The sequence below is a fragment of the Tetrao urogallus genome (genome assembly GCF_951394365.1).
Source record: "Tetrao urogallus genome assembly, chromosome: 6".
In the NCBI taxonomy this organism is placed as follows: Eukaryota; Metazoa; Chordata; class Aves; order Galliformes; family Phasianidae; genus Tetrao; species Tetrao urogallus.
In genome coordinates, this window is record NC_136819.1 from 30,928,123 (window position 1) to 31,000,211 (window position 72,089).

Genomic DNA, 72,089 nt, shown 5'->3' on the forward strand with positions numbered 1-72,089 from the left:
TGCTTCCAAAAAACTATTAATAAGTGATTTAGTTGCACTTAAAATCAGTTTCATTTCTCATTTGCCGAGTATTAACTTTTCTTAATCTTAAATCAACTGTCACTAGTGCACTTTTAGTTAAAATTTCCCCTCAGGTAAGTTTTAATCCTTTTAAAAGAGCCCCCTCACCTAAACCATGAATGTACAAAGTGGCAAAAGTTAATCCCTTTTAGTATAATCATAGTTTATATGCTCATTTTATAGCCAATAATAAGAACAGGCTTTCCTTTGCAAAATCTCCTTCACAACTCGCAACAAACGCCACGTGCTCAAAGGAAACAGTTAGGCGTGGCTAGCACTTGTAAAATGCCAAGGTCTGACAAGTCCTGTTGCTTCTTCCATATCGTCGAGCATCTCTTACGTGAAAGAAGATTCCCTTCGGCTCGCCAAAAAGCTTCCACAAATCCAAGTTAGATGCTTCCTGGAAACAAAGATTTTCAGCTCTGTTTGGCACAAGACTGATTCATCCTGCAGCTTTATGCTTCCCTCCACAGCACCCACACGCCTCACCGCAGTGATGGCATGCTCTCAAGGGGAGGTAGCAGCACATACATGGAGCAATGAACGACAGCGCTACCAGTGCTAACCAGCGTAAGCAGAACTTGTCATCGCTAGTGTCACACGAGCAAGGATCAGAAAAGTCTCCTTCCGAGTCTGACATGCAGTGATACAGCATGCTCTCTGCGCAAAGCATGCAACTAACTTGGTAGATACATCTTTTAATAGGATCTGGAGCATCCTGACATTTTCCTCTGCCGTTATCTTCATGATTAAACCTTTCCTGGCAGTATATACAGCGGGAACGCTCACCATCCTCTTTTCTTCTTTTGGAGTTTTTAAATTTTGATGAGGAGGGTTGAGTTTTAAATACCACAGAACTCTTTGAGTCTTTCAGGGAATTCAACTTAGTTCCATCCCCACACGGGTATAAATAGTCAGATTTTTTACTGTCTGATTTAGAAAATGGTATATTTGAGTCTGCGTCATCCCTCTCCAGGTCGTTCTTCCACATGTCAGGATGCCTGTAGTCTGCATAACGACGTATCAAAATATCACGAGGGTTTATTCTAACGATTTCATCTTCATCTTGAAAACTAACGTGTCTGATCGGCTTCAGTGGGACCTGAAATGACAAAGTGAGGTTAGTTTACTGTTGTTAAGTCTCAAATTTATGTTCACATATAATGCAAACAATTAAGAGCGTGGGATTTTTTTTCTTGCTGCATGTAAATAGGTTTTTCACCTCCTTCTCTTACCAATACGGTTTACAGACTTCCTCATAATACAAGCACAATAAGGTTTCATATTCCCTCCCAATGCTTTATGTCTCGCAAGGGCTCTGGACATGTTGGTATCCACATAAAAACTTCACACCATACTTCAGAATAGGCTCAAAATTTGGATTTAACATCTCACAGTGGCAATTAATTCCACAGATCAATGACGCGTTATGTCACTTTGCCAGTCTCATGTATCAGTGACAACCTCCAGGATTAACTTCCAGATGAACTTGTGCTGTGTCACTCATGCTATCTAGGAGGAGCTTTCCATAGCCCTCACTCTTGCTCTGTGTTTTCAAATTTCCTCCAGTTCTGCTATGATAGTATTAAATATTGACTATACAAAACTGTGTTCCAGATTTTGCCATGTGTTAGAATAATATTTTATTCAATATTATTCAATATTGAATTCAATAGTTCAATAGTACTATCAGACAAATTCCTTGTATTCGGTATCAGCAGCTTCTAAACGCGTCTCACCCTTAGCTATCATACCGTACGTTACTGACAGTGGTCAGTTTAGGACGCCAGTAGACAAACTCATGAGAACTTTTAAAGTTAATGGAACTGGCCATAATTCAGAATGTTTACCTTAGTGGGCAAATAACAAAGAACATGCTAAATATAAAGCAAAACAGCACAGAAACAGATCAGACTTCTTGATTACTCTGTCTTGCAATGAAAAAGTTGTTTAAGATGGCAGATTAGAAATACTGCAGAACTGAGAAACGAGTGTAATACAGCAGACCACCATTCGATGTTACTGGAATCAGAAGTGATTTTTAAGAAAAGGTGCAAACAGTGACAGAATGCAAATACAGCACATGTACAGAAGGAACTTTGAAAACAGCAGAGAGTCCAGCAGTAAAAGAAAAGTGTCAGTGTGTCCCAGACAGGCAATTATTTTCCTATGCTGTAGGGCTATTATAATCAGAGACAGAATATAACAGAGGTGAAATTAGATTTGGAGCTTTTTGTCCTTCCTGTCAACTGCAAAATACCTCATCAAAAAGACAGCAAAATCACTTCCTAACGCACCAGTCTTAAAAATTCTCCCAGAATCAGAAATTACTGAGGGTATCTCTGTTATCCATGTCATTGCTTTGAGAGTACATACCATCTTACTAGTACTGAGCAAATTGAGGATTCCTAATGTTGTTGCCATGTGAAACAATGCATGTCTGAAGAAGATGCTTTAAGTTGACATTTCTATTTCACTTTGCAAGCATCTTTGCTCCTACTACATTGAAACGTGCATGTTCCAGTTCTGGGGCAGAAGGCAGAAGTGGAGAGAATAGCTTCTTAAAATATTCTCACACAATTAGAAGTCGGCATATCCATAGCCTGCTCAGGAATCCTTGTGTGACATGTATTACAGAACCGTAATACAAGCTGCTCTGCCCTATGAGCTTCAACTGCAGTATGCTAGTGAGAACAATTATTTGTTTTGGCTCCAAGTCCTTTAGTTGGACATCCACAAGGTCTAGAGGACATGCTGTGCAAAAAGACTCCATCCCATTCAGCTGATGCCCCTGCTCTTCCATACATTCTCAGTCCCCAGTGCAAGCAGTTAATTCAACCTTTTGCTTATAAATACAGATTGCTAAGTTCTACAGTGTTCAAAAGAGGAGAAACAGCGTACTGCTTTAGCATCAGTAATAGCTACGGATAACTGCCTTTTTCAAGCTGCTACGAGCATAAATTCAAGGGGAAAAGTACTAAAAGCATCATTACAATTCCATATGTTACAAGTACAAGGATCCTTACCTCACTGTTCAAATAGAGTACTAAGCATGCTTTTAAGACATTAAAACTCACTGTTCAAAAGCTAAAACCCCAAATCATAACCTTCACTCCTATCTCCCTTCTCCCAGAACTGCTGTTACAGTAAATACCAACAACCATAAAATCTGACTTCTCAATCTTTGTTTTCTATTTGTTTCAACGTAAAACAACACATACATAGAACTATTCACTTTTTTCAAGTCCTCAGCCACACACTTAAAAAACACTTAAAAGCCCAACACGTAGCTGATACTAAGAAATCTTTAAGAAAGCAAGTGATAAACACTGAAAAAAAACAAGTGAACAGGAAAACAAACATTGGAAAAGCTTTATTTATATAATTCTTTCATATTGGGTGTTTAATGGGAACTATATATGAAAGCAAGACATACATAGAAACTGAAGAACAGTATACAGCCCAGATTTCATTAGGCACAAATACCACCTAAACGCAACAAAAATTATGCATCTAGTCTTTTCATATTCACAGTAATATCTTAGTAGAGGTGAAACCTTTGTGTAACATCTGAAGCAGGAAGCGAGGAATAATAATACAACAAATGAACCCCACAGAGAATCTCATTGCAAACATAATTAGCCAACTGGAAATGAGGCAGAAAATCTTTATTGACATGGCTCAATTTTCCAGTACTGCACCTTACTTGAAGGGTTACAACTGCAAGCAAGGCATGGCACTTGCTCAGTACTGCAGCCTTCCCTGACTCCCTTCGAACAGATGCACCTGACTGCTCCGGTAGAAACTCTACAATAGGAAGACAATGGTAGCTAAAAGTAACATTGCAAAGAGTTACATTTAAGCTAAGTTAAATACACACCAGAAGATAAGGAGGTGAAGGAGTTGGTTTTCCTTTTTTTTTTTTTTTTTTTAAATAACATTGTGACAGTATCATGTGAAAGGAATTCAATTGCCATTAATAACCTCTTTAGTTTCAGCACCTTCTTGTTATTTGACTTAGGAGTACAGTAAGTGTTCAAACATATTTATACATAATTGAAACAAAATTGTTATTTACCTCAAAATCTGCTGTGCTACATGGCCACCATGCATGGAGCTCAGCAGCAAGAGCAGTGTTTGCATGTACAGAATGTGAAGTTTTGTTGACTCACCTATGTTCTAAAAAGTGCACAACAAGACTACACAAAAAGCACAGTATGTTGGATGCAGGTAGTGCTACAATGAGAAAAATATTTTAAAGAATATTTATCTACTTAAATTTCCGTGGAATCACCAACAATTCAGTGTACAAGAAGTGACTTCTAGCATTTTCATGTCAATTTTATATCAGATGGGACCTACTCAATCTTTAATTAGTACTAGTTTAATACGCTCTTAGAACATAAGGCAATTTAAGCTGCTGCATTTTTCTTTACAACTCAGGACTTCAAGCCTTCCTCGCATTATTGTTTTTTTCTCTTAAGAATGTCTGCAAGGTGCTTATTACCTTTCACGTGTAACCAACAGACAACCTCCCTTTCTGTACTGAAATAGAATATTTATCAGGCAGCTAGCATGAACAAAGTTTCACTAAAAATATTCACAACTGTCCCACTGTGCAATGCATCCTAAGCACCCATTTTCACAATTTCACAATACCTTTAAATATTTCTAATCAAAACAGTATTAGTACACATGTAAACAAGATTGAGACAATGGCCAGTTTACATTTTCTAAACAATTTAGATAGCAGCTCAAAGCGGCAAAGTCTATGATAAAGAAATATGAGTTCAAAGACAGTGAAAGACCTATTCACGTAGTCTGCTGCACTGTATCTTCACAAAGCTTTACTTCTATGATTCTGTGATAACAATGCTGTATGTTTCAACTGCAAAATTTATGATGATAATTTCAAGAAGTCCACAATATAACGTTACAAACAAGGACTCAGAATGAAAATGCTCTCTTGTCAGAAGCCGCATCGCATGTCAGCAATACAGCAAGCAAAGTAAGAACTGCTTTCGTTGATGAACTTACCTGGCTAGGTTGGCTAGGAAAACAGGCTCTCCTGGTGTTGAAATCCTCAAGTGCTGAAGGCCTTACATTTGAAGTATTGTAAAGTTCACTGGTTACTACGGTTTCGTGTTGGAAAAGGTGATCTTTCATTAATGAACCTGATGTATTTTCTTGAGTACTCTGGAGCAAACAAGAACATTCTTGAAATGATTTTGCATTTACACAAAAACTGTTCCTCAATACACAAGGTCATACATAAAAGCAGTAAAATTCTACACAATTTGCTAGAGACATCTATAAACACAAGCATTTCAAAATACACATTTGTAAGTACATATAAATACATTTCTTAACGATGAGTCAGCTTTGGAAATGAAGAGTTCATTTTCTGCAGAGCATACACAACTGGGGAGTCAGAGATACAGGCCTTTAACTCGTTTGCCAAATCCGATACAAGGAACTTCTTTAGCGTAGGAGGGGTTAACCCAAGCCCCAAGATAATGCTTTCCCTAACTACCCACAAGGCTGCCAATATTTACAAATACAGAATTGTAGGAAAGAAAAATTAAGACTAATAAGGCAAAAGCTAGTCAGAATTTTTAGTAAGTAAAGAAGCAAGACTGCTTAACAGATCTGCTGGAAAGGAAGAGAAAATCAGTGTTACCATATACAGGCTCAATTAAAATATCTAATTACAGCAAGTGTGTATTAAACAGCTAATGGCTGTCTTTTTAAAATTAAGGTTACATTAGGCAATTTGATACAAAACTGACACCATGTGGTAGTGTATAATGATATATCTACAGAACGTATGCTACTCAGAATGAGGAAGAAGAAGTATGTTTGGGTGGAACATTGGCTTGTAAGATGATCCAATTTTCTGAGAAGAAGAGAGAAGCAAATGCTTCCCATTCTTTAAGCTGAGTGGGATATGCTTGAGATACAGTGGAGCATCTTGATAGAAATCTCATTAAGTTGCTAAAAAAAAAGTGCTGTATGTTTTGTTTGCATTGAAAGATGCTGCAAAGTTAGCTGCCATCACTTGATAGATCTGAGAAAATTCTGGCATCATCCTGCTTCCAGCAATATTTCCATTTAACTATAAAGATTTTTTATAAGGATTTGTATGCATCAAGAAAACATGAATGAAGCAAACAATAAAAAAAAATACTGCAGAAAATTACCAAGGAAGTAGTTTCCAGTACCTGAAATTTTGGCAGGCTAAATGCTAACACTGAATTGTTAGCTTTCATTTATCAAAATAATTAAGAAACTTGCTCTGGAATTTTGTGAGCACCTGAGATACACAAAAGCTTCATGCATCAAATTAAAATACACTCAGATTAAGTCAAAGCAGCTACTCTGTTGCTAATGTTATGAGAAAGAAAACCGCCACTAAGAACTTACATAACACTCTGAAGGTCTCTGAGTGGAAAAAACACTTAAATTAAGTAGTCAATTCATTATCAACTTTAATTAATACCAGTGAAATATACTCCATGAAAGGAAAGACAGGAGTTCAATAAGGTTGAAGTTCAGCTAAAAAATACTGAAGACAGGCAAATCTACAAAAAGAAGCACTTGTATGGTCCTTGAGCACCACAACACTACTAAGCCATCAGCCTTCTATTTTCTCGTCAAATACTGCTGGGAATGGAGTAGAAAACAATGTTAAAATGACTAGCAAGTGTTAGATTTCAAAGATGTATATTTATTTTAAGAGTAAATGAGCATCAAGTATTAGTGCAGTATCAAATACCTTGCCAGCAGGACATACTCTTGAAGGTACATTGCCCAGTGACATAAACAACATCACAAACCACTACCTAACCTTAAAACGAGTTGAGAACCCCCACAGCTACCATCAGTTTGTGTGGTCTAGGGTGGGAGATTCAAGAACTGCTACTCCATCCTTTCCAGGAAAAGAGATACCTGTACATATGCCAGCCCTGGGTCTGCTTTGGAACACCCTGCATTGCTTTCTGCCCCTACAGATGACACACAGTCTCCCTATAAAAGATGTAGTCACCAATCATCTATTACAGTGTTAATAGTGCCATTTAGTGATGTATGAAATAAGGACCTTAAAGCAAGCTTCTGTGCCCTATATGCAGCAAGTACATTGAAATGCTTTTGCTTAATTCCAGCATCCCAACCTACTTCAAGGACAAATGCAGGGGTGGCAGGAGATAAAGGTATTTGAACTTTGTATGGTAGGAACTCTAAGAACTTGCAAGACAACTGTTGAGAAAGACCAGCACTCAGCCTACCAACCCAGACACTGGTATAGCCTAGCTTCTGAGTCTCAACAAAGATGAAAAGTGAGTAAGTAGGCTATTGATCACCATTAGCTTATAATTACTCATCATGCAAAACTAATGAAATGACAGATAAATACCCACTGCGTTTATAATCAAGGTGGTAGTTTAAATACAGCTAAAGCTCATTTACTAGTATCAAAAAGGGCTGCTTTGGACAGATGCATCCTGCTCCAGTGTAACATTTTATGACAAGGTTATAAACACCTGAAACCCCTATCTGCCATGGAAACTCTGATGACCTGAAGGGAGAAGTCCGAGAAACAAAAACACTATTGTATTGAAAATGCATTCAAGTGAAACACAAATGTTAACTTTTCCAGAAGAACTAAGTTTGTTATATTAAATATTACACACAAACACAGATGCACGCGTTCCCTTTTTCTACTGCCCAAAAGCAATTACATCGCCCACATTCAATATCCTTTAACCACTGCCTGCGAAGTACGGTACTGGCATAGGTTATTCAGTATCATCTGTAGAGTAACCTACGCCAGTTTTTAATGCATAACGGAAATCTGGTTTGCTCCCAGCTGCTGGTATAATAATTACTGTCCTATGGTTGCTAAGAGATACTCTGAATTTTTTTTTCCAAGACTACTAAAACATTTCTGTGCGCGCAGGCACAGAATGCTGGGTAAAACAATAAAATGACTCCAGCTGTAGCTCTCCAGCAGAATTCAAAGCCAGATGACAGCTGTAGAGAAAATGAAAACCAGACTGAGCTTTTCTTCTCCAAGTTTTCTCTCCTTACTTTTCCCAGTTTGCCACAGTTAAGTCCGGGAGAGAATTCAACATTGTTCTGCAAACATTGTTAAAAATGTTCTGCTCTAAGTTTAATGATTACACAGAAGGATGTCTGAGAGACCACACTTCCGCTGCATCCCAGCTCTTGTATTTACTTCCCATGAGGCCTGAAAATCTGCTGTTTGATGGTAACCACCGCAAAGGAGTTTACATTTTTGTCTGTAATTCTTAATTGTGAATAAATGATACGGGTTTCAAAACCACTCAAATAACTTCCTTCTGCTTTAGCTACTCCTATGACTGATGGAGCAAATACTTCCATAGTTGGCAAGAAATTCTACTACAACGGGGTATGTACTTCTGACATGAACTGAAATATTACGTAGATCAGTCTCAGTCTGAAGTAAAAAGTCAGGCATTTGACGTATTTCTTGCAAGGATGTTCTACTAGAATATATAAAACACAGCAGAGACTATTAGGAATTCCAACAAAGAAATGAATAAATTAAGATACCAAGTGTAACTCTGAGGGAGTAAGAGAGGGATGGAGATGTAAATGAGTGGTCATGGATATTGTCAAGAAAAAAAAAATTGCCTGTTTTGAATACTACACCACAAAGGCCTAATAAACATAAATAAAATCAGCTCGTTTATTATTACATTTTACTTTAATAATAAATTGATACTACATTACTTCCACGCAGTTAAATAATATACACTGAATATTGCTAATCTTCAGTGCTTAGTCATGTCACATGTTTTTCTCTATACAGACAAGTGTCAAGTATAAATCATTCCACATTTCTTTACAACTTACAATGCCAAATTACTTTTGTAAAATGAAGCTTGTTCAAACCTTTGTCTCCAGACAAAATACACTGAATGCTCACTACTTAGTGTATTTATGATGAGATATGTCAACCATTTATGTTGCCATTGCCTGCAACAAAATCTCTTAAACTGTGTTTATAAGTTTCAGGCCTTCTCCCCTTCATATCTATTTCTGAAAGCCAGCTTAAACAAACAAATAATTAAAAAAAAAAAAAAAAAAAAAAAAAAGACAAAAAAAACAACAAACAAACCCAATAAGATCCCACCTTAATTTATTTGACTTCAGCTTTCGTCTGCATCAAGTAGTAAGAAACTCGGAAGCAGAATTGCTTCACTTCTCATTACTTCAAAACTCTTAAAATGTGTTGATAGCCTCTAAATAACATCAATGTCTGGCTCAACAAAAACTGACAAATAGACTCAATCTGCTGTATTTTTCAGTTCTCAAAAGACTTATGCATTTTAAATTCCAAAACCTCTACAAAAGTATTTTTAAAGGCATGAACTATAGATCACATTTAGATTTACTCCTAAGAAAAAAAAAAAGATCCCAATGATTGCTTTCTTCTTGTTGCTGTTAAGCCCAATCAGTTTTAGAGCAAAAAGTTTGTGCTTCGAGAGAACAAGAATCTGAGCCAATCTCTGAACAAACAAGCAAACTGACTTAAACAAGCTGCTTGTCTACTGGATTCAAAATAGCTGGATTTATACCAAAAAAATCCAAATCTCCTACTAGGACAAATTCTCAGTATATATTTCCATCCAAATACATATACATTCAGAGGATTTATTTACAAACACTACAGGAAATCAGAAAACTCTACATTAACTCATTTGTGTGTTTCTATTTCAAATTTATCTGCTAACACTGAAGGTTTTTTAATGATGTGAACAGTTTGCATATAGTGTATATAAACTTTAATCATTTAAACAACTTTTAAGAGCGAGTATCAATACCTTTAAATGACAGTATAAGCTTTCAATGTTCTTTGTCAACTGAGCATCTTGGAAGCTACTATGAAACTATGTCTTCTTCAATGACAGATTTGATTGTCATTGAAAAGGTCACCTTCTCTGCAAGATTTTATTTAAAGTATATTAAAAAGTATCTAATGACTCAAAAGCAAAATGCTAGCCTAGATAGGAATTCCTAGCAAGACAGGAGTTCAGTTTTCCAATAAAAAATTAAGAACTGCATGTACAAGTTTAGGGCAGCCTATGTTTCCACCTGCTACATCTGTAAAATGTGTCAATATTCATTACAGGTAGGCACTGCTGACTAGATCAGAAGGCTATGTGTTTTGATCTTATTTTAATCATTTTATTTGCTTCCTTTAGTGTGGATTATAACCAGGCAGTAAAACAATTAATGGAACCTGTTTTGCTTTGTTCATCACTAATCATCTTGGCTTAAAAAAATAATAAAAAATAGCTAGAATCACTGTTAAAGAAATTCAATATGTAGTTTATACTATGTTCCTATTTCAAGTGTACCCACGAAGTATAGGATTCCTAGATGATTAGAAGATGACTAGAACAGCCAAGGCAAAACACTTTGATAGCAGACGGTGTAATTGAGAAGGATTTCAAGTTTTGAAATCATATTGATGACATCCTAGGGACTTTATTTTCCATACTAACTAATGAAGAAAGGAATGATGCTGAAGAATATCAACATATCTGGTAGTTACTACAGAGCGTAGACAGAAATAAGTTTGCTAACAATAACCTTTTTGATACTCTGCTATTGTGGAGTACTTAATATGCATTATGACTACTAAATATTTTTAATCAAATAGAGGAGATGAATCCAGTGTTTGGAAGTTTGTTCTGATGAAACTTAGTGGATATAAGGGCAGCTGGGATGTTTATATGCAAGTGTCAATCTCTTCTTTAAAATTCTGCCCATGCTCTAAAATGGCCTTGCATAAATGTAACTCAAAAATTTTAATAGGACATCACCAAAAATGCTATTAGATACTTGGGAGAACAGATCATTTAATAAAACAGGACAAAATAAATCATTACCCCTTCAAACTGTATGTGTGTGAGCATGTATGGGGAGGTGGGACAAGCCAGCATGACTCCCCACATCCATCCATACATTAAATCAAATGGTCTTACCAGTCTTTTAAATTAAAAAACCAAAATCAAACAAACAAAAAACCAAAACAAACAAACAAAAAGCCAAATAAAAACAGGATAAGGAAAGGAATTAATCACTGTGAAGAGAATGATCACTATTTGGCTATTTCTAGGATTTTGTTCTTGATGACTGTATCTGTTGTTGCTAAAAAAAAAAAAAAAAAAAACCAACAAAAAACCCCACCACTTCTACACTGACATTCATAAAGCTGCAGTTATGAACTAGTTATCGATATATAAATTTTATTTACATGAAGCATAGCTACATCAGGGTGGGTTCAACATTCCCTACATTTCCTCCCCCTCCTTCCAGTATTCTAGTAGGAAAGTAATTGTATTAACGTTTATTTCACCATGGTATGCAGAGATAAAGCTAAGAGAAATTTGACAGCTTTCTGGCCTCTAGAAAACAGGTAAATCTTATTTATCCAGAGCATGAATGTATAATTAGGCAATGTGTGCTATAGGGAATTCATAAAGTACATTTTCCTGAGCAGAATGTAAAAAGAGAATTTTGCCAGCAGTTTGTATCGAAGAAGGACTGTATCCGTAATACGCATAACAGACTATGCTTATTTACTTCTTTTCCTCACTTACTCGAAAACAAACTTTGCAAATACACAGAATCAAAGATATTTGCTTCAATTTTGACATCCTTATATAGAAACGTAACAGCTAGGCACCATAATCAAGAAGTAATTAGTTTCCTCTAATCTCATTAGGCCTGCAGAAATTGCTCAATTATTAATCTTTGCAATAAAGCCTGTTTAAACAAGCCTTTTAAAGCTTATTAAGGATTGCATTAGCTTTGGCCCACATCTCCTCTACTATATAAAGACTTCATTTTTCCTTTAAATCCAAAACATCCAACTTTAAAGCAATTTTAAATACTGTAAGATAAAGCACTGCAAATAAAGAGCAACAACAGGTGGTTGAGAGACCAATTCTTAGACAAATTTCTTTCTTCCACTATTAAATGGAAGGAAAGCAGGAGACATTTCTGCATTACCACTGCATTGCAGCATCCTTTCAAAACACTTGACTCTTCCTCATACCATAATTTGATTCTGTAAAATAGGCTAACTTTCTTGATTTTTTGTTACAGAGCACACTGCACCTATACACGCTAACAAAGACTTTAATGTTGCATAAATGGCAAAACTCCATCCTCAAGAAAACTTTCATACTATCGGTTTTCTGAATAGTTGCTAAGATCCCTGAGTCAACTTGTTTGTCTAACAGCTGTATGTTAAATATCTGCACTCTGAAAAGTGAATGTGTGTGTGAATTAAGACACTGCTTTCCCTCCGACTGTAAACAAAAAAGATGACAAGCACTAATAGACACTGGTGTTTTTTTACCCAGTTGTGTTAAACTTATTTATTGCATATATGTACTCTGTTCTTATTACTAGCTTTTATTTTCTAATTATCTGAATTTTTGCCTTTGTTTGGACAAGATTTTTTTTTACCATTATCTCTGAATCTTTCCAGCCTTTCACTGTTGGAAGTGTGTATCACTGCAAAGTAAAATCTAGAAAAGAGTAGAGTGTGCGTGTAAAAGAAAAAGAACATCTTGACCCCTAAAAATATTCTTCTAAATAAAAGTAATTTTCCCACTATTTCAAAGAGGTCATATAACCTAGAAATGATATTTTTAACTTAGGGTGATTAACCATTCTATCGATTAAATACTCTTTACTGAGTTTAGGACAGATAATAACTTAAGTCTTCCAGATAACTGTTCTGGAACTTATTTTATAACATTCAATTTAGTTTTCTTGTTGCACTTATTTTGTTTATTCTCACTAGTGAAAGTTGTTCAAACATTTTCTTCTAAAAGTAACTGCATAGTTTATATAAAAATTAAAATACTCACTTGAAAGCAGTCTTCTGCCACTTCAACATCATTTTGAGAGGGTGGATAGCCTACAAAAAAGTTTTAAAAAATTGTTAAAAAAGAATTTTTTTAATTCACTGTTTATTGCTTCCAGTAGTTCACATCATCCTTCAATAACCCAGCTGTGGGAAGCAGACTTGTATATTTTTTTAAGCAGTTGATCACTGCACTTCAAGTTGATTTTATTATGTATCATTCATTACTGATGTGATTTTATTACTAAGTGTACCTCATCACACTCTTATCTTGTTGACACCATTCACTGTAAATAAGAATGAAGGGAATGCATTCTTGCTTTGAAAATTAAGGGCAGATTATATTTGGTTAGCATGAATGCATGTTGTGCTATGTTCTTCTGTTATAAAGCAGCAGAAACTGGAACTGTGAGACAATAAGAGAAAAAATGACTAACATCCCTATTATTTTTCTTGCAAAAATCAACTCAGTTCAGAAGCCACTCTAGTATGACAAAAAGAATTTTCCTTCAGAAACATGTTTCTTCTCTTTGCTAATATGATAACCTACATTAAAAAAACTAAATTTGCAGCTAAGCACAGAATATTTTGTTTTATTTTCTCCCTCTGATTTACTTTATTTCTTAAAAAACAAGAACAATAAAACAAACAAAAAAACCCCCACAAACCTTAAAGAGACATTCTTCCCATTCAATAGAAATTTATTTTCTCCCCTTCCCCCCTCCTTCCATCTAGCAATACATTCATCATATTTTCAATTTCAACACTGAGGCTTTATGAGCTTCAGTTTGTTCACTAGTTTCCATGAGATCAGTGAATCTCTGGAACCAATTAGGTATATTACTGTTACAGAAAATTCTTCTGAAGTCCCATCTAAATCTGTCCGCCATACTACTCTGTTTACTAACAGCTGAGAAGTTAGAGCATGGATTGGAGTTATTATCACATAATTTCTTAAAACATTCAAGTTCAGAGTTTAAGACTACAGAAGGCATAATGAGCTGCTGAGAAGACAGATGTGGCTTATTCCAGTATCTCCTCAAAGAGAAAAAAAGGCAATGCTTTTGATTTAGGGAATTACCTTATTAGTGTTGGTGAAACAATTAAAGACACTTGAATGAACAGCACTTTCAAAATGCCTTCTTTAAAACTCTGACAATCTCAACTTGGTATTGACCTATCCACATCTTTAAAAGTTGATACCATATTGAAGTACTTTGCATATCACCTCTTATTAAACACATAAGAAAACTTAACCCCTTCATCTGAATAGATACCTTGAGAAATATCCTCCACTGCTCTCCGAATACCTCTGTCAAATGCTCTTGCATCAGCAGGACTCTGAAATGTGAGGCCAAACTTTTTGTCATCAATCTTCCAGTGGTAAAAAGTTGGAGTAACTTTGTTGTAAACTAGGTCCTTCTTTAATGTGCATTCCAAGACCACCTTCCAGAAATAAGACAGGAGGAAAAAGATATCAGTGACTAACAGAGAACTTATGAACAAAATGTAGTCTTCTGAACCACCTGAAAATATGCATCAAAAGAGCAGATAAAAGCCTTTGTTTAAACTTCTTCCAATTATAAGTAGGCAATTTTACATTAGTTTCCATTATGGCCAAATTATTCACTAACAGTTACTGATAGAGTAACTGACACAGTGGTACAGGTTCAGGATACTGTGTACTGACCGCATTTTCCCTGTGAGATTCTCATCCCCCAACAAGCACATGTCAGTACACACATACTAGTAGTTCTGCAAATGAAAAAACATTAGCAGAAAAATGGTTTTTAATATACAGTATTACAGTATCACTGGGAATTTTAGTTGTATTATTACTCTATAAGTTTTTTGAGTGCTGAACTAATTTTACACTGCTCTCAGGAACTTTCCTCTCAGTAAGACAGATAAGAATACATAACTATTTGCCTTTGAAACCATTTTAGATACACATACACATTGTTTATTAATTAAAATCACTCCCTGTACATCATTTTTCCACTTTAAGTTAACTAACTTTAAAAATATGTTTGCATATTTAATTTACTCATTTCCATCAATTCAACCATTTTTGAATGTAATCATCAATGCATTGAATATTTTCTGACAAATAGTTCAAGATGAACAAGCAAGTGTGAAGGGGTGTGCATTCACCTGTCCCTGTATCACTAGATATAAACAAATAAACTGCAAGATAACCCGTATCTCTACTTTACTATTAAATTCTGAAAACCTACACAGGGAAATGTGAGCAAGGAAATGTTAACACTTTATTATTTTTACATTACTTTCAGAATATTAATTTTTAATTTTGTTATGCACGCAGTTTTTGAAGAGAAAAAAATGGAAGATTTCTTTAGGCATGTGGAAAAAGGAGGTTAATCATAGACATAATAGAAAAATAGCTAAGTTTAAAAAAAGAATTCTGTCTTACATACCCTCCTCTACTTAACAAACTATTACATAGGCAAGTAGATTTTTTTTTTCTTCCTGCTCTTCATGACTTATTCCACCCAGACCAGAGCCCACTACTGATCATCACCTCTTGCATTTTACTGCCTCTAATCCCTGTTTCTAGAAGGCTGGTATTTTTTTCCACACACACACAAACCCTTTCTACACTAAAACCTTTTTACTCTGCTCTGAATTCCATCCAAAATGGTTTTTTACTTTTTTTTTTTTTTTTCTGCCTAAAAACTCCCTAATATGCAATGAGGCAACAGAAATCACTCTGCGGGTCTACAGCGTATTCAATGATCATCTCTTCTTCCTTTTGATTATTTTTATCTTGCTTCCTCTGAAGAAGAAAAACAGTTCAAATGAAGACTTCTCATGTCATCTCATTTACTAGGCCTGGGATGACTGCTAGGGTTTCTCTGCCATATTAAACACCAGCTACTCCTACGCTCTACTGCATGCAGTTTCATCCAAAATCTCAACAGAAAAAACCACAAGGCTGATTTCTCTCCAGTATCTCAATGAACACCTGCTCCAGAAGGAGTTAACACAGATTATTAGTTATCTCCGTTTACACAGTTATCTGCTGTTCAGAAGAAAAATGTTAAACTTTTTCATCCTGACTGATGATCCAACACGTATGAGGCACATTCTTCAGAAAAAACTCACCTAGTAAAGGACTGGAGAAGAACATAAGATAGATCATGAAGTTCTATTAGAACCTTTCATTCCAGAATGTAAGATTCCCCAAAGTCTAAAAACCTGTAAGCTTGAGCATAATGTATGTTTAACACTGCTGTTACTAAGATAGAAGGGAGCTACTGTAAACACCGTAAAACAGAGTAGTGGAGTGACCAGGTTAGAAGGGAGAGCAATCGCTCCCAGCAGACTGGCTGGAGCCAGATCTAGGAAGGTGGGTATAATAAAGGAGGAAACGTGTAATTATATCAAGGGTATTTTGTGAAGACTTTACATTCCAACACAGATCTAAACACCCTGGGTAAACCAGGAGGGAGCATTCCCTCTCCTAAATTACTTCAATGGTGCCACCACTTTGATTTCTTTCTCAGTTGACAAGAATGCTTTTTGTCAACTCCATGAAATGTTTTAAACAGCTACGTACCACACAAATTTTGTTATCTTCTACATGCTGACTGAAGTTGGTTCCTAACAGTACTGACAGTAACCTAACTCTCAAGGATATAAAGAAATGATGAGAAAAAACCTCAGGGCCACAGCAACAAGGAACCCCAATACTCTGATGTTCAGTCCCAAAACACTTGATTTATAGAGCTGAAAGATTAAGACCTACAGCCTTGATTGTGAGTCCATGTATGCTATAACAGACATGGAGAGATTTGGCATTTTAGAATGGAATTGCAGTTGTCAGTAGTGTCAGATGCAACACACGAAGACGATGCAACTAAGGTCAATTAACAAGAAGAAAGAAGAAAGCTTTTTCATTCATTTTGAGTACAGTCACTGAAGAGGCAGCTGGAGTATCGTAGTATGAATTTCCAGTTGTTTTACAATCAGATCCACGTAAATAGCAGATAGCACGTAGGCCTGAACTGTTATACTTGTGTTACGATTACCACGTATCTAAGGCAAAACCCACAGATATGAACCATATTTGCTCTCTAACTTGATTTATTTCAGAGCTCGCATTTCCCCATCTCCCAGAAAAGTGCTCAAATTTCCATCATATAGCTTTTTTTTTTAATATATAAAAAATACAGGATAAGGGAATGTTCATATCTTTTCTGGAAGGTGGAGAAATTCACAAAAGAAAAAGTTGCCACTCAGAGGAAATAAAAAAAATATATACTTCTACAAATCTAGATTTTAAGTGTGTAACATGACAGCAGGAGAGAAAAAAAAGAAAGATCATCTGTAAAGATAAGCTTTTTCTTTCCTTGAAAAGAGGAATTTTAAGGAATGGTTGTACTTTTAGAAAAACATTTATCAAACAGAATTACATCTCATCATGTCTCTTTTTTTCCTCCTTATATTCTAAGATATAATAATGCACGGCCAAAGATACACAGACTAGAAAATTAATTGTTTGGCTTCATTAAAAAAAAGTTTAAAGTTGTGCTAGAAAAGCGAATCCTCAGGAATATCCCTAAGAACAAACATAAAACAGTCACCTACATAGAAAGATAAGCCCAGAAAGACGTTAGAATCAGTGATCTGATACTTATCCAACAAAATTTCTATTTCTATTACAGCCCCCTTGAGAAAGTGTCATGACTTCATGATATCTTTATGTATTTTGGTGTAGGACCTTGCTTTTTTTATGCTAACATGGGTCTTGCTGCATACCATGCAAGTTCGTTGTTAATTCATTACACATTAGCTTTTGTACTATTTGGAGCCTGAAGAAATACATGCATCTCTTTACTCTGTTACCAAATCATCATCGCTGGTTCTACAGTACTTCTCCCCACAGTCTAAGTCTGTATGTGTTAGGTCCTTGAACTTCATTCAGTGCAAAGTGGATAGGTGTTTTTACTGCATTTCTTATTTATCCTGTATTTTTGAGTGGCTGACTTCCAACAGCAATCTCCTAAAACTACAGTAAGATCAAACTGTGCCTTGACAGACCAGCAGCCAACAACCCTGGGGGAGTGTGGGGGAGGAGGTGCATTTTCACGACCAAAGAAGTCTGGAAACACATTCATAGTAACACAGACTGGCTTTTGGACAGGAAGAGGTGCGGAGACATTTAAGCCTTCTACCAGAAGTAGAAATGAAACAAGGCTTGCCCAGGGGAACTGGGAGAGAGAACACAAACAGGGACACTGATGGCTGCAACATTTTTGTATGCATGTGGGAGAAACATCAAATCAGCCTTCAGTTCTGAGCATTTTATTTCCCTTCGATTCTGAAGGCAAGCAGTGAACACTGAAAGCATTAAGAATTAAGAGAAAATTGTCAAGTACTTCTAAATGCAATTAAGCTGCTCAAAACTAGCTTCAATACATCTAAAAAAAGTTCTAAAGGGAACTACTGCAAAGTGAGGAAGGAACTGCAGGTGCACATAGCTCTGCGGGAACACAGGGTACTCTGCTAATAGCACTACGCCTCGCTGAAACAACTGAGTCAGCAGAATTTCTATTTATATGCTCTCTTCCTACAGCAGTCACAGTCAAGGCAGAAAACTCAGCAGACCTGCCTCAAGGGAGAAACTGGTATGCTTAAGAAGAATCAGCAGTACAGTGTAAGAAGCAATCCTACCTTTTAAGCCTACACAGCTTAAGTTTAAGGAATTGTAAATTGGCAGAAAAGAGTAGGTCTTGGATAGAAGGCAATAAGATAGACAGTTTGTGTTTTCCCCCTTTGGAAAACTGTTTGTCACACAAGTATACAAACAAGCCTTATCCAGTCAATTTCGTCTTCTCTAGATCTGCATGCAGCAACAGCTGATACTCTATGCTGGTTTTCCTTCTCTGAGACTGACTTTCATGATGCTACTTAATACAGCTATTTAATTTACTGCAGCTCATAAATAAATACTGCCTATGTGTTCCATCAAACCAGATGAATTATAGGATCCTCTAACTTTGTGATTTCTTCCCAGACAGAAAAGTTGTTTCTTTTTTTTTTTTTTTTTTTTTTTTTTTTTTACATCAAAAGGGGACCTTTTACTTGCCATAGTCAAATTCCTCAAAAAAACCCAAATCACTACTGAGCAATTCCTCCTGACTTTATGTTCTCAACAAATTGTGTTGACAACAGTGCTAATACACAAAGCATGTATGAACAGGTTAACAAACAGATTTTACTTTGATCCTCCACCAGAAAAAAAAAAAAAAAAAAAAAGAATACCCAAGTGTTTTCCCAAGCAGATGAAAATCTGCAATGAAAAATTATGTTCAAAGGTTTCTAAAAGATACATGTTTAATTCTAGAAATGTATCTTGTTACTTAAAGTAAGCAGTTGGATCTGTAGGTCTACAGTCATATGAACTGCATTCAGTAACAGTATTAGATTGAGATTATAAATTTACTTTCCAGTCTACAAGCAACAATATGCAAGCATCTATTCTTAGGTTCTATGTCACTAGACAGATGTAAATCATTACCGTTTTATCCCTGAGTCGTTCTCCATGGATAAGAAAATCAGCACAGCTATTCTCTTCCTGGGGAATGACTTTGAAGACTGTGACACAGCTTAGTCCACCCCCTCCAAGTGGTAACCATCCACCACTTGAGTCATCTCGGGTCATCACCACAGCTCTCACTCGTGCATAACTATTACTGGAAGAGATGCAAAAGAAGAAATTAGTTTTCCATAAATGCAAAACAGCTAGTTAAGAAAACGTGACAAAATAAACAAGCAAAAAAAAACCCCAAATTAAACAAACAAGAAAACCAACAGAAAATAAAAATAATAATAATAAAAAACAACACCTCAAAAAACCCACAACCAAAAATTCACATTCTGGAGGCTGAGCACTTCCATAACTGCTACTCAGAAGAAACCATCCTAAAAAAAATCTCTCAAACATTCCCATCTAGTTTCATGTTCTCACCAGGGCTACTTCAGGAGTTTGCACTTCTGCTTGGAGCTTACGTGTGATTCCTTGTAAAGAAACAATCAGACAACATAATTCCTTAGTCAACATTTATATTCTTCTAGAAACTTCGCAGTCAGTGATCTAGCTAGAGGGCTGGGGGCAGGATAAGAGTATGAATCAACTCCTGATTTATTTTAGACTAATCATGAAGCGAGTCATTCACCATGAAATCACACAGAAAAGAGAACAAGAAAGCAGAAAGAGGTCAGGCCTTCTGCCACTGAAATCTAAACAAGAACAGGCTTCCGGCCAGAAATGCTGCTCCCTCCCTCCCATGTACAGAAGCCCTCCTTTGGAGGGGGTAAGTCAGAACACATGGGGTTTGACAGTAAAATTGGTTATGGCTACTTAAAATCTAATATTTCTAGTATCCATTAGCTGGTTCTCGCCTATACTTGCAGCGTATGGAAACTTACAACCTAATGACCATTTTCATCATTCAGTATTTTCATAAAATAAACAGCTACTGCTTCTTTCCATCCAGATTTCTTTTCCAGAGTCTCAGAAAAAAACAGTCTGTAACCTTCTCTCTTACATTTTACTTATTTTTAATTAAATCACACATTTTAGTTTTGAGCATGAATTTGATGCTACGTGTGTTGTAAAACTGCATTTTTTGTCAAGGAAGAAATATGATTCCACCCTACATTCTAAATATGGTTTATTGCATGAATGAGTATCCCAGCACTTCAAGAAAAATAAGCCCCAAGGTATCTTTTGCAATGTATTTCTGATCTACAGTTCAAGTACTTATGCCAATAAGGACTGATCAGGAAATATTAAAAGGGGACAAAGCTATTTTTTCTGTACAGAAATACTTGCAGTACAACCATTACCAATGTCAGTGTTTTACGGGCTGGTTCGGCCCGGTTCCGTGACTACAGGGCAGACGGATCCACAGATCCATGCCTCCAGAAAGGGGAAAAAGGCAACCCCAAAATAATTAAAAACAGTGCCAACGATCTGAGGAGAAACAAACTGATTTACTAAATACGGTATCAGAATGCACGATAACGCACTATAATACAATATAGTACAGTATAATTAGAATTGGAGCTAATCATCAAATAAAATGAGAGAAAGCGTCCAAAAAAGCTGAAGGCCTTATATTAATGGCGTGCAATTGGGACGAGCAGCAACAAGAGCCTGATGATCGAAAAGAGGGACATCAGGTGACCTACCGAGGCCTTTTGTGTGTCCCCCTGAGCAGGAATGATAAGAGAACAGCAAGCAGCCTTCTAGGGAATGCAGCCCTTCTTCTTCTCTTCCAGACAGGTGCCAGGAACTGGAGCATTAACTCTTTAACTCCCAGTGCACTCCATGCAGTATGTGGAATACCAACAGCCAAAAATCATAAAACCATGACAACCAAACTTGTATTTTAAAAAGTCTGATTTCCTGAAATTTCCCCAAATAATGAAAAATAGGTTCTTTTTTGTGTGTGTAATTAATACATTACGTTCAAAGACTTACATGATTCATACATATGATTCATATACACGTGTATGTGTATTTATATAAAGAATTTTGCTGCGAGCATCTAAAGCCTAAATATATAAAGGTCTGCAGAATGGGGGAAAAACATGACCGTCCAATTTCAGCTTACAAGCAAGTTAAGTTGTTTATAGAGACTTTCTTCACCCCCCAAAAAACTAAAACCTCCTCCTCTTAAACTCGTACTTAAAGCAACACTTCACTCAACATTTCTCACCATTTCTGCACCAGTATCTTTAAGTTACTTCTCTCACACAGCAGATAAAAAAATCCTAATCCTTCATTGCATGCATCTATCCATTCTAATGTCTGAAAATAAAAATGGTTATCCCTTGATGCTTAATAGTATTACTGATATCTAAATCATTCACTGATCTCTGTACCTATACTTAACTCAGTGATAATTTCAGATTGCAACCATGCTCTTAAGGTACAAATAATCATTTGTCTCTTATTTGTCTCACATGAGCCTCTTCTGAAGAACAGAGGGTGCCTGGACATTCCTGTGGAATCACAGCAAACAGGACGCACTAGTTAAACCTACATTGTATTTTCACTATTCTCTCTTCAAGCCAACTACAAATCTAGCTTAGAAGTCATTCATTCTGTAAACTTCATTGACAATCTGGATATTAGAATTCTCTTTTATCTACCAGTTGAACTACTAAACTATTCAGTAATAGTTCAGATAAACATCATTCAGAGGTAGCCCAAGAACTTCACTTAGAGTAAATGAGAAAAAAATGAAACTTTTTACACTCCACACCCATTTGAAAATTGAAAGAGAAGGAAAAGGTAGAAGTAGCACATGATACTTCAAAAGCTTAGCTCCTTCTATTTCCTAGAAGTCTTCTGGGAGCGTTGCATTTCTTTTTTTTCCTTCCCCTTCCCATAATGAGAAGCCTAATGCAGTCTAGTTAACAATCTTGTGTTTTCCTTCCGTATTTCCTATCCTTCTGACTATTTTAATAGGCAATATTTATCCTTTCATACATTTTAGAAACTACTGTCAAATCCACTCCATCAGTGCAAGAGCCAAAATAAAGGTGCCCAGCAGGTAAATCTGTAATATTGACTGAATAACTTTTTAACTTGAGAAGAAACATTTTTTTCCAGACAACTACCATATAAGTTAACTAGATAAATTCATTACTGCACTTGCATAACAAAGCCAAATTGCTTTATTTATGCAAGAAATTGCTTTATTTATTATTAAGAAAAAGAACTTGACAATTGTTATCCATTATCATCTTTAGTAACAATACAACAGCAGCAGAACTCACAGGGATTTCAATTTCCAGAAATCTCTGCAAAACAGAGCTGCCTATCACAGCACTGGTGGTATTGAAACCAGCCAGCTCTCCTATGTCCCTCTATGTGGGACAGCTGGGAACACCTAACACTAATTGTTAAAAGCCTGTGATGGTGTAGCTGTGGGAAAAAGGGCGAACCAGGCTCCAGTGTTTTTCAGCACCATCCCTTAAGTATTTTTAAAACCTACAGCCTGTTATGTTTACCTGCTCTTGCATGTTCAGATATTGCTGATAGAGCAGCTTGTCAGAAGAAAACCAACCAAAACCAGAAATTAGTTGAGCACTGCTCAACTTTTCAGACGGCCACCACAAGTATGAAATGCAATAGGAGGGGAAGCATTGCAACAGCAGGTCCAAACCTACTGTATTACATGCAAGGTTTCCTGAGACCCCTTGATTTTGGTTGTAGCCACTAGAAATTTGAGTCAGAGAAAGGTTTATGGGAAAGGCAAAACAGCATTTTGCTCATAAGAGCTCCCTGCTTCCCAAGAACAGAGATGCTGTACTCTCTGGTGGTACTTAGTTATTTGGGAAAAACCATACTGTAGGTAAATTCCACTCCCCCACCACATCTCATCACAATTTATAATTTCTTGTAATCACTTAAGAATACCATACTGCTACCTCCTTACCTAAGGCACACTACTGTTAGATAGATAAGTTCTATTCTCATAATTCTGAATTGCTGTTTTGTTCCACTGTGGTGATCCACAGCCTTCACTCATGTTCACTATAAGAACATTAAGCATTAAAACCTGACCTCAGGTATTAAAGGCAATCCTCTCTCTCTCCAAAATCTATATTGTATACTCGGGCCCAAAGTAACTTCTGACCTGAATGAACAAACTGTCGTTCCAGCCTGGGAAGCACTCCCTGGGCCCTGAAAAACAGAGATCTTCAGCCTAGCAACTCTGTCCTTCAGGACAGAGGGGGTAGATTTTTTCTTCTGTCAGCCCCCTTCCCTTAAAAGTGATTTTCTTAGTTTTGGGTATTTCTTATTTGCAATATCAAGCCAATGAAAGATACCAAAGTATTATTATTACAATGATCCTTTCTTCCATTAAGGATCCAAGAAACTGAAGGCTAAGGATTTTCAGACAAAATACTTTCCCCAGAGAAAAAGAAGAAGACATGCAGAAGAAGCAAATAACAAACAGCAACAACAAAAAAACAGTTATCTTGTTGCATTCCATTTATTTTAACTTCTAGGAAAAGACTTGCATACTGTTGATTCATACTAAACATTACACATCTTTTATATTGCAGTTACTGTAGGACTGAAAAATAATAGTGATGTTTGCACAGACAACCAAAGTGCAGTACTATAAAACAACTACAGTTTCTATTAAAAAAACAAAAACACACTGGTTCTGTAAGTTAGAAAACTGAGCTACATAAGAAATTGATCCTCTTAGCTTAAGAAATTTGTTTTCTGGTTTCTTTCAGAAGTGGAAAGCAGCTTTGTAGAGAAGGACCTGGTATCCAGCTGGACACCACATGGGCCAACAATGTGCCCTTGTTGCCAAGAAGGGCAGTGGTGTTCTGGAGCAGTGCTGCCAGCAGGCCACAGGATGCAACCTTGCCCCTCTGCCCTGGAGAGGCCTCACCTGGAGTGCTAGGCCCAGAGTGGCTCTCCAGTGCAAGAGAGGCATGGAACTGCTGGAAGGAGGCTAGTGAAGGACTACATAAACAAATGTCCTGGTTTTATCAGTATCCCATATCAAAACATCATGCAACAATAAAACAAAAAGAAACATACATAACTGTGGATGACTGAACACTGACACAGTCTGCCCAGAGGCTGTCGAGCATCTTCCTTGGAGTCCCCTGAAAGCTGTTAGAGCAAGGGTTGGATCAGATGGACCCAGAGGTCTCTTCTATTCTCAACCATTCCATGGTTCTTTTATTTAATGCAGTATTTCAAAGCACAACCATTTCAAAAATACATTCAAAATTTTAACTAATTTGCTTTAATTTATGAGAATTCACATTAGTTTGAAGTAAGAGTTGTCACTGCACACAACTACAAGATAAAGACTTCTGACAAGGTTTAAAAAAAGGCATTTTGAATTCTGAAAACTTGACACATTTTGCTAAGAAAATACACTGTCATCACCGGCGAACAAGTAACAGCTCCAGGCTGATCTCAGTGCTAGCTTGTCATGGATCAAGGCTCCATACCTTTGACTAACACTTTACACACGTACTTTAACCCTTCCAACTTCTGGTGCAATACACCTGTGTGTTTGTAGCCTCACCCAAAGAGCATACGTGAACCACACTTGGCTTTTTATGGTTCTCATTATCCACACAGCTTAGCAGATAATTTTACAATTCCCAGCTTCAGAAGTGTTTATGAGTACGTGCATGCCCAGGATACCAAAAGGTAATACCAAACCACTGAGCTAAAGTCTATTTGACTTGCAGATAACATTTGTTGAGTATTGACTCAATTTAGAAAAAAATAAGTAATTTGACCAGTATCACTTGAACACACCAGTAACCTGCTGATGGTATAAAGCCCTTTCTTACTGAAAGTTCAGAGAATGACTGCCACCAGCATGAGACACTAATGACTTGTCTACAACAGGAGATGCAAATATAGTACTAAACAAGACAATTTACATCAATAAAATAAATGTCAGCACATCCTATCATTTTGTATGTAAAAGAAACTGTTGTGCATATATGTTGGTTTTTTTTTTTCGCAGTCACTATATAAGAGACTGCCTGATGCAAGTGTTACCTTTCTCCTCTCACAATTCTAACAGCAAATCAGAATATGCATCAAGCCGTCATGCTGACAGAAGGCAGTACTTTATTGATTTTTCTCCTTTAAATTGAGAGTTAAAAGGTATGTTAAAAGGACGGAAGTTACAGCAACCAGGCATAGCTGCAACAACTAAGAAATGCATTTTGGTTAGCAAGAAAAGACATGGATTTTCAAGAGGAATTACTAGACCAATGCTGGTACATTTAGGAGGCTAGTACTCACACTGACTGAAAAATGAAAAGCTGGATACCATAATACTTTGGACTTCCCATTTAAATAAAATGAATTGGATGTTCCTGCTTGAGCAAAATAGTTCCTACAGAAACAAAAATTACTGAGCAAACTTGCCTGAACTCAACATGGCAGAAATAAAAAGCTACACTGGAAACTATCACCTAAGAAGGGAATAACTGGATCTGATTGAGTCTCACAAAAAAAAACCAAACCAAAACAAACAAACAAAAAAAAACCAAAACACAATAAAAACCCAAATTGCACAATGATTATTTAGCAAGAGAGATCCCATAACTTGAAAAACAAAGTGTTTGACAACATATATACAACTCAAAATTGAAAACAAGACACAAAAAAGAAGTGTCAAAAGGGGAAACTGTCAAAACAGTACATTGTTGTTGTTATGTCTTCTTTTAAATATAACATGAGAAAAAAAATTAAAACTAGTGTTCTAAAATCACATTCCTATCTGAATATAGAAAACTGAAGATTTGTAACATAAGTGAAGCTGCAAAGAAAAATGGCTACTGGTGCAGGAACTTTAATAAAACCTGAGTGCACATGAACTAAGAAGCTGTTTAGCAAGTTGAAAACTACAAAAACTACCAAGTAGAAATTCAACATTTCTGTGAATAATGTAGGCAGTTCCTGTAATTACATATTATTCATGACGATCAGTTATATAACGTAACATAAATATACCAAAGGAGATCATATACTTGGGTTCTATCTCTTTCAAAGAAAATGCCTTCTGCAGAATTAAGTTTTAGTAATGCTATGGCTTTTGTAACACCATGTGATCAAGGCAGATTACTTAGAAGATTACATCTGATATCAAATATACAAGCAAGTAAGGAATACTTCCCCAAAGTTAAAAGGCACCAATGTAACATTCAAAAATGGGGTGAACATGTTTGTGACACAAGGAGCAGAACTAAGAGAAGCAGCAGACTGATATAGTTAGTAGTTCCCCTTGGAGGAGCCAGAAATGAGTGGGACTTCCACAGCTGTCTGCTCAACAGAGGAATGTTGATACCAGTGATTCTTGGTCCAAATTCCACCCAATTTAGTAACTTGTTTCCTCAAGCTCAACTGGCTTCTTCCAGAAAAGCCTAAATTCACCTTCTTTTTACAAGCTGACAGCCAGAAATATTTACCCTCTTCATCCCCGTCCTGCTTCTCCTCTCTCTACACATCCTCTTAATTTCTTCTACCTCCTTAACAAAGGAATTTCTGAAGATCCTAAGGAATCTCCTTACTGTATTTATAGCACAGAACTGCTAATTGCTTTCTATCGAATTGCTATCGATAATTGCTACCTGCTTTTTATCACATATCAATCAAGCTGCTGGTATCAAGGCCATGTATTAATTGCAACTTGCTTTCCATAGAAACATGTAGATTGAGATGAAAAAGCCCATAGAAAAAAAAAAAGACAAACAAAACGAGACTTATTTTTTCCGTTTCTTCTCATCCTTGTAAAAGCACATGACTTTCTAAAGAAATGTTGGAAGAAGCTTCAGCACTTCAACAAACTTAGGACAAGTTTGTAGCCTGAGATGGATTCCACAGAAACTAAGACAGCTTAATACTTTCATTAGCTGCTACCAGACAACATCCATCCAGGTAAAGTGGTGTTTTTGTTGCCGTTCTGTTTGTTTAAATAAAGATTACTGATTAAGTTCTTCCTTTTATTTTCCCTGGAATGGAAGTGCTTGCTATAGTTGATAATAAACAATCTAAATAAAGTTTTTCAGCTAATAGTTTGTCTCTGAAAAGTCAGAACTCTCTCTCAGGACCATTTTCATCCATTTTTACATACAAAGCATCACTCAAATATACAAGCACAATTAGATCATGCTCATAGTCAAAGCTATTAGTCATCTAGCAATCAAGATGGAGGAAACAGGACCCTAGAGTCACAGTTATCAAGACATGAATGCACTAATCAACAGGTCGCTTTGTAATCCTGTTCGTGACCAGTAAAATAAGATGAAGGTAACTAGTACACTAAAATAAGACCGCATGAAGATTTCTTATTAACAGCTTCAGCTACCCTAAAAAGGTGGAACAGTCTGTACTGCATATGTGTTATTTTCAAATAAGCACCTATACATGTATGTTTCTTGCATTTAACAATAATGTTCTACAAATATCTGAAAAGCTATTATTTGCCACTTAACAATGACACTGTTCTGCAAAAGTACCAACTAGACCCTGCCATGCTTTTATAAACACACTAGAAAATATTGTATTTTATGTTAATTTATCAGAAATTATTTCAGTTTATCCTGGATTATGCACTGTTTGGGACAGTGACTACCTGCAACAAACTAATTCAGCAATGGTGACACTGCAACTAAATAAATAAATAAAATTAAAAAAATAGAAGTCTGCACCACCACTTTTTTTTTTTTTTTTTTAAATAAAAAAAAAACAGGCATTGCATTCAGGTTCTTGTTCACTGCTGGTGAAAATGCAAAGCTGTTGGTGATAACTATGTTGAAAAACAGTGTTTTATAGCTGAGAATTTGCTCTATCAAATAGCATAACTGTGTTCTTTGTATCTGCTGTCATTTCCAAGGAAATAAATAGGAGGCATTACTTTTGGAGTGACCTACCTATAAAGTTCAGTTGGTGAGCTGCTATGTTTGTCTTTTGACAAAACATATAGGGAAGAAAAAGCATCAGTCCCACTCAGTTGACTCACCTCAAGCAACACTTCATATTAGGAAGGCAACCACAAAATTTAAATTTAAATCTTGTGACATTAAAACAAGTTTGTAAAAGGCCTACATCATTCCTGACATGCATTTCCACTCAACAAAAAAGGGCCAGGATCTAAAACGAAATAAAGCATCACAACACATAAAAAATAAAATTCTTCCTTTTACTGTCTTGTTGACCTTTGACATTACTAAGTATTCTTAAACCACATGAAGGAAAATTGTAGTTGATATTGTTAAATCACAAGCATGTCCCAACATCTGCACTCAGATGGCCTTTTCAAGGACTTTAACCTGCTCTAAGGAAAATGGTCATGGAACACAACTTATCATGCCAAAAATCCCTAACGCTGAACTGCTTCTCTTTTTTAAACATAAGATGACAAAGGAAAAATACAACTTCCAAAAGTAAGTTTCAAAGAAGCGTAAGTGGACAAATCACAGTGTCCACACTAGCAAAGACTATAAGCAAAACTACAAAATGTATAACAAATAGCATGAAAATCAAGAGTAAATACAAAAATCTGAACCAGCTTTAAGTGTGGTAACTTGTGAACTTACAGCTCTATTTTAAGAGGTTTTGTTTGGTGACTGAAAGGAAGCTACCACTCCCTTGCTATGCAGCACCACACTCTGTGGTCTGAATCAGTCTTTTTGTACTTTTTACAAACCTCGTATCTTTGGGAGAGAGGAAATACAGACAAATGCAAAGAATTCTGCTACAGTAATCCATCAAAGGAGAGGAAATGAGATTAACAAGATTATATATAATGTTTTAACTACGTGGCCTTTATATCTGCAATACTTCAGAATGAACATTGAGAGTGAATATTTAACTGTATGATCAGTTTGATAATCCAACACCTAACTGCATGATCTGTTTGATAATCTCAGTAATAATTACAATCCTAGCCAGCAGTCTCAAGCACAGAAATGATTCAGAAGTCCTAAGGTCAGAGACCATCGGAACGTTAATAGAGCATCAAAACAAACAAACAAAAAATCTAACTAATTCTCGTTAACTGCATTCCCTATTCCAACTGCTGCTAAATTAACAGCTTTCACATTTTTTAACAAAAAGCAGTATGCAGCGAATACTTGGTTCATGAAAGAACACAACATGTAGCACAGTAACACTGAAGGGCCTCACTTCAAAATGAAGACTATTTAAGTTGTATTATTTGTTGCTGTTCCAGAAGCTTAAAAGCTTGTAAACAATTGCCCCTGAAAATATATCAGATCAAAATAAGAACACATTCACACCTCAAAAATCATTGCTAGTAATGAGAATTCTGTTATAATCACTGAATCTCTTTAAGTCTATTCTGCACCTGGAAAGGGGTCAATGAGCTAGGATTTTCCTTGTTCTGGAACAACAAAGTCCTAAAAAAAAAAAAAAAAAAAAAAGTTGCATCTCTGTTACATCTCTGAGATCATGAGATGATTTAGAGCAGTGATAACATCTTGATAGTTCCTCTTTCGACATTTCAAAACCACTAATGCCATTGGAAGATATAGGCCTGGGGTGGGACACTTCACCTTAGGTGCAAGGCAACTGCAAAAACATACGATCTGATCAGACTATCAAGGGGACAACTGCAACACAACATAAAACTGTTTTAGGCAGCAGAACCCAAGAGATCCCACTGAAAAAGTCCTCCTGCTCCAGTAGATTTAAGAGACAAAAATGTCAGATCAGGAAAATTGTATTTTTTGAGTAGCTTTGACACCTGTCTTACACACTCTTACTGGACAATACAGACTGCAATCCCCTCCGAAATGTTTCAAGTATAACTATGTGCCATTTTTGTTACACAAAACACAGTACAGTAAAACGATCTGTAAAATATGAAGTATAAAACTGAAAAATTTTCTGAAGTCAATGTAGCGAGATATACATTCCCATTCCACAAATAGGTGAAGTTTAGTATTTAACAAGACTGCTATCAGTGAATCCTCACTACATATCTAATGAAATACAAACAGAAAATCCAAAACTCCTGCTTAGAGAGACAGAAAATGTTTTCAGTAAATATGAAGACAAAAAAACCCTGTAAGAACGGACAAACACATAGAAGACAAAGCTCAACCTCAAGAAACAGAAATCTAGGTTTGGCCCACCACTGATTTAATTCATACCCATATTTTGGTATGGACTTCTGCTCTTCTAGCACCCTCTTTACTCATACCCCAACCACGGAGTGTAGCAGGAAAACATTATGGATTACAAATAATTTTCCCTCATTATAAAATAACAACTGAATGAGTACTTTTATCTGCAATGAGACTGTCTATAAATCTGGTAATACAGTAGTTATTAACTGCTTTGCTAGCTAAAGAAAAGCAATCAGCATTTTATTAAGCATCCTCAAAAAACGATGTCAAAACACCAACAGCACATTACAAATAATGTCTTCAATGATGCTAACAGATCATTTCTGACTTTTTTAGCTTAAGTGTTCCCTATGTAGCAATTTAAGCCTGAAGGACCGGGTGCATCACAGAAATTAATCTGACAATTCTCTAAACTTTCTTCACTATCCAAGACCAGGAATGAATTCACCTCACCTGAGCTTTTCATGCCAGATATATAACTTTCTGAGGAGCCTGTTTCATGAATCCAGTTGCACAAACATCAAAAAAGTAACTGTGTCTGAAGAGATAGAAGAATATTCCCTAATCATACAATAAGTCTTCAACAGAACTCAGCTCTAATTTTCATCCATTCTTCTAAGTGTTCCTGAAGACTTGTTTATAGTTATTTTTTAATCTTACTGATTTGACAGAAAAAATCAAGAAAGAAATACTGGTTAGTTTTTAAGGCTTTCAGCTCCATTAACTCAACATTTTAACCACCCATGAGTAAAGCAGCTACTACTTGTTTTTCTCATCTGTACATTGACTGGGAAGTGTTGTGCGACTGGTACTTGATGCAACCATCTAATTGAGGCATTATCACAAAAGACTGTAAAAAACAAAACAAGAGAAAAAAAAAAAAAAAACAAGAAAACAAACCAGTATTGACTATTCCACACGAAAAGTTGATGTTTAAAGAAAAACAGCTGACACAGCTGTTTCTTTAGGAAGCACAAAAAAGAAAAGATTGCCTAAGAGTTATTTAAGGGGAAGAAAGGGGAGCTAAAAATGCCAGAACTCAAGTAACAAAAATGAAGTAATAGATGTTTCAAAAGTCAGCTACATGAAGTGAACAGGGCTGGGGGAGGAAATGCTGCTTGCATAAGTTCTTCCCTACCAAGTTAATTTAAAAACAAACAAAGTAACAAACAGAATCCTATTTTTCTAAACATGGAGAGACAGGAAGAAAACCTGGATGCCCTTCCTCAGTGCACAATCACAATGCATACTCTTGTTAAGCAAGTACTTCTGAAGTAATGGCCTTCTATAATATACTGATAAAAACACGCATATAAAATCTGTAGCAAGATCTTAACCAGTAAAAATTGGTTTAATTTGCTTCCAATATAAACTGATTCCAGAAGAAGTGAAAAAGGTAAAACACTGAAGTTTTAAATTCGTAATTGTATATGAATTAAATCCTTTCCAGCAACTACAAACTGTCCAATTGCAATCCAGGACTGTATCATGTTAATCGTTATAAATAACACAGGTGGGAAATCCCTAAGGACCATGATGCATTAATATAGCCAATAAACAGACAGATGAAAATGACAGCTGCCAGATTGCTATGTTTCCCATAGCCACTTTCTACAGCCTCATTTCAGACAGTCTTTCAGTGAACACTGCTGATGGAAAAAAAAACCTACCAGTAGTTCTGCACTACCTTCTACCAGCAGATTGAAGCCCTTTTCCTGCCCGTGCTAGTGTTGCTATTACCACGAGCAGATGAAGCACCATTTGGCACCACTGCAGCACCACTCCTCTCCTCTCCCTCCTGGTCAGCTGGGCTCGCCATGCACTTTCTCCAAGAAATCTGCAGCCAGGCAGTGACAAACACCAGGATGCTAAAGTGAACCAAGAGAATTTCAGAAGGATCGCTTCAGACCAGAACAGCTAGCCAACCTTCACCAGCAGAAAACTGATTTTAGGTCTCAAGGTGCTCTCACAGTGTCTCAAAGTGATTCTGAAGTCAGAACACACAAGCTGTACAAGTTGCAAGCAGTGGGATCACGTGCAGCAGAGCCTGCTTGCTTCACCTCTGGTGACTGGTGCCAAGCTAGCTCCCACAAACCCATATGGATCAGGAAAAGATGGAGCAGTCACAGTCCAGCCACAGCTCATCTGTTTCTCTGCATTATAGATGTATTTTGAGATTAAGCCACAACCTGAAATGTGAATGTTTAAGATTCAAGTCACAAATTCTGGCACATTTGATCTCCTTCTGCAGTGTCAACATAATTTAACTCTTAAAGTTTCCTTGTTCTGGCTTCACATGTGGAATAATGAGCAACAAATACGTAACGTGGCTATGAGCAGTTTTTCCTCCTCCTAGAAACATACATTTTCTCTTTATACAAATTCTTACTGCCACAAGTTTTGGCCCAGTTTACATGCTAACAAAACAGACTGAGTTTCCTTTATGTACGGACAGAATATCAAGGGGTACGTAGAAAATGGACATTCTGAACACTGTGAGAAGTTTATCCCACAACATGGTGAAAATTGAGAGGCAGAGAAACCACAATTTTCAAGAAATACAATAAATAAATGCATCACAATATAAGACTGAATTGTTAAGCACATCAACATATATATAGCTGTTAATTTTATTATCATAAATCCACCAAAAACAAAATATCTTCAACAAAGAGGAAAGAGAAATTAAGCACTGCCTTGCAGCAGATTAAAGCTTTCATTCTCAGAATTTTAAAGTGAAGTAATAGTAAAGGTTGGAGCTTTATTGTACAAATTCCAAAGTCTGAATTCAAGCTGCAGTAAGACATAGCAAGTATTAAGAATACTCAAATCTGGGTTGTTGGTTTTTTTTTTTTTTTTTCCTTTTTTTGGAAAGGAGCTACAGCAATAATCTGTACCAAGAAGAAAGTTTAATATCTAACAAACAAATATGATTTGTTTTAAGCGATTCACCAGCTCAAAGATGCTTTTTAAAATCACCAATATTAGAGGAAATATCACTCAAAGGAAGTTTAAAAAAAAAAAAAAAATAGCTCTTAAGAACTAGTTGGAAAAACTGATCTGACAACTGAGCCTTTTTTTTTTTTTTGCTAGAAGACATTTTTCATTTTAAAAAATAACAAAATAAAATAAAATGCCTGAAGCACTAATTAATAATTCGAAATGAAGATTCTTTACATTTTAAGTTAATCTACTGTACAACACGTTTTTTTTAACAGCAGTGCTACTTGTTACTGCTTTAGTTTGTGCCCCTGCATTATTATGCCAGGCACATAAGGGAGTGGAAATACAAATCTCCTCTCTTCAAAAGAAGAAAAAAATACATGAAAATCCTTTGAGTTTTGCAGCTATTCATCCTTTACTAAGGATCGTTATTTACAAAAGGTTATTCAGTATTTGTTGAGAATGCAGGAAAATACAAACCCCATGAATTTCTAGCTTAAACACTGGGTTCCAGTACACAGGCACTCAGAAAAAAAGCAGCCTCCAGATTATACTCAGGCAAGCATTCTGACACAGACGACGTACCTCCACGAGACAAATTAAAGGGTGATGCTTCAATGAATAGTTATATGGACGGGGTACAGTATACTATGCAGAGCGTGTAAATGACACACAGAACCCTCATTTTGAGTGCTCCTAACTAATTGTAAGATTTTACTTACATGAGTTGTTTGAACAGTCATGTATGAGGAGTTCTACCAGTGATTCAGCACCTGCAGGTTTGCAGCAAAACTTACTTGATTTTGTGGGATAATGGGAAGGCAACTAAACCTGCTCACCTAACTCCAGCCTCAATGAATCTGCCCCTTTCTCCTCCCTCAGTCTCGGGGCACAACTCAGCTGCTTCCTTTGTGCTAGCTCAGGCCGTTATGCAATGGTGAAGCAAGCTGGTTGTGCAACCTAAGCAGAAAATTCAACAACCCAGAAAGATTGCTTTGACAGATCAGTGCACCACATCACCTGCAGCCATGCCCCTCTGTTCTAAGGCAAAGGCAGTGGTGGTGAACACACATAACTGCCTCTCAGAGGCAGCCCAAAATGACAAAGATCAAAGTTTCATCATTAGAAATGCAGGTATGAAGAATTATTTTAAGACCTACCTAAATCATTTTCTTCTTTCTTTTTTGGTGCTTACATATAAACTCAACTTTAAGCCAGAGGAAATTCATAAGAGTTGTTTTCTGTTCCATATATGAACTTAGTAATTCTAAGTCTCTTTTTTTTTTTTTTAGTGCTTTTTTTTTTTTTTAATTTAATTCCTCAGTCTGAAACTGGTCACCGATAGAGTAGCAGAGTTTAACATAAAATTCCATCTGTTCCTCCTATACATTATTGAAAAGCTAGACAAACTTTACCCTTTGACTTTAAAAGACCCGGAAACCAGGAAAAAAAAAAAAATCTCTTAGCACTTCCCTTCCTTTAGCATTTGACGTATTTCAATCACTATGGATGCGCTGTACACACACTTCCACCACCAGGTGTGTGTCTTTGAAAAATCTCATTCAGACAGCCCATCGCCACAGTGTTTTTCTGATCTATGCACTAGTGCTCACAGTTGGTTGAACATAAGATAAAAAAACAGGCCATGATCAACTTCACAAAACTAGTCAACTTCACATGACAAGACACTGAGAGCGCCGTGGCCTTATTCCAGAATATAAAGTAAATACCTTTACCATTCAGATTTGGAATTAGCCCCACAAGCCTGCATTGGTTCTTGATCCTTGCGCTCCAGCCTCCCGAACAGCAGTTACACAGTTAAGCACTGATGCTATTAGAATAAACTTCTGGTGGGAAGTGCTAAGAATTCACCCCGCTGCCTACCAATCTATCCAGAAATCTGTTCTCACTCCTACTTCCTCCTGTCTGTTCCTCTCTGAAACAGCAGAAGGGGGGCAGGGAGTTTGTCTTTCCTCTACTGGATCACAGTTGTGTACATGAACTATACCAGACCATATGGCAACCTCCTTCAATTTGTACGAGGCAAAACAAGCTCTCCAGCAGCCCAACTCAAAGGATCCACAAAAGAGAGCCTACAGACAACCACGTACATGCACATTTCTGCATCCAAACAGACCAATTACTAAATTCCATCAGTTCACTAAAGTAAAACCTTGATTGCAGAAATTCTCTGAGATAGGAAGGCACTTACCATATCCACATGCACATTCACACCAATGTTTACATTTCTCCCTCAGTTGTACACAAAGCAAGCTGGCTGCCTACATGCAACTCAGAGCAGTCAGAGAAAAGCTGAAGGCTAGGATGCATAACTCAGCACACAGGAAGGCTTTGACGTAAGGAAAATTACTGTATTAAATGAAAACCGGTGCCAGTTTAATGAGCAACACATGCAGAAGACGATCCTGCTCACAAGAGAGTAAAGCCGAAGATAAAGGTTGAAAGCTGAAAAGAATCCTCCACAGCCGCCTCAATGCTGACAGGCAGAGGCAGGCTAACCAGAAACAGGCACGGTGGATTTTCCCTTTGCAAGGGGAAAACATTCAAGTTTTATTGAACTCCAAAGTGCAAAAATCCAATAGGAAAACAACCCTCAGATGCAGAACACAGGAGAAATCCCATTACCCGTGCTCAATGAGAACAGGAAAGCATCTCATGAGGGCACAACCTTTGGATGCATAGTTATGTTTAGCTTTTACATAAAATTAGGGTTACAGGATCAAACACTCTGGAATAGGATCTTCTTATTTCCTTGTCTTAGAAGTTAAAACAGATTGTTATGGAGACTTGATTTTCAATTTTACAAAATAGTCATTGAAGTTTACAGCACTTTTTAGCTCAGCAATCAAAATTTTGTGTAAATTAGTAAAGAACATTGTCTTTGTTTCCATATTAAGTTTTAGCAAACATTACTTACATGAACATGCTGGAAGCTGATTTGAGAGAAAATAGCCCCATCAGCTGAAACTGCGTAAGTTTTATATTTTAAAGAATTGAATTAAACTATGAGAGTCATTAAGTACATATTTAATTTTAATGGTATAACACAAAAATGTGATTTTGACTTTACTGTTCATTACCACATTCTGAAGTCCTTCACTATCACTCAGCTTGCTTACTGAGAACAAGAAGTAACTTAATTACTGGCAGAAGTGAGCAAACCAAAAGCAGCTCAAGGCACTGCCCATTACCTGCCCTAAAGAGGCAAAATACCAAGACAAGACAGCTGCCAAGAGGCTTGATATATAACCAGGACCTGCCTATACTATAACACTGCTAGCTACAATAACTGAAACTTGAAATGGTACAATGGCAAATGGTAGTCAACTTTAATATGGCAAGATTGAATGCTATTCTGCCTTTAATTTACATGTGCTAATATACCTGCAAACTGCAATCAGAGATCTGTGACAGTTATATTAGTACCACTCACTCCGTATGCTATGGTTAAATACTTATCGTTCAGGAAATTAAGAAATTTGAACATTTCTCTCTGTCTGCAGTTCATAAAAAAAGAACAAAGAATCAGGTGGCTGAGAGATTTCAGCAAAATCCAGCCCTAAAGCAAGAGGAAAACTAACCACAGCAAACCATTTGTTGAATCATTGTGATAGGCAGAACTAAAAATTGCTACTGCCAGAATAACGATGAAAAATAATTTTCTTGTTGTTGGTAAGCAAGAATGAAATAAAGGCAGCTTTATTTTCTTAGTTCTGCACTTTGTCATAATTTCAGATTATGAAGATTGAACATACAAAAACCTTAAGGGTGCAAATGTTAGTGTGAAAAAGCTTTGGGGTGGTAGCTCTTCCTTACTTATTGCCCTGTACTGCCCACTGGCAAGAGTATGTCAAAGATGCTACTAGCCTTTTTTGAACGTACAGAAGACAGCCATTAAAAAACAACAACAAGCCACCATCACCGAAAAAAAAAACAAAACACCAAACCAAACCAAACCAAAAAAAAACACCCAAAAACAACAGTTTGAAAGAAACTTTGAAATTGATGTTTAACAGCAAAGAATTAAAATAATAAAGTACTTTAAAAGTTAGAATTAAAATGCTAGAAATGCAAAGTCCAGCAGGGTGACACTGATTTCAGAAAGCTCACAGAACCCCCTCAGAAACAAGTTCCTCCAATTCACGCCACAATAATTTAAGGTTCAGTTAGTGTCAAGCACCATTATTTCTTAAGGGCTTTTCTCAGACAGATTATATGTCAAATAGATTTAACCCCAGAGATGTAACATGATCTTATAATAGTTATGACTAAATTACAAGTTTTAAAGTAGACAGCCATCAAAGTAAGGAGAACAGGCAATCATGGATTCAGGAAATGTACATTCCCCCATAGTCGGCTAATGGCAACTTTAATAGGATGTGATGGATTTTTCTCCACCAGGAGAAAATACAGCCTGCATTTCTGCTTCAGCAGCCCACGCCAGCTGACTAATGGAGTTATATTTTTGTCTCATACGAGGATGGTTACTTGCCCATTGCAGAATGAAACATTAGCAGCAGCTGTGAGGTGAACAGAAAAGCTGCTCTATTTGGTAGCCAAGATCCAAAGCACAGGCCTTTCCTCCAACAGTGGAGCTCATTTTCTGTCACACAGTGACGAAAAGACACAGCTCAGAACGAGGCTGCTTTTAGGGCTTAAAGTAGCAAACTGAAGATGCTTTAAGGAGTAATAAATCTTCACAAGGAAGCACAAGATTCACAGAAAATAAAAATAGGATTCACGAACAGTTAAGGGTTCTTGAAATCTTAAAAGAAATTGTTGGAAATAATGCATGTGAACCAAAAGTTTTGTTTTTTTTTTAAACAACTCTTATCAGATGCTATTAAATGCAAGACCTCCTTACCTTGGTATAATAAACCTAATCGCAACAGACCAGTCCCAAGGAAACACTTCTGCCTCACTGGTGAATAATCTGCATATGCCTGAACTAGAAACATCTTTTTATGCAAGTATTTGGGCTTCAGTCCTGCAAAAATTTAAATATATCAGTCTGAGTAGACCAACAGATCTCTGTAGAAGTCTACAGAGTTTATCGCATGCACAAAAGCTAACACATATTTATAAGCCTTGCAGGATAATTGCTTTTGGCAGGATATAAATAACATCACTACAGTGTGCTTTAGAATCATGGTCTCCTGCCTTCAGAAGCAGGAGTTCTGGTGAAGCCTGTCACTCGTCATATACAGAATGGCAGCTGCATAGCCCACAGAGACATTTAAACTTCTCTTTGCATTTTCTTTAAACTCTCAGAAATAGCGTATGGGCATTCTTTTAAAGTAGAAAGAAAGCTAACGAATAAAGCCTATAAAAACTGCCTAGAAATGCTATCCCAGTGCCATGGATACCGCTGGTAGGACTGGAAGCAGTTCCTAGACAAACTATCTATAGCTTCCAAGCAGCACATCAATTAGGCACTGGGGTTTACTATGTATTTTTCCAGAACCTAACGCACTGGCTGACAGGGCAATAACTCAGTATGAGAAGCAGGCTTAATAAAGAACTCTAATGTTCCCTGTACTAAACTTCAATGAAAAAAAACTCAAAAATCTGCTACAAGAAGAGCTTTCAAAGAGCAAGACAGGCATCTGAAATAATTTTAGAAACCTGATGCCAGTAGTTTGCCTCATTGACTTTTAAATGCACTCCTAAAGCCAGGCCTTAGATTTCTCTTCTTACTTGTCAGTTTTTTTCATCTTTTTGGCGTTGCCTTTCTGCCTCCTTCGCCCTCCATTTTAACATCAGGAAGGACAACCTTCTGCGCAGCAGCGCTGGTCACTGCCAATGCCACTGAGAGCAGCGTGAGGGGACCCGGTCCCTCCACTGCCGGCCCCCCTCCTGCCGCATCAACCGGCTGTACACACAGGTAGCCCCTACAGCACATTTCGTTTTTTTCTCTCACTCCCCGCCCCTTCCTCTTCTCCCCCTGCTGCTCCACTCCACTTTTTCCCATGAGGTATCTTCCTTTCTTTAATCCCACAAAAAGTGAGACTTTCACTCAAGGCTGTACAGCTGAAAAAGTGCTGTGTGCAGCGAGAATAGCAGTGGGGTTATTTACTTCTGAGGAACTGCCCACAAGGAGTTCAAAAGTCCTTAGCAGCAATGAGGGGAAAAATGTAATTTAGAACACTTGGCAGCTATCACAAACCGATACTATCCTTCATTCACAGTTCACACTGCCGCAGCCCAAATCAACAGCTACAAATTCCTTACATTCAATCAACTTCTATTAAATACAGTTTATCTCATATACAAAAAATGACAGATAGGCCTCTAGATGACTGGAACACAGAAATATTACGTTTAACTTTAAAAAAAATAAATCAAGAAATCTTTGCACCTTGGATGTCTGTATATATCCAGTGTAAAGCTACCCCTCAGATGGCAGCAGGTCAGACCCAACCAAAAGCACGTGTGATCTTTGAAGCATGAGTGCCTTTCTGGTAGCCATGGGGGAAGGTGGGCAGTGCCACTGCCACGCACTCCTAAGCCAGCTCTAACCGCCCAGACATTGGCAGAGGAGGCAGAGGTTCCTGTCCACCTCACAAGCTGCTCACTCCAGGCCAAAGCCCAAGAGCATCGGCATTCCCAGCACCCTTCCTCCTGCTGCTAAGATGTTACTTTACACTTGACGCTGACAGAGCAATTCAGTTTGGCTGGGAAACGCATTCAGAAGCTTTTCCCTTGAACCTTGTGTAGGTACTGGAAACACTGTCATTTCATTCCTCACCTTATTCACGTGGTTATGTGAAAAAAGCCGTTTCAAGAGAAGATATACTCATGCAGTACATGATGCAGTGAAATAACTCATTCAGATACTGAAACTAACCTTACGTTCTCACACAGAAACACAAACAGCAAACCAACTGTACCAAGAGATTAAACTGAATAATCTAGCATAGCCATTTCAATTCATTTCAATTTCTGAATGCCTAAGAACACAACACAGCCTGGATGAACAGATAAACCACACAAAGCTCGACAGCTTGCTGCCACAGTAAAACACAGTGCCACCAGACAGCCATAAGGTAAAGCTTTCCACCAAAGAATCGAGGAATAAATAATCTATTTCAGCTTGAACATCCTCAAGAAGAAATACAAGCATATAGAATTTAAGCAGGTATGCCGAGGTGGAGAAAAGTCATAGAATGGGTTGAACAACATTGAACAGCAAGGATTTCTGACAAGAATTTTGGCAATTCTTGTATTTTTATGTAAAACATCAACAACTCAAAATGATAAAATACAGTACTAAATAATTATTTATGCCCTTTAACACCTAGGACAAGCATTCCTTCTCTGAAGGGCTTCAATATGCCAAGTATCAAGTTTCTTCAGCATTTTCAGTAAGAGATTTCCAATACCATTTCTAAGCAATGCTAAACCCAGAGGGTAGAAATATTAGCTGACCCCTCTGCAGTTTTAAGGTAGTTCATCTACCTTGTCACCAAAACGTCCCCAAACTGCTTCAAATCACAGATCTGCTTTATCATTAAAAGAGCAAAGAAATGAGCAGTTGAGTTCAGAGGATTTCAAATAAATCTACTCCCACACTTCCTCATTAACTGATCTCAACTGTAAATTTGCTTTAGATACTCTAAGAGGTGGCTGTGAAGTACATGGAGGCAAAGTTATTGTGCGTGTCAAAATGACAACACCAGTATCATTTATTTAGTGAAACTGGATTTGTTAGTTTTGGTGAAACGCAGGGTATTAATGGAACTCCAGCTATTTTTATTTTAAACTGCTTGTGTACTTATGCACCTCTAGCTTATTCTGAAATATTTCACAGGTTGTCAAAGGATCTAAAAAAAGAACTCCAAAACCAAAAACCAACAAAACCCCATAAACACCAAAGAGTTAAATATTTCAAGTTATGTAAGTAGTCCATCAAAAAAACACTAAAACAAAACCACCTATAGCACATATCTGATATCAGTCACACAACCGCAGTGCTTCATACAATTTGTGAAAGGCATTTAAAAAGAAGTTGAGATTAAGACCTAAAAAACAAACAAACAAACAAAAACCAACCCTAAACAAAGCCACAAAACCAAAAAACCCACAATCCAACACAGCTATGAAGATTTGCATGAGAATAGCCCTCTTCTGCATAGTTTTATGGAGGAGTATCAACTTTCAGACCTTCATAATTACAAAGAGGTAAATTTCACCAAACCCCAAAGGCTGTTGTGAACATTAAATTCAGTTTAGCTCCTCTGTGTCTTGTACTCTCACTTGGTAACCGCCTCAACCACTGGATTTGGGAATTGCTGCACTGAAATTAATAACCACATCTGAAACATTTTCATTTATGAAAAAGATGGTATGCAGCAGAGTTTACAAGACTGCAGATGAACGAAATTTTTACCATTATGAAAAAAAAACAAGTGTTATAAAAATGATTCATAGGGGTAATATAAAATCTTGCCCACATCCACTGTCAGATATTGAACAACTTCTGATTTGGCTTTCCATTGAAATCGAAAGCATACAAATACTACCCGGATACTTTAATCCTGAGAAGTATTAGTCTGAGCTTCCTAAGATGTACTGTAGTGATGCATCAAAAAAACGTTAGACTAAGTGGACTTCCTACTTTTAGGCCAGCACTGTTATTACCAAAGGATATCTTCCAAAGAAGCAATCTCTGACAGAACTACTTGCTGATCTGTAATAAGAACTCATTGCAGAGGAAAGCAAAAAATCTTCCAAAGAACATAACTTCTCAGTGTATGTAAAGACAATGAAATTTGCATCCCGCTGAAAATACAGTAGAACAAAACTATTTTCCTGGTCAAAGACAAAATCATAAACAACATCTTTCAATTTAACTGAAAAGACTACACTTATTTGGAATAAAATACACCTTTTGATTACATAGAAAAATAAGGGAATATATATATTTTAAAAATCTCTATCACCAAATACAGCCCAGTCCATGTATTTCTATTTCCATGTTAAAATTGGGAAATAACAGTTATTGCTACTCATTTTTACATTGGAGAAAGCATAACAGAGACAAGAAAAAAAAAAAAAGCAGAAAACAAAAGTAAAGGAATGTAAAATGCTCCAATTCCACTGAAGGCATTGACTGGAGCTGATTTCTTTTCAGGCTGTGGTGTCCAAAATACCACAGGCACTTCAGAAAGTGAAGATAACTATCCCTAGAAGATATCAGAAGATGAAAAACAGATTTAAGCTGTAGCAACTTACACCATTATTTCCATCCTACATTTCCATTTACATTAACAATCAAGAAAATTTTAATGCTTCTTTACATATATAACTACTTGCTTTTCCTAAGCAAGGAAAATCAGCACTGGCTGGTAACCAATTGGTAACAAGGCTGGTAACCTGAATATGCTGATCTGCCCCAGGATGTAACCTCAGAGTGAATGTTTTAGTAATGTTTACTTAAGGTACATTGCCTCCTTGCATTTTTTGTACTGTTTTATCAAATATTTACATTCGTGATTTTTTACTTTCGGCTTCAAAATAGTGAATTACTTCTTTGTATCCTGGACACCGAAACTTGAGAATTAAGTTAAACCGACATGAATCACACATGTTATTATTACTGGAATTGCCTTTTCCTTGTTGGAGAGAAGCAGTATTTCTCAACTTTGAATGGAGAAACAAAACTATCTATGAAACTCAATTTAATGCTTAGACTGTGGTTTGATGTGTCCTATCTGGCAACTCCTACATTTCAGCAAATACAAGATAATCAAAACTGTAATGATTTAGAATAATCTTTCAGCTATATAAATGATTTAAACATTTCAGTAAAATATTTTACAAGTTTTAACAGTACTTAGCTGCCTCTCCCAAATATGCCTGTAACTGCCTTACCAACAAGCAATCTCAGAAAAGTTGGCCAAAATCACTTTGGCTCTTGAGAAGTGACACTCATTTATTTCTTTGTCATGCAGAAGTTAAAAAGGATCTCTCTTGCAGCTCCTCTAATGAAATAAACTCTTCCTGAAGCACACAGCAGAGATCTGGATCTTCGTGCCTTATGTGGGATGGCGCATCAATCAAAGCTCATTGTTCCCTCACTCAAGTTGGGAAGAACATGAGGACCAAGCAGTAGTTAAATCTTTTACTTCACCTTTTATATTCAACCCTGAGGATCAAGCTCGTGCAGCACAAATATGCCAAAAAACAGAAAAGCCAATCCTGTACCTCTCAGAAAGTCATTCAGGCCTAAAAAACAGCTGAAATACTAACAGTAAATCTTATTCTAGTTGTTCCAGAAATCTAATCTAAAGACTTCATTCAGACAAGAAACTGCAATTCTAATTTTACTTAATGAAGAATTATTCACCAATTTCAAAAACATGGAAAAGTTCAGTTGAATTTTCTGTCACAGAGAGATCACAACGCAGATTTTAAACATTCATGCGATGACTTCCACTGCTGAAAGGAGGATGAACTCATAGCCTGTGGGAAGCATTCTGTCTTCCTACAACAAATGTTTTTATTTGGGTTACGTTTTTGTTGTTCAGAGTGACCAAAAACCCAAACAGGTTTTTTGTTAGCATCACCACAATAAAAGGCAAACAAAGCCTGAACAGAATACCCTAGTATTAAGACATGCTAAGTGGTAAGTCAAAATGTCTTAAAAGAGACTGTAATCTGGTGTCTTCTGTTTCGGACAAGCTTTTCTGGACAAGTTGCTTGAGAATGGCAGTTCAAGAAAATGCTTTCACACAAAAAGGAAAAAACAAAAAAAAACCCCAAACAAACCAAAATGAAACACATCACTTAAAAGGAAGGGTCGCTTTAATAGCCAAAGCACTTCAGAACACAAAAAAATATGCCATTTTAAGGAGAAAAATAAACAAACAAGTAACAAAATGTGTCATGCAAGAAAAGCAAATAAACAAACCATAACCCTAAAGTTTGAATAGGTATGGCAGAGAAGGAAAGGCTTGAAGGGAAGGACCTGAAAAGCTCCTCTCCTTCAATAATCAAGCTTATGATTTTTCCTCTTCCTAACCCAACTTATTCCAGAAGAATAAAAGTATCTTAACAGGAAATAACACTATACTAAACTACAGCAATTCATGACTTATTCAAGAATAAAAATTAATGTCTTATTCTGGAATAATTTTGGCTAACAGACAGGCTCTTACCCAGATTACAACTACTAAATGAAGAGACTGTGTTTTCTGCCTTCCTTTGGGGAAACAAATGTGTACACACTCCCTGCTCATGCATGGCACAAGATACTTCAGAGGATACGGTAAGGCAACACTCCTTCAGCTTCTCCTGGGATCAATTCCCAGAGGTGCCCACAAGCTCAGACAGCCCAAAGCAGAGCCAGGCCTACCCTCAAAGCCAGACCTGGGCAGCAAGGCACTAGGGGTGCAAGCATGGCCATGGTCCTATTTCTGCACCCCAGGGAACCACTCACTTTCTGCAAGTCCTCCGTTACCTAACACAGGGCTGCCAACACGCACCATGCTTCCCCATCACCATAGAAACAAAGCATGTACACGCTAAGGTGCGTATGGGGGCTCTGGGAAAGATGTTTCAAGCCAAACACAGCTCAGACAAGATATTTTGAGCCAGAACTGTTCTGCACAAACACAGAACATGAAGATACAGTGCTAGAGATCAGCTCAACACTGAGCAGTGGCTGCACATTTCCTGAAGTTTCTGGAGGCAGAAAGAAGAAGATGAAGCAAGATTCAGTCAGGACACTTAGAAGCCCTAATGCACTTTTGTTTCAAGGAGAGCTGCAAGTACCTTGCACTGGCATGTTAAGTTCTGGTGCAGGCCTCATGCTGCGACAGGGCTGAACCCCAGGCCTGCTTTGCCATGCTGTGCAGGGGCTGCCCCGCTGCACAAACACCTGTGCATGGCATCATCTTGATGGCACTCTGACTGATGTGCACAGGGTTGACAGCATCACGGCTTCACTTAGCACGAGTTAGCAGATCTATCACTACTTCAAGTAAGTTCTCAGAGAGCCTCCAAATTGGAAGGAAGGAGGAAAAAAGATAAATTTTCAGATAAAGAGAATCAGAGTATCAGAGCAATACAAGAAACCCCATACAACATAACTGGAAAAAAATTACAACAGCATCATGAACATCTGAAATAACCCAATAGCTGAAATTTGAAAATTTAAAGGAATAAAACAAGAAAAGTGCAGAAACAAACAAAAATCTAGCAAGCTTATTAGTGCTCCTTTATATTTCAACGGTAGCAGTTATAGGATTTACAGCTTTATCTGGATGGAGTCCTCAATGACACAGAACCACTTGTACACAGCCAGAGGATGCAGGTCTCACTCAGCAAATGAAGCAAGAGGCTGAAAACAGCAAAAATGGGTGCTTCCTATCATTGAAGGCTTGAGAGTGGAACCCAGGCAATTTAATTACCATGTCGGCTCTGCTTCAGTATCAAAACCATCAAAATTCATACCCCTCAGACACACAGATTAGAACTGCACAGTCTTTGCTCTGAAGCTTGAAAATTCTTGAGTATTTGACTGTACAACTCTGCATTCTCTTGGCACACTCATTATATAACAGTGGAACTCATTATCCCTCTTAGAGATTTTTTAATCTTGCAAAATTAAAGAGGCAGAAAAAGCTTTTTTTTTTTTTTTTTTTTTTTTTTTTTGGTATGACATCAGCAGAGCAGATCAGCAGTCCCCACACTACAGAGGATCACTGTAACAACACAGATTACTGCCCCCTGATGAGGGCACAAATATGCTATTGTGAATATATATGCTAGGAAATCTCCAATTTTTCTTGGTCTTAAAGGAAGAAAGAGACCAGGGATTAGCAACAGGAACTAGTGCTTATAAACGTACAGTATTGGTACATAAGGACCACCACTTAGACAAAAACCACCATTTCCCATTTTAGATGTATAGGTCTCAACGCTTGACCCCAAATTAGTTTCTTCACACTTTTCAAAACCACGTCCCTGTTCAGGTTCAGAATGTGTTGGCATTGATCACACACTTCACATTAAGGCAGTGTTCTGGGACCTGGAGCAAGCATGGCATGTACAGAAAGAAATACCTGGGGCACCAGTCACTGCAGAATGTCACCAGCTGAGGAGTTTCTAGGAAGCCACGTAAACACCTAACATCAGAGCAGGCTCTGTGCTCCCACCTTTCACAGGCATTTAATCCTTAAAAGGTTTAAGAGAGAAGTCACTACTGTCCTCAAGGTTTATACCACCTCACCAAAACTCTTCTGCACAGCTTCTGAAAGAAAAAAATTGCAGGCAGGAGTCCTCACCAAGAGCTCTATCTTGCCAATTCTGCCCTTAATTAGGGAAGACAGCCAGTTTCAGCTGTAGTTTTTAACAAACTGCACCCAAGTTTTCAGTATTTGCTTTATTAATGACATTCTTAATACTTCTTCTCATTACACTTGTTTATTGACAGCATTTGACTTCACTAAAACTGAAATAAATAAACCAGTTTCATTGTTGCTTTGACAAACTTGTCAGTGTCACAACTTGTCAGGGTAAGTCAAAGAAAAAGAGCAACTGGCAACATTTGTCAGACATTCTTGGAGAAGACCTAGTTATTTGGTACTGTTTTTCTAGAGTTAATTTTTAAAGACAGAAAAGAGACAGCTCATTCCATAGGCTTTAACAAAGCCTGCTCTCACAAACCATTCAAGGCAACGTGGGCTCCTATGTCTGCCACGCTTCTAAGCAGGTGAAGTGTTTGACTCACAGTAGGAGAACAGATTACACCACTTCCTCACCTCACAAAAATACCACACGGAGCAGTGGTCACATTTTTTAAGCACAAGAATACACCTGGAGAAAAAAAAAAATCTTTACCACCTCCTCTTTAAACATGGTTTAAATGTTTTGACAGTACACGTTTGGGGAATTCTTGTAGAGCACGTACTAGGAAAGTATGTTCTAATCCATACAAGTTTGGTATCAGTAATGCTGAACAGACCATACTTTCCCTGATGGCAGTATTCACTATAGCAAGACACTGAATTATTGGAGACAAAAATGTGTGAGCTCCTTGCACACATAGCTGCATTTATCAGGATTACACTGGGATTTTATTTGTGCCTGCTTTATCTGGAGCCGTGGGAATTCTGGCCTGCAATTATCCGTAACAACTCTGCTATTATTTAATTAGAGGAACATTTATACTTAATTTTACTACTGAAAACACTTAAATGCACATTTTCTGCCCCCAAGCATAACTGAAGATTTGCTGTTTGTTTTTTTAAAAAATATTTTCTTGTCACAGAAAGAACAGTGAATATAATACAGTCAAAATAAATATACACGTATTTTCTCAGCAGTCTGGTATCAGAGATATTTGCATGAGCATTATGAAAAAGATAAACTGGAAAGATGTGAGATAACACATAACATGTTTGGTTGGTTGTTCAACACAATCGAGTGCTGTTCAAAACTACCACAGCCTTAGAGACTAAGCACTATTACAGACACCACTCAATGAGCAGGAGAGACAGCATGTTTATTACCCTGGTACCTACCAGATACCATAGAATATGTTACCCTGTACAACACAACACTGCATCTTATATGAAAAACCAACGTGGAGTAGTACCAGTCAAGAGAATTCATGCAATCACTGTTCAAACATGAGTTGAATATCTGTTCTCTCACCTAATGTAGGAAAAGTTTAACAAGAATATGGATTGCCTTATAAATATTTCTATGTCTAGAAATATTTATTAATACAGCATACATAAAAAAAGCACCCAGTTCCCTCCTTAAATAAGGAGCAATGATGAAGAGTATTTCTGCTGAACACCAAGACCTTTAACCAGGTATCAAGGCATAGGAAAAACGTGGCAAACACGGTACAAATATCCCAAATTAAAACTCAATTCCTTTATAAAAATCCCCAGTAACTAAACAAATACTTTGCCACCAGAAGTGCTTTCAGATAAAGCAATCAGTATTTCGAACAGAAAGAAAGGAGAAGATTTCGAGGAACCATGGTAAATCCATGCAACCACTTCCGTCAGTACGGTAGCTGTGTGAGCTTTGCTAGTTACAATTTGTTTGCTTAAATGCTGAACATGAGAACAGAGAGGAAACAGCCAAAGATGGTTCATTTTGTAAACACCCATAAAGAAACTGGGAACCTCAGCAACATGGCAACTGCCAGCAAGCTCTCGAGTCCTTGAAGGAAACTGCAACCAGTTCAATCAGGAAAGAATACTAAGAGGGAGAAAGCATATGTTTCAGCATCACAGCAACAAGGTTTCAGACAGTACAGCAGATGCTGTACCACAGGATTGGGTTTTGGTTTTGTTTTTGAATCAAAGCAGTAAAAACCAAAACCGACGAAAGCATTTCCCGTGTCTCCCTTTTCAACTCGCAGCAACGTTCTCAACAGTGTTGTTTTTTTATTCTGGTGTTTGTTGTATCCCATCAAGTCATCACCAATGCATATAATTTTTTCTGAATACTCACAAGAAAGGCTAAATAAGAAATATAAAAAGTTAACCTAAGAACACTAGGAATGCTCTCAGCTTTAATCCTGTGACTTCTGATCCTGTCAAGATATATTCCTTTCAAGAAAGCTCTTTACTTCTGAAGCATGTGCTGATGTCGCCACTGCCTTTTTAACAGTTCAAGCACATCAGATTTTAAACAAACAAGGAAAAAAAAAAGTCCTTTTAAAATTCAAATGTTAACACTGGTTCCAGTTATACTGAAACAGCCAAAAGGTATTTTTCTGCAGCAGTACAGTACTCAAGTAACGCTGTTAAGGTAAAGCTTTTAAAAAAAGAAAAAAAAAACATTACTGACTTGATGATTATGTAATATGTAAATTCAGTTTCACCTTCAGAATAGTGCAGCATAGCACAAAGCCCAGGAGACAACAAGAAGCTGTTCACAGAACTGGAAAAGCCTCCCCAGGACTAAACACAGAGCCATTGCCACAGAAGAAAATATATGTGAATTGTAATGATTCCATCATAATTAATTGACTGCTTTCAAAACAAATTACCCCGCCTTAAGGAAAAAAAAAAAAAAAAAAAAAAAATCACCACAAATTCCTTACATAAAGAGAAGAAAAATTTTGAAGCTTATGCTTCAGAAGTAAAATCAGCCTGCTGAAACGTATTAAATTAATGAAAACAAACTAGTTGGCTTTGCTTTCTCAGATAGGATCTCGTGTTCACTGTTCAGTTTGGACTTCAACTGCAAGAAATTCTGAAGCCCCCATGAAGCAATATTTTCATTCATATTCAGGGGAAATATATAAATATAGCAAGTACTGTATTTCAAAAAACACAGTTCACCTTTGCTTTCAAATCAACAGCACCTGAGGGTGTTTAGTCCGTCACAACCTAGAAATGGTTAAGCACACAGCTCTAATGTACACTCAGTGCTTCTTTAATTTATAATCTCCTAAATCAAATTACCTAGGAAAATGACCAGAAGAATGCCTGTGCTGGTGGAGCACAACATATGACAGCCTAAATCTGTAAAAGTGCCCTCAAAATATGAATCCAGAGCAGAGACATTCCCTCAAAGAGAAAGGGGCCACCTGCAACACAGAGGAAAGTAAACAAGCAGGGAAGCAGTGATCCTCCTTCTCAATAGAGCGACTCAGACTCCATCTTAATCCTGACATCATTCATCCCCGCTCAACAGGCACTACATAACGCAGCACTTCTTCTGTTGGGTAACAACACTGAAACTCAGAAGCATTTCCAGACAGCACTAAAATCTGCCATCAGATCGGAATTCTGTACAGTGCTTGCTGACCTGCATGCTCTGACATTATTATGTTAAGTTGCATGAACAGCAGATTGACCCACGAGGCCACACGTCCCACTAATTCCTTCATTTGAAAACTAAGAGCATTTGTGAGTGCTGCATTGTGTTCCCACTGACCACACAACAGCACTGAGAGGAAAAAAACTAGTACAGAAATGGATCTGGAAAGCTACAGAAATACTCTCATTTAACTAAGATCTAACTGACAAATGCAGTGAAAGCTTTACAAGAGCAGTCAAAAATCACCACAAAAAAAATCCAGCTGTGGCAGTCAGGATTTTAGAAGGCTGCCCGACACGTGCTCATGACTGACAGGAAACCTAATAGTCCTTAATGCAGCTTTTTAATTAATCTTCTGCACCACACGTTACAGTTTAAAAGAATTTAATATTATTGACTCCAGGCATCACAAACCTTTATGTCTTATTCCATAAAACGAAGCTTTGTAAACACAGCATAATGCTTAATTACTGGGGTATAGCTGGTAGTCACGATGGCACAAAAAATGTTGCCAAGTACCCGTATTTGCCCTTACATGCAGTGAGATTTGTTAATGAATTCAAGGCCATTGATGATATCAATCATAATAAAATTAAGCACAGATCTTCTAATATATGATGTACTTCAGCGTGCAGATCTGTCCTGTTTTCACAAACGATTTTGAATTTCAATCCTATTTCCCTGTCATTCACAGCAGCACTCCAGTGCTGTGTGCACGATCAGCAGGGAGGAACGACTCTGGCCCTGTCAGAGCTGCTAGCAGAACTGCAAATGAAACTGAGGGAAATATATTATATATGTACATATTTCAACTCAACCTTCCCCTCCCCCCAAGTTAGAATGCTTGTGACATTCTAGGAAGTAAAAATATCCACTGTGAGAGAAAAAGCACTGCTGCTGAAAACGCATTGTTAGCTTATATACCCTGAGCTGCAAGCAATGCCGAATGAACTTAGACTAAACGTTACATGAGGGCTCACTCTTCTTATTTCAAGTAACACTCAGTAAGCCTTCAGGTGTTCTCCCACTTCCACCAGAGACACAACCTCCTCCACCCCACAAGTGGATAATTAAGGATCACCTCCATGTAATTTGTAGAGGTAATGAAATGGTGTATTCACAAGCAACCAGCAGCTCCATTTTAGCACTGGCAACCGCAGAGCAGTCGCACCAAACAGTCACGGTGGCTCCTTCAGTGGTCTTGCATCTCCGCATTTCACTCTTTTTTTTTTTTTTTTTTTTTTTTTTTCCCCCTCCTTTTGTAACGAAGATTTAAAAACGTTTGAAAGCAAAGTTATTATTTTGACCTTTCAACAGCTGACGCCACGTTACAACACTTCTGTTACCCTGGTACCCCGGAGGTGACGGCGCAGGCTGAAGAGAAGCGCTGCCGCCCGCACTGCCATTTACCCCCCGAGCGGCTGCCCGCTCCGATCCGCAGTGCCGGTACGGCCCGCCCGGCCGGGGCCCCAGCGCCGCTGCGACGGCCGCTCGCCTTCCCTTATCCGCTGGCACCGCGCAGATACGAGCGTCGGTCACCAACGAGGACCGAGAAGCGATTAAGGCACCGTTTGGAAAACGCGTTCGCATGAATGGATTCGATTTTCGTTATTTTATTTTTGAGCCAGCGTTTTCGGCAGGGGGAAACACGCTGACGTTTTCTGAATAAACCCTTCCGTGCCGCGATGTGCGCCTGTGCCGCGAGAGGCATTTTCTGAACCAACGCCGCTTCATATGAACGAGCCGAGCACGAACCGCAGCGCAACCCCGGCCCGGCGGCGGCCTCCCCGTACCCGCGGCAGGAGGCCGCCCAGCCCCGTGCAGACCCCCCCGCCTTCCCCGTGCCCGTCCCGCGGGCCGCCCGGCAGCGCGCAACGTGCAGGCATCGCGCCTGAATGGACGGCCAGGTACTTTATGAATGGAGCGATCACGTGCCCACAGCACCTCCCCGGCTGATATTTCCCACATAACCGTGTCAACAAGCGCGGCACCGCACGGCGACGCGCGGCTCCCGAGCGGCCCCGGCCGCAGCCTGCCAGCGGGCCCTCTTCGCCGCGCCCCGCGCCCGGCCCCGCGCGCCCCGAGGGGCGGAGGGCGGCGAGGCCAGCGGGCCCGGCCGGCAGGTCGGATGGCGTTGTTTTTTTTATGAATGGAGATCGTGGTATGCAAATGAGAGCGATTCACAAAAAAAGAAAACATGGCGGCGGCTCCGGCTCCAGCCCCGGCCCCGCTGACACCGCAGCGGCGCGGCCCGCCCCGGCCCCGCTCCCGGCCCGGCCCCCGCGGCTCTGCGGGGCGCCGCGGGCCCGGGCCGCGCGGCTCCGCGCCGGGCCGCGCTGCGGGGCGGCTCCCGCGCTCTCCTGCCCGGGTGGCAGCGGTACCCCGCAGCTCCCCAGCGACCCACAGCGCCCTGCGACCCGCGGCGTCAGCGGTGCCCACACGGCCCATCGGGGGGTGGCAGCGCCCGGGCGCGGGGCCGTCAACCCGAAGCTCCGCGGGCACCCGAACTTTCTTGCGATAAAAGAAGTTTCAGAACGCCCCACGTTCGCGTTTCAGAGTCCTGAGGCACTCCCGCGTTCTCTGCCCAACGCTCATCTCCTCTTCCTGCCCCAAAGATTTATTTTTCTTTTTTTATTAGTAGTATTTCTAAGACGTTATGGTGAGCTTCAACCGCTCATTCTGCTCCAGGTCTCCTTCAATCCCGGCACGTTAAAAACACTGAGATCCCTGAGTTGCCCCTTCCTCTCTTAAAAAATAAAAGTCCCAAGCTCTCACTAAAAAAAAAAAGAAAAAAAAGAAAAAAAGAAAAAAAAAAAAAAAAGGAAAAGAAAAAGCAGGGCTCCAGGGCAGGTTTAAGCCGTATTTACACGGACTGACTCATCCAATTAACATTCAGGAGCAGTTTCCTGCAGGATGGAGCTCCCACACGCCCGTTTCCATGCGGAACGCCGCCGAACACCGCGCTCCGCAGCCCGGCCCGGCCCCACCGCCAAGGGGCGACACCGCCACGGCCCCGCGCCCCGACCCGCGCCCCCGTCCGCGCACACGCACACGCGCGGAGCTTACTCGGTGTTAGCAGCCGCCGTCTCCTCGCTCATTTTCCTCTCACCGTGATCCGAGGCAGAGCAGCAGCAGCGGAGCGGCCGGGGCGCAGCCAGAACTCACCAGAAACTTCACCATTGTTCCCCCCCGCTCGCCCCCAGCCGCAGCCGGGCCGGAGCGGTCCGGGTCCCGCAGAAGCACGAAGCCGCCGTATCCGTGCGGATGGCGGAGACGGCGATGCAACGCTGGCGCGGCGCTCCGCTCTCTCTCTCCCGCAGTTACTGGGAAGCGGCGCGGCGGCGCCCAGGCACAGCTCCTCGCCGCCAGGCGCAGCGCCGCGCCGTCCTCCCGCCGCCGCTCATCGCTCGCCGCGCTGCCGCCCTCCTCCTCCTCCTCTTCCTCCTCCTCCTCCCGCCCTCTCTTCTCCGCCGGATTCCTGCAGACGGCCGCGGCCCGGCGACGGGGGAGGGGAGGGGAGGGGGGGCTGGTGCCAAGGAGGAGGCTGGTGGTGGGGGGGGGGGGGGGGAGGGCGGCGTTTTAAGGCGGCTCGGGGGTGGGGGGGAGGGCCGGCAGCGAGGGGCTGCGTCACGGCGGTGCGGTGTGGTGCGGGGGTGCGGCAGGGAGAGCCCCCGGCCCGCGGAGGGCTGCGGGAAGTTGGGCGCTGCGCTCCTCGCTCCGCCGCCCCCTCACAGGAAAACTGGGCGGAAGCGTCGGCTTCGGGCTCCTTCCGCCGCCACTGCGCGATCCAAAATAACCGCAGGGGAGCGGGGCGGAGGGAAGCGGGTGGCCCCCCCGCACACCCGTCCCTTACACTCCTCCCGCTGCCCGGCCGGGTGCGGCGCTCTCCCTGAGCCCCGCTGCCGCTCGGCTCTCCCAAAGTAGTTCCCGCGGCTCTGCCTCACGCCATTCCCGGGAGCCGCCGCGGAGGGATACGTGCCACAGCGCTGTGCGCTGAGTGCTGAGTGGGGAGCCGCGCGGGCCGGGACCGGCGGGGCTGATGGGTACCCCGCTGGGGAGCTCCCGCCGGGATCCGTGTGCGCCGGGCCTGCGGGATGGAGGCGCGAAGAGGGGCAGGTAAGAGCGGGGGAGCGGCGCGGTGGAGGCTGACAATGCGCATCCGCTACTTCTGAGGCACTTCTCCCAACTCCAGCCCCGTTCCGTTTTTCCTGGAACCGCTCATTCCCCCGCTGCTGCACAGCAGCGATGAGCTGTCCCCTTCCTGTGCGGAAACGCAGCGGTTCCCACGCGGCCGTCCGCGGACTGCTGCCCCCGGGGGGTGGGGAGGCGGGGGGAGCGCCTAGGGCAGCGCCGGTAGCGGGGTGGGGAGCGCAGCCCTACCGGGGTTGGAGGGCGGTTCGTTGGAATGATGTCCAGAGACTTTTTCCGGACGGCTTTTCCTTTTTTTTTTTTTTTTTTTTTTTTTTTTTTTTTTTTTTTCTTTCGTGATTGAGAGCTCTGAGAAAAAGTTGAAGAAAAAGTTCCTGTCAGGTTTTTGAAGGAGGAATTCTTTTTGGAGGGGAGGTTCGTAGAATCGTTAGTTAAAACATTTTAAATAGAACCTATTTTATGTATATGTATGTATATATAATCTTCTCTTCCAGGCAAAAGAAGGCATGGGTGGTTTACATTCACTGTAACATTCCTGTTCCAAACTCCAAAGGGGCTCTGCCATCAGCGTGATGGAGCAATCATAGCAAGCTACTGTCACGCCGCTCTGCTCAGTGGCCCACGTGGCACGTGTTTGCACGCATCCTAAACGTGCCCTGTGATGCTCTCTTCCTTATCAGGGCAGCTTTTGGAGGAAATTTTCTAATTGTTTAGTAAAAACATTTTTTTTCCTAAAATGGTACAGTCAAAAATGGATCGGTTATTCATGGCACAATCTCATCTAAATTCTAAAAATATACCAGAAACCCAATTTTGCACAATATTACAATTCTCAGTGATTCAATGCGTGATTTGAATACAGGAACCTCTTGTCTGCTGCCCTAAAAACGTGTTTTGAAACTCAGCTGTGGGGACATCATGTTACTCTACCTGGCAGCAAGAAATCTTTTGGAGTATTTTCTGCCTTGCGATGTGCAGATAATGTCCTGTACAGGAGTGCTCAGGAACCAACTCCATTTGTCATACAGCTCTATTCAGACACCTCTGAAAAAAGACGTGATGATGACAGAAAGATAGAGAAATCTGCTACGTTTTTTTAAATACCTTAAATATATTTATTGTAATAACACTTTTCACCCTGACAATTCAATAAAATGAACTCGTTTGTAATCTGGCACAAATAATTAAAGCTTTTAAGAATGTCTACATTAAGAATAGAGTGTATGCATTTATGAACTGCAAATGTGATATTAGCCACACGACTTTCAGGGATCTGCGTGGAGGAGGTAAGTGGAGAGGAGCTCACTGCTTCTTTACCTCTTGTAGCTTCTGCACATGATCTCATGGCTCTGTACACATAGCAGAAGTCTTACAAACAGTTTCTGTCTCTATCTGAATGTCACAAAGAAGACAGAAAAACTGTTGGTTTGTATCTTGCATCAGAAATCCTCTTTTCGCAGAAATTGGGAACATCAGAAAACTGATATGGAGTGGCCTTTTGCAGGGCAGCAGTTGGTTTCAGAGCTTTCTAGTTTTGTGTTTTGGAGCAGAAAATCAGGTGTTTCATTGTCAGTGGCTCATTTGAAAAGTATCTTTGAGCCCCACCCATGCAAACAGGGCAGAAGCAAACCAGGCACAGGTGACATCATCCAGAAACCTCAGACAAACTGCCACTTCGTGTCCTAAGTGCCACATGCTCTGGGACTTCTCTTCCTTCAAGAGTCACACAAACTCAAACAGATAGACATACATTCTGTGACTGCATTTGGTTATTACAGACTTGACTATTTAAAAGTTATGAATGGAAATCTGCTCGGAAAAAAAGATGTTTAGTTGCACATTACAAGAACTAATTTATACCTCAGAACCATTGCTCTGCTTTGGCATTTTGACAGCTGTGGGCCTTGGACTTGCAAATATTCTTTGGCCCTGGTTCTAGAGACACTTTTAAATGAGAAATGTAAAGCTCATCAGCTCTTATCTTTAAAAGTGGGTGGTTAACAGGAATACTTAAAATGAGGCAGCAGTCTATGTTGGAAAATACATTTACTAAGCAGGTCTAAAGTATGTTTCTTATGCTACTACTGAACAAAGGACTGGTATATATTCTGCCCAGGGTGCTTATTTGCCATTCCTTTAAATGGTTGCACTCATGTCTGTGACATCCCAATGGAACAGATGGTCAGCAGTGCTTCTGCCACATAGCGGGCCACAAATCCTTGGCAGAAGAATTATATAGAGAAGATGTATTACAAGGGTTAAATTGCGTAATTCTGATCGGCATGGCATCCACATCTTAAAATCCATAATAGGATCAGTGGCAGTAATGCCATCCAGATCAGTCAGTCATTGCAGAACTTAAATGACCAATTCTTACTTAAGGTTTTAACTCCTACGTGTAAAAGTGTTGAAATCTACCTCCACAAAACAGTGATCGTTGCACTCACATCTAGATTCTAATGATGAGTTTACAAAAAATGGAAGTGGTATGGGCATTCTGCCATTTTGAAGTAAATGATAACATTAGGGAATCTTTTTTGTAAGAGCTTCCATTCAGAATTAGAGTGTGAGTTAAACGCTGGTGGTCATTATACACGTTCTAATAAGGATTTAACAAAACTGAGCTGATTTAATCTATAATAGTATTTTCAGCAAAGTCAGATTCTGTTAAATTCTCATCTGGAATCTTGCTACTGCATACAGGATAAAATGGTGGGTTTTTGGAAGGCCAACTTTCTATTCGACCTAATAGCGATAAGACAAAGGGGAATGGCTTTGAACTAAAAGAGAGGAAATTTAGGTTAAATATTAGGTGGAAATTCTCTACTCAAGGGGTGGTGAGGCACTGAGACACAGGCTGCCCAGGGAGGCTGTGGATGCCCTGGATGTGTTCAAGGCCAAGTTGGATGGCACCCTGGGCAGCTGAGCTAGTGGGTGGCAGCCCTGCCCACGGCAGGGGGGTGGAACTGGGTGGGCTCTGAGGTCTTTCCAACCCAAATCATTCTATGATACTTGATCGAATTATCTCCAAGATGTTTTCTAACAAGATGCAAAACTACATTAGAATAAAATCTATGAATTTTTGTGTAGATGGCTCTAACTCAACAGAATATCAACATTTCATAAATTATAGTACTTATAGGCTGTGCTAGCTATAGATCTGTATGCTGAGTAGTGAACCACACTGGGGAATGCATTCGGGTGAAAAAGCAAGTGTAGGAAATAAGAAGCGATTGGCCCTTCGTGAGGTGCAGTTAAACATGGAGTGGGTAAACACCCAACAATGCCTGAGGGAACAGATAGCACACAGGGGGATGAGAAAAGAATGGTAGTGCAAAACTGCTTTTGTTGGGACTAATTTGTGCTGGCCTGAAGCGTAGCCCTTGTGTGTGTGTCAAACTGGAGGGAAATTGGGGCCTCAGGACTGTGCTGTTGATTGCAACACAGCAGCTGAATGCTGCAGTTAGGATCAAGTGGGATAAAAATAAGGAATACTTCCTTGCTGAGAGGAAGAAATCAGAAAATATGATAAAGAACACATTTTGCTTTTAGTTGAAGATGCATGTTTCCCATTTCTGTTCACAGATGTACATCAGTACTTAGTTCCAAGTCACTCTTTGAGGCAAAGGTAGAGGCAGAGACAAAATGGCTCTCTTGTACAGAGGCTGACAGGAGTGCTTCTTTCTGCTACAGACACTTTTCTTTTGGTGTGTTTGTCTTTGTAGCCCACGATCATGACTGCAGTGTGTGCAGGAGAGCCCCTCACATCTGTCTAGGATCTCCCAGAGATGCTGTCGCTCAGCTGGGGCTCCTGGGGCTGCCCTGGCTTCCTGCTGCTGTCCAGCTGGGAGGAGCACATCTGGCCTTGCCAAGTACCAGAGCCTGTGGAATATCTGAGTCATCTTCTGGAGATGCTTTTTTCTCTCCACTGACTCCATAGAAAGCCTAAAGCAAGTGTAGTTCTAGTTTAGATTATTTGGCAGGTTAAAAATTAAGAGGAGGAGAATTCAGGCCAGAAGACTTTTGGCCTCTTAGCACACTCCAAAGCTGTGGGAAGGTCGAGTATGCTAAAGGAGAGCACAGATGTGGAAGGACAGAAGACGATATTCATCCATCTCCCTCTTCTTTTCCCACAGTAATTTCTGGCCAAGATGAGTGATTCTGAGTCTGGAGTAGTGGACTGATGGAGTAAGGCACTATTTTACTGTTTCTCAAGTGTTCCAGCAGTGGATGCATTTTTGTCACTATCTAGGCTAAGCCACAATGTCCATACATATATACATATATATAAAATGCACACATACACAACATATGGCAAATGGGAGAACTCCCAGAGCTCCACAGTTTCAATCCTTTCCTTTGAAAGTAGGAAAAATATTACAAACAATTAGGAAAATAAGGGAAGAAAACAGACAACTTTTTATTATTATTAATAGCGTTAAGTAGTAAATATTCCGAGAAAAACACACACAAATCTTATTTAGAACTTCATTTCAAACTTAACAGAAATATTTCATATATTTCTTTTTGGCTTTTTTTGGACATTTATTACTAATACCCAGAAAACCAGGTCCAAATGCCCTCAAAAGGGAAAGTCCCAAATATACTCTAAAATTCAAGTAGGGCCTGCTGGATAGCAGCTGGGGACAGATCCACTGCGGTCATATCAGTTTCTATAAAATAGGAAACAGAGGCGGATTTCTGCTCCACACGCAGCAACATGCTGTCTGGGGGAAGCTGTGGTGTGATGCTGGGTGCAGTCTGCACACTCAGCACTCCTGATCATTCCCCAGCTCCACACTCCTGTGCTGCGCAGCCACTTGCAGTTTGTGTGCAGACAGCACAGCACGATGGAACAAGGGCCTGCAACATGGTGGAAGATCTTTCAGCCCAGGCACCATGGTCCTTGTATGCACACCTTTAATTCTTTTCAGTGCACAGCTGGGAGGTTAGTTTAAACCCCCCAAAATCCAAGGGAGTTAGAGCAAACCTGTTTCTTTTTAAACGAAATGGGCAGGGAGCATTTACACAGCTGTTCAGAATGTTCAGCCATGAAGAAGGAGCTTCCTCAATCTCTCAGCTTCCAAGAGAGGACGATACTTACCCCACCCTCATTCCTCTCACCTCTTGGTATGTGACAGGACATGCCCACTCTATTTTTAAAGGTGTCTCAGAGATTCAAACAGGTACATACCTGTGAAAGTGCTTCCCCCCCCCCCCCCCCCCCCCTTCAAGCTTTTCCTTTCCAATACTTCCAAAAAGAGACCCAGAAACAGATGTGCAAGGTCTGAAAGGAATGGTAGCTCAACTGCAAGTGAATGCCGTAGATGTTCTTCAGAAAACACACTACATGATGCCAGCCCTGCAAAGAGAGCATTTGCCTTGTACCACCCCACCACCTGATTACTTTTAGGATCTCCTTCCATCATGCTCCTAGCTGCCATTTTAATGACATCTTTTTATTTAAAAAAACCTTAAAACTTGGAGCATTCTGTGTGGGACTTGTTTCTTTTTGTTTCTCCTTGCTTGTGCTGCAGAGCAGTGTAGCAACTGAGCTGCATGTGTTATTATTCCTAGGACCCACATAGAGCTGTGCTAAATTAACTAATGGCATGATTATAACATCAAACAAGCTCAATTAAATTGCTATGAATGCATGCTGCCTCTTGTGGAAAAGCTCTAACTTGGGAGGAGACTTGGAATTTAAAACAGAATATAATTTAAAAATCAAGAACCCACCATAGAAGGTTTTTGGTATTTATACTGGATGTTTCAGTTCCTCCCTCTTTACAATGAAGCAAATAAATTCCTTTATGAAAAAAATAAATCACTCTTGCTTTTCTTAAATAATAGAGATTGTGAGTGTTATCTTAGAATTGTAAATTACTTCAGATCTGGGCTACTTTAGATTCCAATTGTCTGAGAGATTGTTCTTTTTACTGAGATGATTTTGAAGGAAAATGTCCTCTTGCTCACTTCCTCAATTCAAGCTCAGCCTGTGTAACTCTGTAGGAATTCACCGCTGTGAACTGGCGACACTTGGATGAGTCTGGATCTCTGGGTTAGTGGCTGACTGAGAGCAGACATCCAGCACTGAGATGGCTGAATGAGCCTTTGCAAGCACTTTCTACAATTTAAAGAATGATCAGCCTAGCAAATTGGTGCAATTCTTTTGGCTCACTCAGATCCTGAAGTGCTTCAGTGTCTCTGAGCTGAGACATAACACAAGGTTCTGATTAGTAGTGTTTATTAAAAGCCCCATGGCACTTTCTGCCCAGGCTGCCTATAGATGGGTAATCACATCCACAGTTACATAATGAAGATAAACATTTTGCGGCGTTATAAACTCTCCTGCTGTGAAGCATAAACCACCCACAGACTGCCTGATTTTAGGAAGAACCCTCTCTATTACATAAGCATTCAATACGGGGGTTTCTTGCACCTGCCTCTGAAGCATCTGGTACTTGTCACCTTCACCAACAGGATTCTAGACTCAATGGACAACAAATCCGAGACAATATGGCAATTTTTATGTAACCAAAGCTTCTTGGTGATACGGGCACATGTCATCACCCTCACTGATGTATCTGCTGAGTACTTCAGGCTATTTAAAATGTATATTTTATATTCTTCCTTAAAAGTTCATTTTAAAACTGCTTGGTGTAAGGTAATACCGTAGGAATTGCTGTAGGAATGTGCAAATGAGTGGGACTACATTCATGTGTGTGATTGTGGGTGACTTCTGAGTACACTGCTGTTCATGAAGAAGCAATGAATTGCTGGCAGAGAAGGTGGGAGTGCTATTACATAAGTTGGAGCTATCCAGGATATATTTGCCTCATTCTCAGATGCTTTGTACATTTCTCTTCAAAAAAAAGGGTAGAACAGGTATAATTGCTGAATACTGGCCACATCTTACCTTAGATTACCTAAACTCTCCCTACAGAGTCTCTAGATTTCTGATCATCTTTATAAGGGATAAATACTACCAAAATGCTTGTTGGTAATTAGAGAGGATCTACAAAAGAGATCTGTATTGGGGGATTTTTATCATTTATAGGCAAAAGAATGATAGATACCTTCCGTTGAAGTAACATCACTGATTTCAAAGCACTCTTCAAGTCCTAGGCAGGGTACTTGAGAAATGAAAATTCTTGTTTTCTTGAGAACACATCAGGCTCTGGAATGATAAATGACAATGTTAAAATCAAAGTATTTCCTTTCTGTCTCGTACTGAAATCTCACTGATATTTCTGAGAATTAAGCAAATGAGTCAAGTTAAGAGCATCCTTGACCACCTTGTGGCTTTTAAATAGTAAAACTTTCTACCTCTCTTAAAACATATCTAGGTATTTCCTGAATAGAAGTCTTACAGTGCACAGCAATGTAGTGCAACTTTTTATTGTGGGAAATTAACAATATTGTATCTAATTGAAACTTAATGCTTGTTAAATATAAAACTTGGCAACATTAGATGCTACATGCATTAGTTAATAATGATATTGAACACTTCAAAGCTCAGATTAATCTGAAGCTCTCCAAGTAATAGACTTTGTGAAAAGCTCTCCAAATATTTTCATCCGTGGCTGCAGCTTCCCAGTGTATCAGTTCTTTGTCTTTTTCCTGGTGCACTGATTGCAACTGTCACTGAGTCACACAGCTTACTGTGGGACTGCAGCCAACTTGATTACAATAACAACTTGTGAACCATGAAAAGGTATTCTCAGACCTTAAGGAGAGCTGAATGCTAAAGAAAAAGGACATTAAATCCATTTGAAAAAGAGCAGGCTCAAAGAGTATTTTTGCATCATTCTCACTAGGTTATCAGTAAAGAAATTAGTCCATAATGGATAAATTAGTTCTTTTGAGGCATCAAAGACAGCTACAGATGGAAAAGATTTTAAAGTCATCTGGAATTTACCAGGTGCTGTTAGCTCAATGATCACAGACACAAAGATTTAGTGGCAAATGCAAAGAAAAATCTTAGTTCCTGTTAATGTGATTCAAAAAAATTAATTTTTCAGTAAAATAACTGTTCACCAGCTGTTCAGAAATATTTGGCATCTTCAGTAAGTAAACAATAAATCTTAAATTTTGTTATACACCAGCAGATACACAGATGATCTTTACTCCACAGCTGGTAAACACAGGGTAGGAAAGAACTAAGCTACTGTCCTTTAAGGAGGATGGGAGGGGTGGGGTGGAAAGCACTGTTATTAGAAATAATATCACAGCCTTTTTTGATTACTGACTAAAAATTTGTCTTTCCATCTTCCATATCACAGCGTGGCTCACATCAATAACTGGGGAAAAAGAACTTGAGCTCCCAGTGTTTTAATGTATATATCTTACATGAATTCAAAGGGAGTTGGATATATGGATAACTTTAAAAGTTTTCAGTCCAGTTGCTGAGACACTACTTTCATTTAAAAATTCAGTTTTGCATTAAATAAGCCAATACTGAGTATTGAGATGTGAGACATTAATTTGAGTTATGCAGCTGCACTGACATGAGTAACCTCATGTGTATTTTTTTTTTCCTATAGTACCCAAGTTTATATTACAACTACCTAGAGTAATTCACTTCCACACTCACAGCAGGAACTGACTTCTATCGTAATTTCCTAATTAGGAGGAAACATCCAAGTTTCCATCCTAAAGTTGCTTATGACCAGATTATATCCGTGTTCTCAAGACACCATTGTCTCTCACTTCAATAGCTATTTTTCCCCTTGAGGCATTCCTAGACCTTTGCTAACACAAGTCCCCATACTTGTGGATAAACCAGACCAAGGTCTCTCTGTCCCTTCTTCCCACACGACAGGCTCTCCATCTCCAACATGTGTTGGACAGCTCATCCCAGCATCTTCCTGAGCTTGAATTTATGCTACTTGAACATAAATCACAGAATATTTCATATGAAGTACTGCAAATACATGCACTGCACTAAAGGTATTAATCTTCCTGCGTCTTCAATAAGCCTATGAATGCATAGGCATTTCTTTTTCTTTGGTTATGGCAAGTTAGTAGCTCAGAATAATTTTGTATCCATTAATGTACTCATGTAGCTCTCCTTCTGAGCAGTTTTTAGATAAAGAGGCCAGATCTTAGAGTAGAACTTTTGTCCATTGTTCATAACCTTTTTTTTGGCCTTTGAATTTCATTTCTGTTAATCCAGTCCTCTCCATTATCCCGTTTTCTCTGCACCATCTCCATGATGGTCACTTTCCTCTGCCAGTAGCCCCCTACCCACCTGTGACACCTACATGCATGGGGTACAAATGACATGCATCTGAAAGACAGTGCTGGAGGAACTCTGCTTGGTCCCTTTCCAGCTCCATGCTTTACTTTCAGCACTTGATGAGAAACAAATGCTAGACACAGACATCACTGCTCCCACGTTTGTTTCTTTTTTGTTGTTGTTGTTTTTTTAAAATGAGATTTTAAATCAAATTTTGTAGAATCATTATTATATTATCCATATTATCCAAATCATTAGAGACATTAGAGGCAGAGGCTCGATTCTCTCACCTGAAGGCCTTAAAGCCATTTCAGTTCTTCAGCGTTCTCCCTACTGCCACATCTCACAAACAAGCAAACTGCCAGCAAATGTTAAAATGGGAGCATTTTAATGATTTCAGAACATTTAAGGGCAAATAAATAGTACTAATTTTCAGAGTAATTATAGAACAGAATCAAAGTCTGAAGCTTGATTTAGTGTAGAATTTGGTTTGGAAGCAATTGGAAGATCTGTAGCTTCTCTACTTCCATTCAAGTTTGAAACAAAACCATGAAAGTCAAAAGGCCTTGTGAGAAAGGAGTTTGTCAGATTTATTCAGATCTGTAGGTTCAAACATGTCTTGGAACGGTAGGGCAGAAGCCATCCTTACTGTTTCAGTTTAATCTGCAAATCACAAAACTGCATCAGAACCAGCAACAATTTATATAATTCTTTACAGTTCCAGTATACAAGGCAAGACATAAAGACTAAACGAACACCTACTATCTGCTTTCTCTCATTTCTTAGATTGTAAACTGTTTGAGGTAGGGCTGGTTTCAAGATTATTCTGTTTCCATAGCGCTTGGCAAAATAGGTCTTATTCTTCGTGGGTACTATTGTAGGAAATGCCATTTCTCAAGAAGTATGGACAAAACCTGCCTTGTTATAAAGGAATCGTGGATAATACTAATGTCTTAAATATTTCCTCTTATTTTCTATGTTCTGTAAATATACATTTTTTTAAATCTTACACAGTAAATAATGAAGTACCTATATTTGCTCTACAAATAGCATTGTTCTGTTAATATAACGACCAAATCCAATTTGCAAATATACATAAATTTAATCAGGTTTTAGAAGCTATTTTTAGTTCTTTCCATCAAGCAGCAATGTGTATGGTATGAAAGTCCTGGATCTCCCCTTTGTGCAAGAGGACAATAGGATTTAAAATTATATTCTTGATTTTCTGAGACTGACTAAAGTGCTTCAGCATAGCTGAACTGTGCAGGTGTGGGAGTAAGAGACAGGATTGCTTCTCTTCAGCCTCATCTGATTTTCACTACAGCAAACAGCTTCTTCCCCTTTATGAAATGCGTGGCAGTTGATAAGCATTCTGCTCCTCTTGTAATCTGGGATGCTGATGAAGTGTTTCCACTTACTCATTCTAGATGGAGAATATAGGCAAGTACAAGGCAGAACACTTAGTGGGAATTATGCTCTGTGTTTTTTGTGGAATTCTTCTGTCGCTTAATTAATCTCCTTATATCTGCATAGTGCCTTGTTTTTAATCTTTCATACACCTATACAGCCATTCACAAATACATGTGTAGCCATGCACATATGCACAAGTACATACATAGATATACATATGCATGAACATATTAAAAAGGAAGCATTTATAAAGTAATAAACTTTCTCAGCTGCTTTTCTTCCATAGAATTGTACCTACTGGTCAGTCTTTGATACTGCTAGAGTCAACTCGGCTACAGGGCTCAAGGATCTCGCTGAGCTAGCTTTGAATATACACATAGCAGGGAATCAAAGAACGGAAGCCTGATAGCTTTTGCAGAAAGAAAAAAGAGGCACCAACATGATTCCCTATCTATAGCTCACAGGAAATGCATTGGGAGACTAGATTATTGCTGAAGTATCTAGATCATATGCCTAAAGATTTGTGTTGCATATTTTTTCCTGCTGTGATTTGCTCAAGGTTGCACCAAGTCTCTGTGGTAAGAACATGAATTGATTCCAGACGTCTTGATTTCCATCGAATATGTTAACCACACGTTATTCTCCTGCAGTTAGTAGAGAATATATATACCTGAAAATATTACATATCTGAAATTGCTAGGAACTGTTATTTATCTTGACTGGCTATGAAACAATTAAGAATAATAAGAGTAAGAATACTAAAAGTGGGTTAGCAAAGTATTTTGGGAAATTAAGAAGTTTTAAGAGCCTCAAGAGAAAATCAAAGAGCAAAACTTTCTTGGAAGTCAATGGAAACAGCAGCTGATTGACATATTGTATATAGAATTCCAATAAACCCAGTGAAAGAGTGCTAATAAAATAACCATTGCTTTCTTCAATTACCTGACAACAAAGAATCTTGCTATTTACAGGACAGGGACTACATAAAGAGCTGCAAGAGGCTGACCAATGGAAAATAAGTTCTGAGGATGTTCTTCAAACTCCTGTCTTTTTAGATTCCTGCCAATGAAGTCTTGAGATATTGTCTGCTTGCTGCTGTGCCCTCCTGAATGAACCTAGTAATTACCTGCATTCAAACTGATAACAATCTGAGCAGCACTCCTGTAAGTATAGTTAAAGTTTCAAAACAGAAAAATAAAGTACATTTATCTTCTGGCATGAGGAGGAGTTAAGCAAAGCAGTCATTCAGCACATTCAGCTTGTGTTCCTGCTGAAGCCATCAGAGATGTGTTGATGTGGTATGTCGTGGTTTAAATGGCTTCATAAGATAAATATTTGTCAAAATATTTTATGCCATTTTTTCTATTTCTGAACTTTAAAACAAATATTCATACTGCCAAATATGCATGTGTTTGCTTGTAAATCTTCAATTTTGCTTTTAGAAGATACGCTTCTTGAGATCTCTTGCCTAGCCAACAGTGCAAGGGACGTTATCACGGGAGATACATTGTTACATGAAATTTATACTTTCACAATTATTTGCTAACCAAACTATTCCATCAGCCTTGTGTTCCAGGTATTAGTTAAGGCAGTCCTGAAGCTATCTGACCCTGGGACAAACAAGAGCTGCGGAATGTAAAAGCAGCAGCTTCTCCTGTTGACGAAACCTCTGGACATTTCAGCCGGATTCACTTAGATTCAGATAGATCAGATTGCTTTTCCTTTGTTCTTTAATCTTTCCACCACTCTTTTTCCTTCCTCCTATAATGTCAATAATGTTGATTTTTGTTTTATCTCCCATTAGTAATAGAGCCAATCAATGGCTTTCAGGACTGGTGACAGCTGACATTTACTATGGAATAACCCAATCTGCCATATCATTGCCATCTCCCGTGCTGGCCATAACTATACTTCACTGCTCATAAAGATGCTAGTGATTACTTATATCAATTGAAACACATGCAGTAAGCTTTGACAGCATCATAATGAATCTTCTGAGGACAGTTCTCTTGTGGTTCAGATGCTTCGCTGTTTCTCTCAGATTCTTCATTTTCAAGTCTACCACTTAGTTTTTCACAGTCTTTTGTCATTTGCTCAGAGTTAAGGTGAAGAAATGTGAAGTTCTAAAGCTGATGCATCTATTGCTTTCCAAATTCCACAGAGATTCTTCAAACACTGTGCAGCAAAGTAAATTTCTCCAGCAAGTCAAGTTAATATGAATGAAAAAAGAATCCAAAAATCACTGATGTAAAATTATGTATTTTCACGATCAAAAGGCTCTCATGGGATAGAGAAACACACAATATATGCTGCTCTGAAATTATTCAGAACAGCTGAAGAATTCATCCTGCTATTCTTAGAAACAGTTCTGAGAACACTGCCTTTGCTGTATGATCACAAATAAATCCTATTTCAGCACAAAATCCACAAAGACTCTGAAGGTGGCGCCTTTCTGTGGCACCTTCAGATCAGGATACCCTATTCCATGATTTTGGATGAATCCTTGAATCTTTCTGAGCAGAATTGTTACTATCACATCACTGCCATCCTGATAATAGATAATAGCTCTCTTCTCATTGTTGACTGAATAATCACCAGCTGAAAACTGCAGTAGCTAGTATCAAACTGTACGCAGGGAGCAGGAGTTTCAATATGCATCAGCCAGCACGATGAACAGCTCTAAGATGAAATGGTTTTCTCTGACTTGAAATAATCTATTTTTAATATTAAATTTTTAAACATGAGACTGAGTAATTATATAGTTATTCATGCAGAAGCTCTTCCCGTATTACGTGCTTCTCAGACTGCACCTAACAAAGTGTGACTAGCATTTAAAATAAATCCCTTTCCTGATCGCCCCATCCACAGAAAACATTTCAAGGAAAGATCCAATACACAGGAGGTAACTTCTACTCTCATTCATATTTACTTGAAATCCATCTTTTTAGATTTCAAAGTTGTTCCTGAGCTCACTTCGCACTGATTTTGCATTCTCTTCCTCTCTTCTTTTTCCACCCTTCTATGAATCATTCTTTCATGCATACCACACGTTCTTTCAAACAAATGCGACCTGTAATTCTTATACAAAAACTGGAATTGGTGAAAATTTGATATTTTCCTAACATTTTCATTGAAGATTTCTACTTCAGACATACTTCCTCTGCAATATATTACTAATTTAGTATCCTAAATAAGATATATAAATCTGCCAGGTTTTATAATGCTTGACTATATGAACAAACAAGTTCCTAACAACTGGAAAGAAGAGAAGTGCAATCCCTTTCCACTAAGACTGGTGTGTATAATAGGCCGAGACTTCCATCAGACTATTTGCATGAGAAAGCTTTCTTTAATAAAGCCATGTAATCATATAGTGTAGACTATTCCTGTAAAACACCTAAGTACATTTTTTACACCATTTTCATGTTCTGCTATTTTGGATCTGCCATCATTAGGATCAAGATCTGAAATAACCCTTCAATAATACCCTATTTTTTTTTGTTAGAGTTGTAACACCCTTATGGTATGAAGTCCATTACTCTGTCATATACTACAAATCAGGAAATGGTGTGGAATCATATTTGCCCATTGCTATTTTCTTTATGCCATTTGTATATTTTTTCCTTATTTTTTTTTTTTTCTATTTACGATCCTTTTGTTTCCTACCAAAGAGGCTGAGCTACCAGAAATCAATATATAAAAAAGCTAATCAACATACTTGAAGAGCCAAAAAAAAAAAAAAAAAGTCTGTGGAGACCAGTGCTCTGCTCTGTGAGAAGTTTGTAGAAAAAGACATTAATAAAAAGTAATTAACTGTGCCCACTTATGTTCCTCTTGTTTGAAATACAGTTTTAGATCTTATCTGAAATTAGGAAACATACAACACAAACTACATATGCAACTAATTTCATCAAAAGGATGGAAGAGGTGACTAGAAGAGATCAAACGCTGAAGCCATACTTTGCCACAAGAAAAAGTGAGCATCTGGGAGTGGAAGGGGTAAAAAAAATGTTGCCCGTATGTTCTAATTATTGACATTCAATGCCTTTGTCATCTGCCAAGAGTGGGGAAACATAACAGCAAGTATACTGTCCTCACAGAAATGTCTGATGGTTTCTTTCCCCATATTTCATTATAAAAAGTGATAGATCATAAAAGACTACCGTGTAAGAATCAAGGCAATGCTGTCCCTTCCAGTTATGGTTTCATCCAGAACCTATGAAGGGTCAGGAAGGCTCTAGAAGATGGACCTTGCACTTACAGAGAAGCTGATGGACTTGTCCTGTGACTATAAAGATTTCAGTTCTAATATTTTCTAATATAATACCAGTTCCTTGAGATTTCCCTTGCCTGGGGCAGGGGCTGAGCTGTGAGCCCAGAGTTGGCAGTACTGGCAGCACTCCCCCCCAAGTTTGTCTCCTTTTTCACCACAGTGAGAAATAAATTTAACTCACAGGACTCTTATTACTCAAATGGAATGAGGCATATATTTAATATCAGTGCCAGCATTTTCGGAAAGCTTTGTCAGTTATGTTTCCTGCTGCATTCAGAATTCTCATCTGCTCAATAAAACAGTTCCTACCTCTGTCCACCCCCCAGACAATCTCAATTGCCAATTTTCAAGTCAAAATATTCCAGCTCTTTAGAGCTCTTAGAGTTTCTTCCTCTTAAATACGTATATGTGTGTGTGTGCGCGCATGCGTAGTGCCAATACTAATAAGCAGATTTAGCGCCAAGCTTCTGCTTGGTTCAGTCACACATCTTAGTCAAATTTTCAGAATTGAGTAAAGCATTAAGCACTCTTCTTCTATTGTCTATTTTTCAATGAATTACTCACTAAGCATAAAGCAGTAATTGGCTGCTGAATCTTGTGTCATATAGCCTGACTCTTCCTGGGGCCACAAGTACAAACACTGAACGAGACTCAGGTTATTCATGTTTTCTTATGCAGGACTGGCAGGTGGGCCAGTAACTGACATCTCCATGTAGATTCAGTTCTTGTTGATACAAGGGGCTGTTCCCACACAGCTGATGTTTGCGTGAATTTTGCCAGCAAATTCAAGAAGATCAAGATTAGCTCTCAAGCAAGTAATTGAAAATGTAAACCAATTCACTTTTGCTACTCAGATTATCTTTTCTGTGTTACTGGTTGCAGATGAATTCAAGTCTGTGTAAAGACATCTATCTGTCATCAAGCCCTCTGAGACAGGTGATTGTATACACATGCAATTTTGCACATCCTTATTTCAGTTGAAGCAATACTAACAGCAGATAGTAGTTGCCAGTCTTTAGTTCCTAAACAAAAAGCTGTTTATTAGACAACTAAGACAATATCTATATGCACGCAAAATCTAATTTCAAAAGGAACACATTTACCTTGGAAGTTACTCTGCTTACTAGAAAAACAAGCAAGTCTCAAGTCCTGAAATTCTGAGCTAACAAATATATCCTTAAGCTGAAGGTATTCTGAGTTCACAGGGCAATTTAAAATGTTGTCCATAATTTTGTGCACCACAGATAAAATACTACCATTATATTTCTGAAACATCTGCCCTTTCTTTGCATGAGTGTTGTGACAGTCAGGCTTAAACTGATCAGAATAATCAAATAACATGGTGATAGTACATAGAATAAACATTGCAGAGAACATAATATAATTTCTTTCATTAATTCTGCATAGCACATTCTCTGCTAAGCATAAGAATGACAGTGAAATGCATGATGTTTTATCATGCAAATACTTTACACATTAAATGAACTGAAAATCTGATCAGTTCATTAACAATTATCTTCCTGCATAAAAGATCTCAGCTATACTTCAGTATAACAGAATATACAGTAAAGATTGCCTAAGTTTTAAGTCCACATCTGATAGAGTAAGCAGAGATAACTCTGCTTGTGCATGACATGGCTGTCCTGGAACTTCTGATTCCTAGCAAAGATCAGCCAAACTGGTTGGACTTGTAAGAATGGAGTGTTACAAGCCCAGGATGCCCCTCATGGACAGAATATCAGTCTTCCTCACCTCTCTGCTTCTTAATGTATGTGTGTGTTTCTGTACACACTGGTATGCAGTAGAGGACGTAAGGGAATGTTGTAACTCGTAAATAAGTAACTTGATGGGACACCTGTGTACAAAGAGTGTTATCTTGAGAACAACACAAAAGCTTTATCTGTAGCTTTGCCAAAATGAAGCAGTGTGCGTTGGTTGGCTGTTCTTCACACTGGCATTGGAATGTTCAAACAAGTCCCTTTAAGGTAGACTTAGAGCACTGAAGGGGTTTATGCGCTGCACAATTAGCCTGAATTTTTAGCACCGAGGAAAAGCAAGTCAATGTGATTGTGTTACAGCTTGGGAATAGCAGGTTTCCCCACTGGAAATACAGTGCAGGAGGTAGAGCAGTTACCAGGGGATTCAAAAAGTACTTAGATTAGTTTAAACAATGAAAAACAAGTTAATTGATTTCATTCATGACTTAAAAAAAGAAAAAAGAAAAAAGCTATGCCAGAGGTTCAGAATACAGTCACATTTTAAAACTGAACACCAGCAAATTGTCAGCTGGTGCCTGGCCAATTATGTATTTCTTAAGCAGATCTGTGCAGATAATCACATTGCTTACAAGGAAAGAGAGAAAAGGGTTTTTAACTCTGATATCTGCCTGCATTTTCAGTCATTCTTCTATCCTGAGAGCATCTGGATTGTAATGCATTGTGCTTTCCTTAATACCTTTAATAGTTCAGGAGAAGCATCCTACAAAAACTGCTGCTGGTAACGTGCTTGGTTCTAAACAGTAACCTGCAACATGCTTTCCTCTGATGAAAGACAGACTCAAGCAAGGTTATGGG

General features: G+C 38.8%; 1 protein-coding gene across 1 annotated transcript; it reads right to left on the reverse strand.

Annotated features, from left to right (window-relative positions):
- Positions 1-502: 502 nt before the first annotated feature.
- SPRED1 (sprouty related EVH1 domain containing 1) lies at positions 503-53,541 on the reverse strand (the record flags this gene model as incomplete). Its single annotated transcript, XM_079536911.1, has 6 exons — positions 503-1,162; positions 5,098-5,256; positions 12,996-13,045; positions 14,269-14,437; positions 19,536-19,710; positions 53,510-53,541. The coding sequence occupies 6 exons, from the start codon at positions 53,539-53,541 to the stop codon at positions 503-505; spliced, it is 1,245 nt and encodes a 414-aa protein (XP_079393037.1).
- Between the last annotated feature and the right edge of the window lie 18,548 nt (positions 53,542-72,089).